Source organism: Pyrus communis, chromosome 13 (assembly GCF_041283825.1).
Source record: "Pyrus communis isolate YQ-2024b chromosome 13, ASM4128382v1, whole genome shotgun sequence".
NCBI lineage: Eukaryota > Viridiplantae > Streptophyta > Magnoliopsida > Rosales > Rosaceae > Pyrus > Pyrus communis.
In genome coordinates this window covers 7376325-7448413 of record NC_142577.1, presented here as the reverse complement: position 1 = coordinate 7448413, position 72089 = coordinate 7376325, and positions in this window count along the sequence as shown.

The following is a 72089-nucleotide window of genomic DNA, read 5'->3' as shown; positions in this document are numbered from 1 at the left end:
AACCATGATATGCTGCTAGGTGTCACTCATGGTTTGTGGAAGCCCTAAAAGTGTATTATCACTAACGGGAGAATTGAAAGTAAGTTTCAATTCACAATCGATTTGAAAGAGTTTGAATCGCCCACTGCCTCGCTAAAAGGAACCTAATGGATCGTACACCGTGTAAGGTAGAGATTGAAGATTCAACGGAGATGAGTAAGAATAATTAAATGGTTTAATTATTTATCTAAGGCTAGGATTAATTAATATGTTAATTAATCAAACGAATAAGTTCGTTAAAGACCTCGGGTTAGTTTTGGGCCGCAAGGCCCAATGGGATTTGAATGTCAAGCCCATTAACTCAAGTTGTATGACAACTTGAATAAAACAAAGGGCTTGAAAGCCCAATAAACCTATAGGCTAGCCATGTGTAAAAAAATAGGGCTTTTGGTCCATTAGGTCACTTATTTGAAGGGACTATATAAAGGACTTTATAGCCTAAAATTTACTAAGGGTTATTTTTGGGGAAAAGATGAGAACACAAGCTCTCCTTTCTCTCAAAAATTTTGGCCAATCTAGAGGGGAATAGCTAGCAATCTTACTTCCTCTAGGTCACTCATTTCTTCTACAATATACCTTGGTGTGGAGACTTAGAGGTTCTCAATTTTGGGAACTTGGAGAAACCTTTTCATCCATCCAAATCCATGGATCCAAGATGCAAGGAATGAAGGCCCTCTCTTTGGGTGATTAGCCTTTGCTTATGCAAAGAGGAATCTACAAAGGTATTGATTTCTCAACTCACTTTGTTTTGAGTTGAGTCTTGGTTCACCTATCTACTAGGCTTTGAATTTCATGGGTAAATGTTTTGTTTTAAGTGCATACAAGCATGGTTCCGCCTTTAATTGTTAATTGCATGCTATTGATGTTGCTTAAATGAACATGTTTTTCACAAATTTTCCTTCACCATTGCACTTAGTTAAGTTATTCCCACCATGCTTAGTTCATGAAGGGGTTCAAGAATAGCCTCACAATGATATGATATTGGCCATCCTCGTTGCCTACACTCACCTCATCATATGCGTATAGACTCCTCCTGAGTGTAAGCATGCACTTTGTACTCCCCCATGATAGGGTGAAGCCGGTGTACAAATCACAAACGATTGGAGCCTACCACGGTGGAAGGCCACGAAGAGATATTCAAAGCATCTCTCGCTTATCAACTTAATAATGGTTTGGTTGAGGGTTTTAGGTCTCATCACATATAAACATACATTTTAATCCAATTAAAACATTTTGGTCCTATTACAACTATTGGTCCATATGATTGATTTAGTAGTATATAATACTCCCACTATGCTTTTAAAACGGTTTTTAAAGCAAGACTATATGGTACTACTAACATAAGATTTGCATTCATTGATGGACTATATAGTTGCCTTAGGGCCTTAGGATGACTATGAACCTTTGATTCGATTCAACACGAGCCTAGTGTTGAATCTTGGTCTAGGGATGGTGATTGATTTTAGTTACGCGTTTAATCACATTAAGGCGTGTTGTCTTATTGGGCGTTGGACCCAACTACTCCAATTTCATGCATATCGAATAAAACAAGAAAGGAGTACTTCAAAGTAAATAAGAGCTTATGCTCTTTTACAACAATTGATCAAATCAAATTACTTTAAAGTAAAGAAGAGCTTATGCTCTTTTACAACAATTGATCATATCAAATTACAACCAAAATTTAATCTACACATTCCCATGGTTCAAACAAATTTGAAACGGCCTTTCACATAGCTCAATTATCGTAGGCTAAGGTTCATAATCACCCTTTCTTTAATTAATTAACGCTTTAACTAATTAAACTTGAATGCAACATTTTCATTTGGTTTTTGTATCCATAGAATTGATTTAAATGGAGCTAAATCAAAATGAAAATCCAATTCTCATTTAAAGAGACAAAACAATTTTTGTTCTCTACCTAATTTGGGCCAAAATGCTATGACCTCAACTTGTTTGGGCCATAGTGCAATTAACCTCAACTTTTGGGCTATTTTGCAAAAACTTAAACTTTTGGGGTCACTTTGTAAAAACACAAAAGTCCACTACTTCATGTAATTACAACTAGAACCCAAAAATTTCCACAAAAAATAAAACTTCATTAAAGGAGCAAAACAATTTGTCCTTTTAGTGATTTTGGACCTTTACGTAAAAACGTAAACTTTTGGGTCAAAATGCAAATACACAAAAGTATCAAAACTTTATATAATTGCACAAAAGCCCCACAAGGACCCTAATTGAGTAGGGTGGCTGATTTTGAAGCAAAGTAATAAAAAAAAATTTCAAAGTTTTTGTAAGTGGGGTGTGTGTAATGGAATAAATCATTACACACCAACCCACTAAAATTTCTTTAATTTTTCAAAATAAATATCTAATATATTTAAACATAAGAAATATTTCAAAACAAAAACTTTATGAAATAAATCAAAACTTTGAATCAAAACACCAAACCTTTTGTTCTTGGCAAGAACATATCAAGAACAATGAAGAACATCCATGAAAACCCATAAGAGCTCCATGAACATTCTTCACCCAAAAACATACCAAAACCACTCAAACTTAAGGGAAATAACATACAACCATACTAGGGTACATAGGGGTTCCAAAAGTCACTTTAAAACACTTTTAACAAGTCAAACAAGAACCCAAAAATCCACCCTTTGGATTTGGCCGAATTTCCCCAAAAAACATGGCACCAAATTTTAGCTCCAAAATTCATGCTCATATGAACTACATCTACAACATTTGAGATGGCAAATTTTCTAACAAAATTTACATTCAAAGAAGCAAGAATAAAGCTTGTAACAATTACAACATTCAAATCACAAACTATGAACTACAAAACCCAAAAGGATTCACCAACTACTAGACTTAGGCTCTTGATACCACTTGAAGGAAGATTTGTGAAAAACATGTTCATTTAAGCAACATCAATAGCATGCAATTAACAATTAAAGGCGGAATCATGCTTGTATGCACTTAAAAACAAAACATTTACCCATGAAATTCAAAGCCTAGTAGATAGGTGAACCAAGACTCAACTCAAAACAAAGTGAGTTGAGAAATCAATACCTTTGTAGATTCCTCTTTGCATAAGCAAAGGCTAATCACCCAAAGAGAGGGCCTTCATTCCTTGCATCTTAGATCCATGGATTTGGATGGATGAAAAGGTTTCTCCAAGTTCCCAAAATTGAGAACCTCTAATGATTCATCACCAAGGCATAATGAAGAAGAAATGAGTGACCTTGGAGGAGTTTGATTGCTAGATGATCCCTCCAAGGTGGCCTAAATTTTAGAGAGAAAGGAGAGCTTGTGTTCTCATCCTTTCCCCAAAAATTACCATATGTAAATTTTAGGCTATAAAGTCCTTTATATAGTCCCTTCAAATAAGTGACCTAATGGACCAAAAGCCCTATTCTTCTAACATGGCAAGCCTATAGGGTTTATTGGGCTTTCAAGCCCTTTGTTTATTCAAGTTGTCATACAACTTGAGTTAATGCGCTTGACATTCAAATCCCATTGGGCCTTGCGGCCCAAAACTAACCCGAGGTCTTTAACGAACTTATTCGTTTGATTAATTAACATATTAATTAATCCTAGCCTTAGATAAATAATTAAACCATTTAATTATTCTTACTCATCTCCGTTGTTTCTTCAAACTCTACCTTACTCGGTGAACGATCCATTAGGTTCCTTTTAGCGAGGCAGTGGGCGATTAAAACTCTTTCTAATCGATTGTGAATTGAAACTTACTTTCAATTCTCCCGTTAGTGATAATACACTTTTAGGGCTTCCACAAACCATGGTTGACGCCTAGCAGCATGTCATGGTTACCCAAGCTAATCAGAAGAGGTGGAGAACCTATTCAGTTTTAGGATTACAAATGCAATACGGTCTTTCTCTAATACAATACTCTTGACCACATTGTTTGGTTTGATAGTTTATTCATGTCTACTATCCAATGTGAGTCTTGTGCTTATATGATTACCTTGAATGTGATTTGGAACACATTCCTAAATCTCATTCATACTTTGGCCAAAGATTCTTAATCATATCATAGAGTATTCTCCCTCAAACAGTTTGAAGGTTAGAGATCCCTTGTTGCGCATTCACTTGCCTCCATGGCTAAGTGGCTTAACCCCAACGATGCCATGGACACCCTCATGATGGAGTGACTTTGACATAATCAAAGATTAAGGACCTAACCACAAGACAACTGTGATGCCTCAGGTCAAAAGACTAATTTGCATTATCCCAACCATGAGTTCTCATGTGACATGAATATGAGAACTCTTCGTTGATCGTGTTCAGTGAACTCATTCTCTATTGAGCACCTACGTACTTGCCTTGATGTCACACACACCAATGACTCGAGACTAGTCACTCTCCCTGAGAGAAGACATAGCACGTACTGATCTTAACGGACTGTCAATGCCCAATTGACAATCCTATGATCAGGAACGTTTAGGATGTGTCAACGAAAGAATGGTCTCATGAATCTAACTTCTTTAGATCGCATTCTTCCAATCACATATTCCTTGGACTTATCGTTTAAGCATATAACATTTATATGAGACGGCTCAAACAATAATGTTTGCCCTTTACATTTAAACTACATTAGTTTGAAATGTCCGTAAAGTATCATCATATGATTGGTTTTAGGGCACATTTCCAACAGTTTCTAGAAGCCCTTAATTTCTGGCGAAAATTCCCTATCCCTTTCCCTTTTGGTTTCTACAAAGACTTAACCCTTTTTCCATGGGATTGTGCAATCCTTGTCCTTCACTAAGTGTGCATAATTAGCCTATATAAACAGCCAATGCCTCACCATTTAATCCATCCACTCACTCATTCATTCATTCATACTTTCATCCATCAAACACCACAATCCATTCTACACCACCCTAGTGCCGCAAGCAAGGAAGCAAGGAGAGGAGGACTTGTGCAATCTGCCATCCAAGGGAGTGCCGTGCATGCCATTGGAGTGTGGAGAGTTTCTAGGTGTATTCTATCCTTAGTCTTAGTTCAATGTTTAAATTTAATTATCTTTGTTTTGCGAACATGAGGAACTAACTTCTTTTTAGTTAGAGGAGAATTCGAAGCCATGATTATATGTTTTATATGAATTGATTACGTCTGGTTATTATTTCTTAAGGCATGAATGTGATTTGCTTATCTAAGTTATTAAAACTGGTTTATGTATGTGGGTTGGGGGTTAACACTTAATTTGCATGCATAAACTTGATGCTAGAGTGATGCGAGAATTATACGCACACAAATTAAACCCTCTTTTTGACAATTGTAGTAAGTATGTAAGTAGGGATCGTTCAGGACCGGGGATTAGGAGGGATTGTTAATCACTTGGATTTCACTCAAAAACGTAAAAACACAATATAAAACACTATACTAGACTCAAAGAATGCAAAACTAAACTTTAAAACACCAAAACAAACCAAAAGACTCAAACATCACCCAAAACACTCAAAACTGCCTTAAAAACACTTTCTGGGCAGTTTTGAGCACTTTGGTGAATTTGGACGAATTTGGGTAATAACTTGAATCAAAACACTTAGAAACACAAACTAAGACACTTTCTAACTATATTGGACACTAAAGTAAAGGGGGATTGAGTTTTTGACGAAATTAACTAAAATGCACAGATTGTAATTAAAAACAGATTGTAAAGATGAATGTGATGGAATTGAATGGATGGGATGGCTAGCTAAGGGGTTCATCTCCACACATGTTACACTTGCATATAAAACGATTTCTAATTGCTTTTCAATAAACCATGAATTCTCAACGCCCCAGGTTAACCGTGATTGCACTAATTAACCCTCAGATTTTCCTAATGTTATTGAATTGGATGATTGCATACGACAACCCAAAACATTTCCCACAAGTCCCCTACATGATTGCATAATAGAGATACAAGCAAGAATCATTAAGTTCTTTGAAAACCATAAGCATTGACGAAGCACTTGTTACTATGATTGCATGAAACTCATGCCAAGAATTTATTTAACGCGATTGTTTATAAGCAACCTCCACTACTTGTGAATATAAGTTCATAACTATTAGGTGAAACTCACTTATATTCTAGCGTCATATTCATGCATGAAGATTAAGCGTACACTCTCAATAAACATACATAAATAAGTTATCAATCAAACAGTTAAACAAATTGAATCCACAACTTATGAAACGCAATTAGAAGTAATCAAATCAAAATGCAAGCATAAACATATATTTCGAATCCCCCCCTAGCCAAGGGGGGTTTAGTTCCTCCTACGTACAAAACAAAGAGAATTGAAATTAAACATTGAAATCAAAGGAAAAGAAACACCTAAACATTCCAACAACTCAAACTTGAATTGTATGAACGTTTAGGCCCTCTTCTCTTCCTCTTTGTTGCTGCACAAGGTCTAAGGATAGTTTGATGGTGTGAATGTGTATGAATGGATGAATTTCTGAATATGGAAGAGTGTATGAGAATGAATGAATTGTGGCTGCAATGGATGCTTATTTATAGGTGAAAAGGAGGGAATATGACAGCTAGGAACTTGGTGGAAATCTGGAATGGTGATGGGAGATGCATGTGGCTGATTTATGCATGTGATTAAAGGGTGGGAGTGCATGTGGAGTGGCTGGAACAAAGGGGGAAGCATGGCACAAAGGTGGAATGACAGCTAGGTTATGATGATGAATGCATAAAGGTGGAATGACAGCTAGGTTATGATGATGAATGCATGTGGAATGGCTTAAAGGATGGAAGTGCATGTGGCTCTAATGTAGCCTTCTAGAAATCAGGTTTTTAGGCCCCCTTGCAACTCCCTAACTGAATTCAAGCCTTTCAAATTCGTCCATCCTCATGCCTCCATGCTTGCACTATCCAATCTTGGCCCAAAAATGCTCTAGAATGCTCCAAATTGCTTCTTTTTGCATACTTTGACACTAAAACCTGAAATTGCACGAAAATAACTTAAACACTATAATTAACATAGTTTAGCTAATTAAATGCAAGAAAACAAGCTAACTAAGTCGTATAAATATGCTCCTATCAAATTCCCCCACACTTAGCTTTTGCTAGTCCTCGAGCAAAACAAAACAAAAGAAACCAAAAACAAAACAAAACGAACAAAACACAACCTACACCTTCCAACATTTGCCTCAGGGATTTCCAATGCACATGACATGTTAAAAATCATTATTCCCACAGATTTTAGCCATCTTTACACTTAAGTACATTCTTAATCATAGTCACCACATACTAGTTCACAATTAAGCATTTAAAACACATTTCGAATGTAGTAACATGCCTTAGAGAATTTCCTCAATTCCTTACTAAAATGCACTCTATTTTCACACAGATTTTCTGACTACACACCCTACACTAGTTATATGTGAGAGATTGATGTAAACATGAAAGACTAGTATCTCACATATGTTATAACAAAGAAAGCATTTTCTGGATTTACGATAATGACATGAATATGATCTCATGAATGGAATGCTATTACTTAGAATGAGAACCAGTGATTCCATAAGCTCATATCAATTCCAAACTCCACATTATTGAACACATAACGATCAAGATAGAAGTCAAAGGGGTGTAACGGGGCTAGGGTATTGGTTAACAATCAAAGGTGAAGGATAAACAAACATTCTTAAAGCAATAGTGAGCAAAGTATTGAATTAGGCACTTAGAATTCCCTTTTGAATGAAAACTCAACTTTTGAACAAAAAGGGAGAACAAGCTCTTTTTTTCTTACTTTTGAACAAAAAGGGAGAACAAGCTCTTTTTTTCTTTCTTTCTTTCTTTTCTTGTCTGTTTTTCTTTTTTCATATGTTTTTCAAAAATTTTATTTTTTTTTTTTCTTCTTTTGACTCTCAAAACATACATAAACACTTAAGAACAAAACATTCTCTCCCCCACACTCATTTTCTTTCATAATGTACTCAAAAGGAATTCATTTAAGTCATGCTCACTATCTTTTAAGAACAAGGGTGTGGACTGTCCTACACTAGGCTAGGTGAGGATAATGTGGGTAAACAAAGAATAAAGGCTAAACAAGGCTTAACGGGGTTAAAACTTACAACATATACGAAATATGGGAAGTAAGGCTATTTGGCTATGGTGGCAATTACACAACTTCATCTTGATATATGTTATGCAATTCAATGTCATGCTTTGAATGAAACGGATATAAGTTCTAGCATTTAGTTCTATCATGATACAATTGCATTCTAAGTAGCAACCAAGCAAGGAATAATGAGATCATGCAACAACTTTAGAAAACAAAGAATCACAGATTATAACTCTCCAAAGAAGGTAATGGCTCGAGTCTCACAGGGTTGTAGCGTTTGTTTGAGTTCCTTCCTTCAAGCATGTTACAAAAACGATTTTTTCTTTTATGATTGCATGTGAAGTCATACATTATAACCATAACCAAGCATATACCAAGAGTAAATCAAACTTTTCTCTATGTTCATAACTCTTTTTAACAGTCATGCAATTACAAACCAAATCCTTATCATTGTGTTGGAAGGTACCCTAAGACACAAACACACAAAAACGACTCAAAACACTCTTTTTAGGCTTTTCAAAACATGTTTTTCAAATTTTTATGTGATTTTCGGAGTTATAAAAACAAAACATACTAAAACACTCTAAAACATCTTAAAAACACCTTAAAACAACAAAGAACAACATTTGAAGTTATGGGTGATAAAATCCCACGAATTTGCATCAAATATACTTAGTTACCCCCCCCCCCACACTTAAATCAAACATTGTCCTCAATGTTTCAAGCATAGACTCACACAAATAACAAACAAACAAACAAAACAACATCTAACAACCTAACATGGCATAAACAAAATCAACAACAAAGAGAAGAGTTTAGGAATGCAAATCTGGAATTGGAGTGCTTTCTCGGCCTTCCTTTGTTGAATGCATGGGCATGATCTTGGTGATTCCACAGGCTTATTCTTGAACTGGGCTGGAGGATTCTTTTGGTCTCCTCCACTCGTTGATTTTCCTTTGTGCTACTCTTGAACTGGGCAGCAGGATTCTTTTGGTCTCCCCCGAAGGTCTGAGCTTACTCCTTTTATCTGTTTCTTTGTTCAATCTCTCCAATTCGTATTGAAGAGGGTTAGAGGATAGCTCAGCATATGCAGTTGTTGCTTGTCTCCACATGCTTCAATGTATCAATTTCACTTGCCTTACTTGCTCCCCTTTGCAGAAGTGGTCCCTTCTCTGGAAGTGTATCAACCGTTGAAGATGACTACTCGAGAGCAACGCTAGGTAAGCAATCAGGGAAGGGATTCCAGGCAGTTGGTTCCAGATCGAAAGACTGACTCCAAGTGCCGGCTGATTGCTTCTTTTACTTTGCCATGCGAGTAAGAACAAGGACAAAGAAAAAGACAGGGAAAGAGCATGATATGAGATACTTTTGCTTTTGACCTTGATGATATGAGATACCTTTGCTTTTGAAGAAGCGATGAATGAATCAGCACATGTATTTGTTGTGCTTGTCTACCGTTTCCTCCTGGGTCATCTGTACTCCAGGCATCTGGTATCATCTTTGGGGAAGAAGAAAAAATTGAGTATTTCGAAAGGCTTTGCTGGGCGTGCGCCCTCAGAGGTGAGGAAGAGTTGTGCATTTTCTTCAGGTCTGCCTTGCCATAAAAGATGAAGGTCGACATATATAGGGATTTCCCAATAGCAAGTGGTGGTACTGTTCTTTTACCGTTGTCGACAAACGTTTTGATCCCGCAAATCCGTCTTTTTGAAATAGTGACGACTCTTCGATCTTTGAATGCGCCCCTTCGATTTCTGAACGACGCCTCTTCGATTTCTGAACGAGCGCCACTTTTGACAAAGTTACACGCGTTTTCTGAAAAGTAGAGAAAGCGTCGCCGAACTTTGCGCTTGTCGGCTAAAGATGTGTAGTTGCGATGATGGCCTCCACGTGTCTTCAACTTTGTCAGAGATCTTTTGACAAAGTTGAACGCGTTTTCTGAAAAGCCGAGAGAGCGTCGCCGAACTTTACGCAGGAAATTCTGGCTTTTTGAATCGGTGGACGCGTCGCCTTGGCTTTTTATAGAGCTATCGATCACCACCAACATACACACTCTGAAGACTGCCCATCTGTGAAAATCGTCTCCGGCCCTTTGAAATTTAACTCCATCCAGCCCTTCTCTTTGAACACTTTTGAAAAATGGCAAACCCATCGAACCTTAGCTTAAAATTGAGTCTCAGCAGTGATACGGGCGCGCCGCGTCAATGTAACGTATGGCGCCCTTCTTTCTTATCTTCTAACGGTCCTCTTACAGGTGAAGACTCCGTGATGCAGGATGCAACAACAGCTACGATAGTAGCTAGGAACCTCCTCACTCCTAAGGATAGTAGGCTGCTTTCAGGACGGTCCGATGAGTTGGCCGTTCAAAAGTCCCTCGCTCTCAGTGTTCAGTGTGCGGGCTCTGTGTCCAACATGGGCCAACGCCTGCTTGCTCGGTCCCGCCAAGTGGAATCGTTGATGGCAGAGGTGGAAAATCTTAAGCAGGAGATCAAACAGCTTAAGTACGAGAATAGAAGTTTGCACGTGCTTGCAAATAACTATTCGTCGGGCATGAAGAGGAAGCTTGATGAGCTGTAAGAATCTCAAGGTCGAATGCAAAGTGACCGTCAAAGGCTTGCGTCTTTCTTCCAGAGGCACTTTTTTCCTGGGTCATCTAGCGTTCCAACCAGTATTGAGGCCTGGAATGCTCTAGCTCCGATGCCTCCCGCTCCGATGCCTCCTGCTTCGATGCCTCTCGCTCCGATGCCTCTTGCTCCGATGCCTCCTGCTTCGATGCCTCCCGCTCCTAGAGTGTTGCCACATAGTGGGGCCTCACGTACACAACCTTTGTGAAGGCTCCGTCTTTCTCTTTCTTTGTTAGATACATTTTTTTTTTTTTTTTTTTTTCTCGCACTTGTAATTCTCGAAAATAAATGAACATGCTTTGTTTTATTCAGTGCATTGGGTTGCCTCCCAAGTAGCGCTTTCTTTTACGTCTTGCAGCCGGACGAGACCTTCTTAGGCTCAATTGGAACCCACGGCATGGAATTTATCTTTGAATGGGGGGTGATACTTGAGATGATCCGGTAATGGTTCAAATTCTAAAGTGGGTGCCTGAATCATTAACAACATATTAGTATAAACCAAAATTGAAATTCGGGGAGGTGGCTTACCTGTGTGCTCCGACATAAACTCAAGAATAAACACCCCTTCGAAAGTTGTAAGACTAGAAATTTCAGCTGGATTTGGTGTTTTGAGCATTATGACTTGTCCTGTGTCATCAAATCCAATTTCTTTGCGAATTGTTGTCTCAAGTATATCCTCTTTGATGAATTCTAGACATGCCCCAGTCACATCTTGCTCTTGATTCTTTGGAAAGGATTCGAAGATGCCTTTCTCACCCTCTTCTTCCTTGGATTGCATGATCCTGCAAGGAATAGGGACATTCAGTGAAACGGGGTTAGAAATAATTAACTTTGGAACAACCTTACCTGAATTGGATGGCGTAGGAGCAATAGGTGCCTGCGGCAAAAGTGTTTCCACCCTTGCCATAGGTTGCGTGTGTTCCTCTTCCTCAAATTGCAACCTTTCATCTTCCTTGTAATTTGATTTGGATGGTTTAGGGTCCGTTCCAACCTCCTTGCCACTTCTTAACGTGATAGCATTGGCAGTTTCAAATCCTTCCTTCGGATTTGCAATGGTTGAAATAAGGAGTTTGCCTTGGTCTTGAAATTGTCCTACGAACTCCGCTATCTGCCCAATTTGCTTTTCCAAGTTGTCCAACCTTTTGTCTTGATTTTGCCTTGCTTTGTTTTGATCTTCTTGCCCCTGAGACAAATTGGTGAGTAACTCACTAACCATATCATTATACAAAGACTTACTTGAATTTGTTTGGGCAGGTTGTGGTGGCTGCATAGGTGTTGTATAGAACTCCTCATATGGTTGCCAATATTCTCCTTGTTGAGCCTCCTCGAGTTGGTTTTGTGAGCCCTGCACCAAACAAATTAATTCATTAAGCTTTTGATTATAATCTATTGACGAACTTGAGTTTGGTTGGGCATATTGAATATGAGGTGGCTGCCAATATCCTTCTTGTTGAACATTTTGACGTTCCCACCATATAGAGTTTGAATGATCACTCCAATCTGAATTGTAAGTATTGGAAAACACGTTATTCCTTGATTGAAGATCAAATATATCAACGCTTTGCATTTGGGACCTTTCCATGAGCTGTGACAATAGAGAAGCATTATCAAGTGCCATGTTATGCTTCTCTAGTACTTGAATTCAACAAACAAAACACAAATCAAAAACTAAAACTAAAATACATAACAGAAACGAACAATCCAAGGGATTAGCAAATTTGCTAATCCCCGGCAACGGCGCCAAAATTTGATGCGTTAATTATACGCACACAAATTAAACCCTCTTTTTATCAATTGTAGTGAAGAATGTAAGTAGGGATCGTTCTGGACCGGGGATTAGGAGGGATTGTTAATCACTTGGATTTGACTCAAAAACGTAAAAACACAATATAAAACACTATACTAGACTCAAAGAATGCAAAACTAAACTTTAAAACACCAAAACAAACCAAAAGACTCAAAACAGCACCAAAACACTCAAAACTGCCTTAAAAACACTTTCTGGGCAGTTTTGAGCACTTTGGTGAATTTGGACGAATTTGTATAACAAATTGAATCAAAACACTTATAAACACAAACTAAAACACTTTCTAACTAATTTGGACATTAAAGTAAGGGGGGATTGAGTTTTGGACGAAATTAAACTAATTGCACAGATTCTAATTAAAACAGATTGTAAGTATGAATGTGATGGATTGCTAGCTAAGGGGTTCATCTCCATACATGTTACACTTGCAACGGCGCCAAAATTTGATGCGAGAATTATACGCACACAAATTAAACCCTCTTTTTGACAATTGTAGTAAGTATGTAAGTAGGGATCGTTCAGGACCGGGGATTAGGAGGGATTGTTAATCACTTGGATTTCACTCAAAAACGTAAAAACACAATATAAAACACTATACTAGACTCAAAGAATGCAAAACTAAACTTTAAAACACCAAAACAAACCAAAAGACTCAAACATCACCCAAAACACTCAAAACTGCCTTAAAAACACTTTCTGGGCAGTTTTGAGCACTTTGGTGATTTTGGACGAATTTGGGTAATAACTTGAATCAAAACACTTAGAAACACAAACTAAGACACTTTCTAACTATATTGGACACTAAAGTAAAGGGGGATTGAGTTTTTGACGAAATTAACTAAAATGCACAGATTGTAATTAAAAACAAATTGTAAAGATGAATGTGATGGAATTGAATGGATGGGATGGCTAGCTAAGGGGTTCATCTCCACACATGTTACACTTGCATATAAAACGATTTCTAATTGCTTTTCAATAAACCATGAATTCTCAACGCCCCAGGTTAACCGTGATTGCACTAATTAACCCTCAGATTTCCCTAATGTTATTGAATTGGATGATTGCATACGACAACCCAAAACATTTCCCACAAGTCCCCTACATGATTGCATAATAGAGATACAAGCAAGAATCATTAAGTTCTTTGAAAACCATAAGCATTGACGAAGCACTTGTTACTATGATTGCATGAAACTCATGCCAAGAATTTATTTAACGCGATTGTTTATAAGCAACCTCCACTACTTGTGAATATAAGTTCATAACTATTAGGTGAAACTCACTTATATTCTAGCGTCATATTCATGCATGAAGATTAAGCGTACACTCTCAATAAACATACATAAATAAGTTATCAATCAAACAGTTAAACAAATTGAATCCACAACTTATGAAACGCAATTAGAAGTAATCAAATCAAAATGCAAGCATAAACATATATTTCGAATCCCCCCCTAGCCAAGGGGGGTTTAGTTCCTCCTACGTACAAAACAAAGAGAATTGAAATTAAACATTGAAATCAAAGGAAAAGAAACACCTAAACATTCCAACAACTCAAACTTGAATTGTATGAACGTTTAGGCCCTCTTCTCTTCCTCTTTGTTGCTGCACAAGGTCTAAGGATAGTTTGATGGTGTGAATGTGTATGAATGGATGAATTTCTGAATATGGAAGAGTGTATGAGAATGAATGAATTGTGGCTGCAATGGATGCTTATTTATAGGTGAAAAGGAGGGAATATGACAGCTAGGAACTTGGTGGAAATCTGGAATGGTGATGGGAGATGCATGTGGCTGATTTATGCATGTGATTAAAGGGTGGGAGTGCATGTGGAGTGGCTGGAACAAAGGGGGAAGCATGGCACAAAGGTGGAATGACAGCTAGGTTATGATGATGAATGCATAAAGGTGGAATGACAGCTAGGTTATGATGATGAATGCATGTGGAATGGCTTAAAGGATGGAAGTGCATGTGGCTCTAATGTAGCCTTCTAGAAATCAGGTTTTTAGGCCCCCTTGCAACTCCCTAACTGAATTCAAGCCTTTCAAATTCGTCCATCCTCATGCCTCCATGCTTGCACTATCCAATCTTGGCCCAAAAATGCTCTAGAATGCTCCAAATTGCTTCTTTTTGCATACTTTGACACTAAAACCTGAAATTGCACGAAAATAACTTTAAACACTATAATTAACATAGTTTAGCTAATTAAATGCAAGAAAACAAGCTAACTAAGTCGTATAAATATGCTCCTATCATAGAGTATAGGGGGGTTTCATATAATTGTTATTCACTTATATTCACAAGTAGTGGAGGTTGCTAGTCACAATCGCGTTAAGTAAATCCTTGGTATGAGTCTCATGCGTTTCATAGTGATGAATGCCTTGTCAATGCTTATAGTTTTCACAAAACTTAATGACTTTTGATATGTATCTTTGTTATGCGTCTCATATAAAGAACTTGAAAAAGATAATTTGGTTTAGATGCGTATTCCATCTAATTCAATGAAATAAGGAAAACTTGGCGTTGTCATTCATAGTCTAAAGGAGTAATAACTAGACATTGGTTCGTACGCATATATCATGTGTGGAGAAGGACCCTCTAACTAGCCTTCCACCCATTTATTTTACTTGAATTCGTTTTTCAAAAGTGTTTTCTACAAAGTTTTTGTTTTGATCTAAAATTCGTCAAAAACAATCCCCATTTTTGTTAGTCTTCATATTTGAGTCAAAACTTGTTTTCCTTGAGTCTTTTGAGTCAAGTCAAGTCCTATTTTCGTCCAAAACCTTTATTGAGTCTAAAATTGAGTCTTTTTGAGTATTGGTCGCTGTTTTAAGTGTCCAAAGTTAGTTTTGAGTCCATAGAGTCTAGTTTAGTGTTTTTGAGTCTTATTTACATAGATTAGCATCCCTAGTTAATCCCCGGTCTAGAACGATCCCTACTTACATATCTACTACAATTGTCACAAATAGGGTTTAATTTGTGTGTCAAGTTAATTTGCACATCAACCACCAAATTCTATAGTTAAGGCTCCCTTGGCCACGTCAATCTTGGTGTGGGCTGTTTTCATGAAAGGTCGTCCAAGTAAGAGTGGCGACGGTGGAGAGTGGGTTGAATCCTCCATGTCAAGCACATAAAAATCTGCAGGAAAAATCAAGTGGTCTACCTGCACCAAAACATCTTCCAAAACTCCTCTCGAGTATGCACTAGATCGATCGACTAATTGAATAATAACACCATCATTTTTAAGCTCTCCTAGATTCATAGATGCATAAACAGAATATGGCATGACATTAATTGATGCACCTAAATCTAGCATAGCATGTTCAAACCTTGTATTACCAATTACACAAGGGATAGTGAAACTACTTGGATCTTTGCATTTAGGTGGTAGCTTTCTTTGCAACATTGCAGAGACATTCTCACTTACATGTACCACCTCTTTCTCCCGAATCCGTTTCCTTGTTGTACAAATCTTCTTCAAAACCTTAGCATACTTCGGAATTTGCTTTATTGCATCAAGGAGCGGGATATTGACATGCACCTTCCTAAACGTCTCTAGGATGTCTTTTTCATCCTCCTCTGTCTTAGATTGCATAAATCTGATAGGAAAAGGCACATTTAGTGGAATAGAACTAGACAAATTCGAATTTGGACTTACCTTGGTGGTTTGGGATGGTTTTTGTTGATAGGAGCATATTTAGGTGACTTACTTAGCTTGTTTTCGTGCATTTATGTTGTTAATTCATAGTTGTTTTAGTAGTTTAAGCCATTTTCGTGTGTTTTTAGGTTCATATGGCTAAGGAAGCAAAAAGGTGCATTTTGGAGCATTTTGGAGCAAAATTGGGCTTGGAATGGATAACTTATGTTTGGAGCAAAAGGAATGGATGAAATTGAAGACCTAAAGAAGTTAGGATTCCTAATCACAAGAGGATTCCTAATCAAATGAGGAATCGTAGTCAAAGAAGGTTTCCTACTTGAAGTAGGAAAGTTAAGTCAAGGTTTCCTATTTTGGTTTAACCTTTCCTAATCCTTAAAGACTTCATGTTTCAGCAATATCAAGGACTTCTGCCTATTCTAGGTCACAAAACAAAGTTCCCTTGCAACCTAAACTCCTTGCCGTGTATCCCCTTGGTGTTTCCCTTCCTTGCCGTGTGATAGGAGCATATTCATGCGACTTAAATGGCTTGTTCTCGTGCATTTACGTTATGTTTCTTTAGTTATTTTAGTCCTTTATGCTTCTTTTGTGTGTTTTCAGGTTCTAAGGGCAAAGTATGCAAAAGGGTGCATTTTGGTGCATTTTGGAGTAGTTTGGGGCGTTAAATGGATTGCATATACTTGAAGCCAAGTAGATGGACGAAATTGAAGACCAAAGGAGGCCCTTTGTACCAGAAATTCACACCAACACATCCCATTTCAGATTGCATTCCAATCATTCCAACCAAGCCACATGCACTCCCTTTAATTTATTCAACCTAGCTGTCAAAGCACAAGCACATTCACCCTAATCATTCACATACACAATCTGCCATCATTCACACATTCATTCCGCATGCATTCATCAACATATCTAGCTGTCACTCACATGCATTCCCTTCATATAAATCAGCCACATGCACCCATAATCATTCAACCAACTTTGCACATGCACTCCCACCCTTTAATCACATGCATAAATCAGCCACATGCATCTCCCATCACCATTCCAGATTTCCACCAAGTTCCTAGCTGTCATATTCCCTCCTTTTCACCTATAAATAAGCATCCATTGCAGCCACAATTCATTCATTCACCATTCACGCCAGAAATTCATCCCCTCTCTATAACACATCCATACTTCACCATTCTTCATATTTTCTGCCCAAAAATAAGCCTTGAAGTCCCCTACATCCATCCCTATCCTAAACACATCATTCTACACCATCCATAACCATCAAACTATCCTTAGACCTTGTGCTACAACGAAGAGGAAGATAAGAGGGCCTAAACGTTCATACAATTCAAGTTTGAGTTGTTGGAATGTTTAGGTGTTTCTTTGATTTCAATGTTTAATTTCAATACTCTTTGTTTTGTACGAATGAGGAATGGAAGAGAAGAGGGCCTAAACGTTCATACAATTCAAGTTTGAGTTGTTGGAATGTTTAGGTGTTTCTTTGATTCTCTTTGTTTTGTATCATGAGGAACTAAACCCCCCCTTGGCTAAGGGGGGATTCGAAATATATGTTTATGCTTGCATTTTGATTTGATTACTTCTAATTGCGTTTCATAAGTTGTGGATTCAATTTGTTTAACTGTTTGATTGATAACTTATTTATGTATGTTTATTGAGAGTACACGCTTAATTTTCATGCATGAATATGACGCTAGAATATAAGTGAGTTTCACCTAATAGTTACGAACTTATATTCACAAGTAGTGGAGGTTGCTTATAAACAATCGCGTTAAACGAATTCTTGGCATAAGTTTCATGCAATCATAGTAACGAATGCCTCGTCAACACTTATAATTTTCATAGAGCGTAATGATTCTTGCTTGTATCTCTATTATGCAATCATGTAGGGGACTTGTGGGGAATGTTTTGGGTTGTCGTATGCAATCATCCAATTCAATAACGTTAGGAAGATTTGAAGGTTAATTTAAGCGGACCTAATTAACCCGGGGTGATGAGTTTCATGGTTTATTGAAAAGCAATTAGAAATCGTTTTATATGCAATTGTAACATGTGTGGAGATGAACCCCTTAGCTAGCCATCCCATCCATATTTTTATCAAATTCATCTTTACAATCTGTTTGAATTACATTCTGTGCATTTTATTTAATTTCGTCAAAAACTCAATCCCCCTTTGCTTTAGTGTCCAACTTAGTTAGAAAGTGTCTTAGTTTGTGTTTTTAAGTGTTTTGATTCATTTTATTACCCAATTTCGTCCAAAGTAGTCAAAGAGCTCAAAACTGCCCAGAAAGTGTTTTTAAGGCTGTTTTGAGTGTTTTAGGTGCTGTTTGAGTCTTTTGGTTTGTTTTAGTGTTTTAAGTGTTTAGTTTTGCATTCTTTGAGTCTAGTTCAGTGTTTTAAACTTTATTTTACGTTTTTGAATCAGTTTCCAAGTGATTTGCAATCCCTCCTAATCCCCGGTTAAGAACGATCCCTACTTATACTTATACTACAATTGTCAAAAAGAGGGTTTAATTTGTGTGCATATAATTCTCGCATCAAATTTTGGCGCCGTTGCCGGGGATTAGCAACTTTGCTAATCCCTTGGTTCTTTTCTTTTTTTTTTAGTTGTTTTCGTTTTAGTTTCTTACTTAGTGTTGTTTTCTTTGTTTGTTGTTACTTTTGATATTTGATTTAGTTCTCTTTCTTTGATTTTAGGTACTAGAGAAGTAAGATATGGATTTTGCTAGCATTCAAGCCCAATTGGCAAATCTTACTTCTCAATTGTCGCCGTATGCCGAAAGAACCACAATGCAGAGTGTCCCTACATTTGGTGCTTTATATAGGCAAGGATTTCAAGCCAATCAATGTCCACAAAGAGATTGGAGGGATCATTCAAACTCTATGTGGTGGGAAGCTCAACAAGTTCAACGTGAAGCAGATTGGCAGCCATATGAGGAGTTCTATTCAACGTCTATGCATCCACCACAACCTCATATACAATATGCCCAACCAAACTCAAGTTCGTCAATAGATTATAATCAAAAGCTTAATGAATTAATTTGTTTGGTGCAGGGCTCACAAAACCAAGTCGAGGAGGCTCAACAAGGAGAATATTGGCAACCATATGAGGAGTTCTATACAGCACCTATGCAGCCACCACAACCTGCCCAAAGCAATGAAGTCCAAACTCAAAACAAGGACGAACAAAATCAAGACAAGAAGTTGGGTAAATTGGAGGAGCAAGTTGGGCAGATTATGGAGTTCATGAAACAAATTCAAGAGCAAAGTGAACTCTCCAACTCAACTATTGAAAACTCGAAGGAAGATTTTGAAATCCATAATGCTATCACTTTGGGAAGTGCTATGGAGGTTGGAGCTGACCTAAAAATGTCCAAACATAGCCTAGAAGTGGATGAGGAGCTGCTAATTGAGGAAGAGGAACACACGCAACCTATGGCAAGGGTGGAAACACCTTTGTTGCAGGCACCTATTGCTCCTACGCCACCCAATTCAGGTAAGGTTATTCCAAAGTTAATTATTTCTAACCCTGTTCCACTGAATGTCCCTATTCCTTGCAGGATCATGCAATCCAAGGAAGAAGAGGGTGAGAAAGACATCTTGGAAGCCCTTCCAAAAGTGCAAAGTATGGAATATCAAGAATTCGTCAAAGAGGATGTTCTTGAGGCAAACAACCCCAAAGAAATTGAATTTTATGACACAGGACAAGGACCAATCCTCACACCACATCTGGCCGAGTGCAAAGTCCCTGAAACATTCAAAGGAGTGGTCTTTGTCATTGAGTTCTTGTCGGAGCACACAGGTAAGCCGCCTCCCCGAATTTCAATTTTCTTTTATACTAATATGTTGTTAATGATCCAGGCACCCACTCTAGAATTTAAACCATTACCGGATCATCTCAAGTATCACCCCCCATTCAAAGATAAATTCCATGTCGTGGGTCCTAAGTGAGGAAAGAAGTTCCTCGTCCGGCTACAAGACGTAAAAGAAAGCGCTACTTGGGAGGCAACCCAATACAGTGAATAAAACAAAGCTTGTTCATTAATTTTTGAGAAATTACAAATGTATCTAACAAAGAAAGAGAAAGATGGAGCTTCACAAAGGTTGTTTTTGTTTTTGTTTGTGTGAAGCCCCACTACGAGGCAAAACTCTAGAAGCGGAAGGCATAGGAGCAGAAGGCATCGGAGCAGGAGGCATCGGAGCGGAAGACATAAGAGCGGAAGGCATCAGAGCAGGAGGCATCGGAGATAGAGCATTCCAGGCCTCAATACTTGGCGGAACGCTGGATGACCCAGGAAAAAGGTGCCCCTGGAAGAAAGCCGCAAGCCTTTGACGGTCACTTTGCATCCGACCTTGAGATTCTTGCATCTCATCAAGCTTCCTCTTCATGCCTGATGAATAGTTATTGGCAAGCACGTGCAAAGTTCTATTCTCGTGCTTAAGCTGTTTGATCTCCTGCTTAAGACTTTCCACCTCCGCCATCAATGATTCAACCTGACGGGAGCGAGCAAGAAGGCGTTGGCCCATGTTGGACACAGAGCCCGCGCACTGAACACTGAGAGCCAGGGACTCTTGAACAGCCAACTCATCGGACCGTCCTGAAAGCAGCTGACTATCTCTGGGAGTGAGGAGGTTCCGAGCTACTATCGTCGCTGTTGTGGCGTCCTGCATCATGGAGTCTTCACCTGTAAGAGGACCGTTAGAAGATAAGAAAGAAGGGCGCCATACGTTACCTTGACGCGGCACGCCCGTATCACTGCGGAGACTCAATTCTAAGCTAAGGTTCGATGGGTTTGCCATTTTTCAAAAGTGTTCAAAGAGAAGGGGTGGATGGAGTAAATGTTCAAAGGGCCGGAGACGATTTTCAAGAATGGGAAATCTTCAGAGTGTGTAAGTTGGCGGTGATCGATAGCTCTATAAAAAGCCAAGGCAACGCGTCCACCGATTCAAAAAGCCGGAATTTCATGCGTAAAGTTCGGCGACGCTCCCTCGGCTTTTCAGAAAACGCGTTCAACACGTGGAGGCCATCATCGCAACTACACGTCTTTAGCCGACAAGCGCAAAGTTCGGCGACGCTTTCTCTGCTTTTCAGAAAACGCATGCAGCTTTGTCAAAAGAGCCGCATCCGCACTACTACGTGTCGTTCAGAAAGCGAAGGGGCGTCGTTCAGAAATCGAAGGGGCGCCTGCTCAGAAATCGAAAGGCGTCGTTCAGAAATCGAAGAGGCGTCACTATTTCAAAAAGCCGGATTTGCGGGATCAAAACGTTTGTCGACAAGGGTAAAAGAACAATACCACCACTTGCTATTGGGAAATCCCTATATATGTCGACCTTCATCTTTTATGGCAAGGCAAACCTGAAGAAAATGCCCAACTCTTCCTCACCTCTGAGGGCGCACTCCCAGCAAAGCCTTTCGAAATACTCCATTCTTTCTTCTTCCCCAAAGATGATACCAGATGCCTGGAGTACAGATGACCCAGGAGGAAACAGCACCACAAATACATGTGCTGATTCATTCACCGCTTCTTCAAAAGCAAAGGTATCTCATATCATCAAGGTCAAAAGCAAAAGTATCTCATATCATGCTTTTTCCCTGTCTTTTCCTTTGTCTTTGTTATTACTTGCATGGTAAAGTAAAAGAAGCAATCAGCCGGCACTTGGAGTCTACCTGGACTCTATTCCCTGGTTGCTTACCTAGCGTTGCTCTCGAGTAGTCATCTTCAACGGTTGATACACTTCCAGAGAAGGGACCACTTCTGCAAAGGGGAGCAAGTAAGGCAAAGGAAAATGATACATTGAAGCATGAGGAGACAAGCATATGCTGAGCTATCCTCTAACCCTCTTCAATACGAATTGGAGAGATTGAACAAAGAAACAGATAAAAGGAGTAAGCTCAGACCTTCGGGGGAGACCAAAAGAATCCTGCTGCCCAGTTCAAGAGTAGCACAAATGAAAATCAACGATCGGAGGAAACCAAAAGAATCTCCAGCCCAGCCCAGTCCAAGATCACCAAGGAGAAAATGGAATTCACACTCCAATAACCAGATTTGCATCTCTAAACTCTTCTCTTTATTAGATACATTCTGACATGTTTAGTATGTTTATTTGCGGTTTATATGTTTGCTTGTGTTTAGTGTGGTTTTAAGCTTAAAACATTGAGGACAATGTTTGATTGAAGTGTGGGGGGGTAACTAAAGTGTTTTGATGCAAATTCGTAGGGTTTTATCCACCATAACTTCAAATGTTGTTTCTTGCTGTTTGTAAGTGTGTTTAAACTGTTTTAGTGTGTTTTGACTTAAAAATTCGAAAATCCCATAAAAATTTGAAAAATTGTTTTGAAAAACCCAAAGACGATTGTTTAAACTGTTTGCATTGGAAATCCCTAAGACGATTGTTGGAAGGTTTAGGTTGTGTGTTTACTTGTTTTGTTTCGTTTCGTTTTGTTTTGTTTTGGTTTCTTTTGCTTTGTTTTGCTTGAGGACTAGCAAAAGCTAAGTGTGGGGGAATTTGATAGGAGCATATTCATGCGACTTAAATGGCTTGTTCTCGTGCATTTACGTTATGTTTCTTTAGTTATTTTAGTCCTTTATGCTTCTTTTGTGTGTTTTCAGGTTCTAAGGGCAAAGTATGCAAAAGGGTGCATTTTGGTGCATTTTGGAGTAGTTTAGGGCGTTAAATGGATTGCATATACTTGAAGCCAAGTAGATGGACGAAATTGAAGACCAAAGGAGGCCCTTTGTACCAGAAATTCACACCAACACATCCCATTTCAGATTGCATTCCAATCATTCCAACCAAGCCACATGCACTCCCTTTAATTTATTCAACCTAGCTGTCAAAGCACATGCACATTCACCCTAATCATTCACATACACAATCTGCCATCATTCACACATTCATTCCACATGCATTCATCAACATATCTAGCTGTCACTCACATGCATTCCCTTCATATAAATCAGCCACATGCACCCATAATCATTCAACCAACTTTGCACATGCACTCCCACCCTTTAATCACATGCATAAATCAGCCACATGCATCTCCCATCACCATTCCAGATTTCCACCAAGTTCCTAGCTGTCATATTCCCTCCTTTTCACCTATAAATAAGCATCCATTGCAGCCACAATTCATTCATTCACCATTCACGCCAGAAATTCATCCCCTCTCTATAACACATCCATACTTCACCATTCTTCATATTTTCTGCCCAAAAATAAGCCTTGAAGTCCCCTACATCCATCCCTATCCTAAACACATCATTCTACACCATCCATAACCATCAAACTATCCTTAGACCTTGTGCTACAACGAAGAGGAAGATAAGAGGGCCTAAACGTTCATACAATTCAAGTTTGAGTTGTTGGAATGTTTAGGTGTTTCTTTGATTTCAATGTTTAATTTCAATACTCTTTGTTTTGTACGAATGAGGAATGGAAGAGAAGAGGGCCTAAACGTTCATACAATTCAAGTTTGAGTTGTTGGAATGTTTAGGTGTTTCTTTGATTCTCTTTGTTTTGTATCATGAGGAACTAAACCCCCCCTTGGCTAGGGGGGGATTCGAAATATATGTTTATGCTTGCATTTTGATTTGATTACTTCTAATTGCGTTTCATAAGTTGTGGATTCAATTTGTTTAACTGTTTGATTGATAACTTATTTATGTATGTTTATTGAGAGTACACGCTTAATTTTCATGCATGAATATGACGCTAGAATATAAGTGAGTTTCACCTAATAGTTACGAACTTATATTCACAAGTAGTGGAGGTTGCTTATAAACAATCGCGTTAAACGAATTCTTGGCATAAGTTTCATGCAATCATAGTAACGAATGCCTCGTCAACACTTATAATTTTCATAGAGCGTAATGATTCTTGCTTGTATCTCTATTATGCAATCATGTAGGGGACTTGTGGGGAATGTTTTGGGTTGTCGTATGCAATCATCCAATTCAATAACGTTAGGAAGATTTGAAGGTTAATTTAAGCGGACCTAATTAACCCGGGGTGATGAGTTTCATGGTTTATTGAAAAGCAATTAGAAATCGTTTTATATGCAATTGTAACATGTGTGGAGATGAACCCCTTAGCTAGCCATCCCATCCATATTTTTATCAAATTCATCTTTACAATCTGTTTGAATTACATTCTGTGCATTTTATTTAATTTCGTCAAAAACTCAATCCCCCTTTGCTTTAGTGTCCAACTTAGTTAGAAAGTGTCTTAGTTTGTGTTTTTAAGTGTTTTGATTCATTTTATTACCCAATTTCGTCCAAAGTAGTCAAAGAGCTCAAAACTGCCCAGAAAGTGTTTTTAAGGCTGTTTTGAGTGTTTTGGGTGCTGTTTGAGTCTTTTGGTTTGTTTTAGTGTTTTAAGTGTTTAGTTTTGCATTCTTTGAGTCTAGTTCAGTGTTTTAAACTTTATTTTACGTTTTTGAATCAGTTTCCAAGTGATTTGCAATCCCTCCTAATCCCCGGTTAAGAACGATCCCTACTTATACTTATACTACAATTGTCAAAAAGAGGGTTTAATTTGTGTGCGTATAATTCTCGCATCACCGTGCAAGGGAGGGCCTTCTTTCCTATTTTTAAGCATTCAAACACATTCCTTTTTCATATCAAACTTAGCCATAACTCACATACCCTTTTATATTCCAAAGTCCATGCCTAATTTCAAAAATAGATCACGTTCTCCTTCTCACAATTGAATGCCGCAAGTTACTTCCTTTTCCCTTTAAATTCTGACTTTGTGTTTCCTATTCTTGAAGGATTTGGCTTTTAATTCTTTTCCAAAACTAAGTAATAAAGCCTTAGGACTCTTTCTTCCTTATATAAAACCCCTATGCCGCACCCTTAGGATCCCTAATCACCTTTCCACACAACCTGCCTTCATTCACTCAAAAAACCAACCTTTGCCGCAGCCTTCCATCCAACTTTCCACCATTCCCCTACTTCCAAACCTTCATCCAAGCCTCCATACACCACCAATAACCCTTGCCGCACCACCCTACCTTCCTAAATCCATTCAAAACCCAGAAAATCATCCACAAAACCACCCTAGACTCTTGTGCCGTGACTTAGCAAGGAAGAGGAGAAGGAAGACGAAGCCTTGGACGTTTATGCATTCGAGTTGGAGTGTTGGAACATTTTTAGGTGTAATCTATCTTTTATTTTCAATGTTTAATTCTATTCTCCTTTGTTTTGTTATGAACATGAGAGGCTAAACTCATTTTAGCCTAGGGATGCTTTGAAACCATGATTACGTTTATAATATGAGTTGATAAATTCCAGTTGTGATTTCATAAATTGTGAATGCAATTTACTTAACCGTATGATGAATAACTTATTCTTGTATGTTGATTAGGGAGGCCTACTTAATTTGCATGCTTGAATTTGGTGCTAGAATATAAGGGTGTTTCACATAATCGTTACAAACTTATATTCACAAGTAGTTACGGTTGTTTTCACAATCATGTTAAGTAAATTCCTAGCATGAGTATCATGATGTCATAGTTACAAGTGCTTTGTCAATACTTATGATTTCCATTGAACGTAATGATCTTTGATTGTATCTCTATTATGATGTCATGTAGGGGACTTTTGAAGAATGCTTTGGGTTGTCGTATGATGTCATCCAATCCAAAAACTTAAGGGAAATCTGAGGGTTAATTAGTGATGTCACGGTTAATCTGGGGTGTTGAGGTTCATGGTTTATCGGAAAAGTAACTGGAAATCAATTTATGTTTGAATGTATCATGTGTGGAGAAGTATCCCTTGGCTATCCCATCATCCATTGGTTTTTCTTAAATTCGTCCAAAATCTGTTTTAAAGTTTTAAGTTACTTGTTTTTCTTTTCAATTCGTCCAAAATCAAACCCCCTTTTCTTACTTGTTCCAAATCTGTCCAAAACTGTGTTTTAGAGTCTTTTGAGTCAAAACTAATTACATTTTCGTCCAAATTGAGTCCTAAAGTCTAAATTGAGTCTTTTTGGTTGTTTTGAGTTGTTTTGAGTCTTTAAAGTTTGTTTTGAGTCATAAAAGTTAGTTAAGAGTCTTTTGAGTTTATTTAAGTGTTTTAAAGCATATTTTCACATTTTTGAGTCGATTTTCATTAGATTAGCAATCCCTCCTAATCCCCGGCCTAGAACGATCCCTACTTATATCTATACTACAATTGTCAAAAAGAGGGTTTAATTTGACTGCTATTATTTATCACATCATTTGTGCCGTGGCTTTGTCCAATTTCTCCTCTTCGAGCAGCAGCTTTTCATCCTCTTTTTGACTTGATTTGGTTGGTTTGGGGATAGTTCCAACTTCCTTGCCACTTCTCAAGGTGATAGCCTTAGCGGTTTCAAAACCTCCTTTTGGATTGACGATGGTCGATCTAGGTGATAGGAGCATATTTAGGCGACTTACTTAGCTTGTTTTCGTGCATTTATATTGTTAATTCATAGTTGTTTTAGTAGTTTAAGCCATTTTTGTGTGTTTTTAGGTTCATATGGCTAAGGAAGCAAAAAGATGCATTTTGGAGCAAAATTGGACTTGGAATGGATAGCTTATGTTTGGAGCAAAAGGAATGGACGAATTTGAAGACCTAATGAAGTGAGGATTCCTAATCACAAGAGGATTCCTAATCAAATGAGGAATCCTAGTCAAAGAATGTTTCCTACTTGAAGTAGGAAAGTTAAGCCAAGGTTTCCTATTTTGGTTTAATCTTTCCTAAGCCTTTATGACTCCATATTTTAGCAATATCAAAGGATCCTACCTATTCAAAGACACAAAACTTGCAACCTTAGGCCATGCCGTGTGTCCCCTTATGTTTCCCTTCCTTGCCCTGCAAGGAAGGGCTTTGTTTCCTATTCTAACTACTTAAACACCTTCCTTTTTCATACCAATCTCAGCCATAACTCACATACCCTTTTATATTCCTAAATCCTTACTTAAATTCAGAAATAAAAGACATTCCCTTTCTCTCTAACCTTTGCCGCAAGTCACATTCCTATTCCCTTCAATTTCTGATTTTGTGTTTCCTATTCTTCAAAGATTTAGAATTAATTCCTTTCCTAAACCAAGTAATAAAGCCTTTAGGTCTTTTCCTCCTTATAAATACCCTTGTGCCGCACCCTTATGGAACCTAATCTCCCTTCTACACAACCTGCCTTCATTCACAAATTCATCCAACCTTGCCGCAGCTTTTCATCCAAATTTCACCATCCTTCGACTTTCAAACCTTCGTCCAAACCACCCTACACCACCACTAAACCTTGCCGCACCACCATACATCCATAAACCCAACTTAAACCCAGAAACTCATCCATAACACCACCTTAGCACTTGTGCCGTGACCTAGCAAGGAAAAGGAGAGAGAAGACGAAGCCTTGGACGTTTATGCATTCGAGTTGGAGTGTTGGAACGCTTCTAGGTGTAATCTATCTTTTGTTTTCAATGTTTAATTCTAATTTCCTTTGTTTTGTTATGAACATGAGAGGCTAAACTCGTTTTAGCCTAGGGATGCTTTAAAGCCATGATTATATTTATAATATGAGTTGATAAATTCCAGTTGTGATTTCATAAATTGTGAATGCAATTTACTTAACCGTTTGATGGATAACTTATTCTTGTATGTTGATTAGGGAGGCCTACTTAATTTGCATGCTTGAATTTGGGGCTAGAATATAAGGGGGTTTCACATAATCGTTTCAACCTTATATTCACAAGTAGTTAAGGTTGTTTTCACAATCATGTTAAGTAAATTCCTAGCATGCGTATCATGATGTCATAGTTACAAGTGCTTTTGTCAATACTTATGATTTCCATTGAACGTAATGATCTTTGATTGTATCTCTATTATGATGTCATGTAGGGGACTTTTGAAAAATGCTTTGGGTTGTCGTATGATGTCATCCAATCCAATAACTTAAGGGAAATCTGAGGGTTAATTAGTGATGTCACGGTTAATCTGGGGTGTTGAGGTTCATGGTTTATCGAAAAGCAACTGGAAATCAACTTATGTTTGAATGTATCATGTGTGGAGAAGTATCCCTTGGCTAGCTCATCATCCATTGGTTTTACTCAAATTCGTCCAAAAATCTGTTTTTAAGTTTTAAGTTACTTGTTTTCTTTTAAATTCGTCCAAAACTGCCCAGATTGTGTTTTTAAGGCAGTTTTGAGTGTTTTGTTGCTGTTTTGAGTCTTTTGGTTTGTTTTTGTGTTCTAGTGTTTAGTTTTGCATTCTTTGAGTCTAATTTAGTGTTTTAACCTTTGTTTCACGTTTTTGAGTCAGTTTTCAAGTGTTTTAGCAACCCCTCCTAATCCCCGGTTTAAGAACGATCCCTACTTATACATATACTACAATTGTCAAATGAGGGTTTTAATTTGTGTGCTTATATAATTCGCATCACTAGGCAACTTGCCTTGCTCTCTGAATTGGCCCATGAACTCCGCAATCTGCCCTACTTGGTTTTGTAATTCATCAACCTTTTTGTCCCTATTTTGCATTCCCTGCGCCATAGAAGTTAGTAATTGAAAATTTTGATCATTATCTATGGACGAACCTGATTTGGGTTGTGTAGGTTGTGCTTGGGGTGGTGTGGGTGCATACGGCCTTTGGTAGAATCCCGGAGGTTGCTGCCTAAATTCGCTTTGTTGTTGGGGTTGTTGGGGCTCCCTCCATTTGAAATTTGGATGATCTCTCCAACCGGGATTGTAGGTATTAGAGAATGGATCATCCCTTGGTTGGTTTGGACTTTGGTACCCCACAACATGGGCACTTGATGTGATAAATTATCACACAAATTAAACCCTCTTTTTGACAATTATAGTATAGATATAAGTAGGGATCGTTCTAGGCCGGGGATTAGGAGGGATTGCTAATCTAATGAAAATTGACTCAAAGATATAAAAATATGCTTCAAAACACTTAAACAAACTCAACAGACTCTTAACTAAACTTATATGACTCAAAACAAACTTAAAAGACTCAAAACAACACAAAACAATCAAAATGACTCAAACTAGACTCTAGGACTCAATTTGGACGAAAATAGAATTGGTTTTGACTCAAAAGACTCAAAAACACACTTTAGGACAGATTTGACACAACTAAATAAAGGGGATTGGGTTTTTGACGAATTTAAGATAAAAACAAGTAACTAAAAGACTTAAACAAGGTTTTGACGAATTTGGGGATATGGATGGGTGATTAGCTAGCTAGAGGGTCCTTCTCCACACATGACACACTTGAACACAAATTGATTTCCAGTTGCTTTTTCGATAAACCATGAACCTCAACACCCCAGATGAACCGTGACATCACTAATTAACCGTCAGATTTTCCTTTAGTTATTGGATTGGATGACATCATACGACAACCCAAAGCATTCTTCAAAAGTTCCCTACATGACATCATAATAGAGATACAATCAAAGATCATTACGTTCTATGAAAATCATAAGTATTGACAAAGCACTTGTAACTATGACATCATGATACTCATGCTAGGAATTTACTTAACATGATTGTGAAAACAACCTTAAATACTTGTGAATATAAGTTTGTAACGATTATGTGAAACTCCCTTATATTCTAGCACCAAATTCAAGCATGCAAATTAAGTGTGCACCCTTAATCAACAAACAAGAATAAGTTATCCATCAAACGGTGAAGTAAATTGCATTCACAATTTATGAAATCACAACCGAAAGTAATCAATTCATATTGCAAATATAATCATGGTTTCAAAGTCTCCTCTAGCTAAAACAAGTTTAGCTCCTCATGTTTACAAAACAAAGATAATTAATCTTAAACATTAAAAACAAAGATAGAATACACCTAGAAACACTCCAGGTGGCTCCTCTTTCCTTCCTTGCTGCCAACAATGGGGATTTGTGTGAATTTAGGCTCTTGAGGTGTGGTGGATGGTGTGGTGTGAATTTGTGGTAGAGGGTGGTGGTTTTTGAGTGTTGTGGCATCAAGTATTTATAGGGTGAAGGGGAGGCACGAATTTGGGCTGAAAAGGAGAGGAATTAGGACTCCAAATCACCAAAGAACAAGGATACTTTCAATCAGATTCCAAGGAGGACAAGGAATGGTCCTTGTGGCAGATTTTAGAACTTCTAGAAGGGTTACATGTGGCATAAACTTAATGCACGAAAATAGGGCTTCTAGAACTTGATATTTAGGTGATTTAATGTGAAAAGGAGTCCTCTTTGAAGTTGGAATTAAGGTAGGAAAAGATTAGGATAGGATAAGATAAAATAAGGTTGGATAAGGTTTGGATAAGATAAGGAAATTTGGATAAGGTTCCTTATTTCTTGCTCTTTCCTTATCTTCTTTGCAATTGGACTTCTTTCTCCAGATTTTTAGCCTTTCCTAGCATCTCTTGACTTCAATTTCGTCCATCCACATTGCTCCATAGTTAAGCTATCCAATCCATGCCCAAAACTGCTCCAAATAGCCTCAAAATGCACTTTCTTGCTCCTTTTGCCATTAGGACCTAAAAACATACGAAAATAGCTTAAAAGACTAAAATAGATAGTAGTTAAGTAACTAAATGCAAGGAAACAACTGATGTGAAATATTCTAACACTCAAATTAAAACCCTATGATTGTAGTATATGAAAGTAGGGATCGTTTTAGGCCGGGGATTAGAAGGGATGCTAATCAACACAATTAAGACTCAAAAACACTAAACTAGACTCTACAGACTCTAAACTAACTTAAAACACTCAAAACAGCAACAAACACTTAAAAAGACTCAATTTTAGACCTAACAAGTGTTTTGGACGAAAATAAACCTTAACTTGACTCAAAAGACTCAAAGAAAACAGATTTTGACTCAAATAACAAGACTAAATGAAAGGGGGATTGTTTTTGACGAAAATAAAACTTAAAACAAAAACTTTGTAGAAAACACTTTGTAAAAACGAAATTAGGTGAATTAAATGGGTGAAAGGCTAGTTCGAGGGTCCTTCTCCACACATGATATATGCATATGAACCAATTTCCAGTTATTTTTCCTTTAGACTATGAATGACAACGCCCCAAGTTAGTTGCATCGCACAACTAACCATCAGATTTCCTTATTTCATTGAATTAGATGGAATACGCATCTAAACCAAATTATCTTTCTCAAGTTCCCTATATGAAACGCATGATAAAGATACATGTCAAAAGTCATTAAGTTCTATGAAAATCATAAGCATTGACAAGGCATTCATCACTATGAAACGCATGAGACTCATACCAAGGATTTACTTAACACGATTGTGACTAGCAACCTCCACTACTTGTGAATATAAGTGAATAACAATTACGTGAAACCCCCCTATACTCTAGCATCAAGTTTATGCATGCAAATTAAGTGTCGACCCCCAACCCATATACAGAAACAAGTTTTAATAACTTAGATAAGCAAATCACATTCATGCCTTAAGAAACAATAACTGGACGTAATCAATTCATATAAAACATATAATCATGGCTTCAAATTCTCCTCTAACTAAAAAGAAGTTAGTTCCACATATTTGCAAAACAAAGATAACTAAACTTAAACATTAAAAACAAAGATAGAATACACCTAGAAACACTCTAGGTGGCTCCTCCTTCCTTCCTTGCTGCCAACAATGGGGATTTGTGTGACTTTAGGCTCTTAAGGTGTGGTGGATGGTGTGGTGTGAATTTGTGCTAGAGGGTGGTGGTTTTTGAGTGTTGTGGCATCATGTATTTATAGGGTGAAGGGGAGGCACGAAATTTGGGCTGAAAATGAGAGGAATTAGGACTCCAAATCACCAAAGAACAAGGACACTTTCAATTAGATTCCAATGAGGACAAGGAATGGTCCTTGTGGCAGATTCTAGAACTTCTAGAAGGGTTACATGTGGCATAAACTTAATGCACGAAAATAGGGCTTCTAGAACTTGATATTTAGGTGATTTAATGTGAAAAGGAGTCCTCTTTGAAGTTGGAATTAAGGTAGGAAAAGATTAGGATAGGATAAGATAAGATAAGGTTGGATAAGGTTTGGATAAGATAAGGAAATTTGGATAAGGTTCCTTATTTCTTGCTCTTTCCTTATCTTCTTTGCAATTGGACTTCTTTCTCCAGATTTTTAGCCTTTCCTAGCATCTCTTGACTTCAGTTTCGTCCATCCACATTGCTCCATAGTTAAGCTATCCAATCCATGCCCAAAACTGCTCCAAATAGCCTCAAAATGCACTTTCTTGCTCCTTTTGCCATTAGGACCTAAAAACATACGAAAATAGCTTAAAAGACTAAAATAGATAGTAGTTAAGTAACTAAATGCAAGGAAACAACATAACTAAGTAGCATAAATATGCTTCTATCAACAACATAACTAAGTAGCATAAATATGCTCCTATCAGCACTCTCCCATCCTCCATTCTCTATCAATTGAGGACATTGATCATTGAGATGTCCTTGCATAGAGCACACTCCACATATGGCCGCACCTTGCATTTTGGATCCTTCAACAACCTGAGACACAAGCATAGTGAGATTAGCTAATTGAGATTGAATTTCAGAAATTGCACTTACCTCATTCACTTGTTGTCGTGGGGTGTGTCTTTTTCCAACGCCTTCATGTTGTTGTGCATTCAATGCTCGGTTTGCAATTAAGACCTTGGCAGCCACCGGTGTTTTGTCAACCAAAGCACCTCCCGCTGAAGCATCTATCATTTGTCTCTCAATTGGAAGGAGTCCCTTGTAGAAGTATTGAATTAAGAGCTCTTCCTTCATTTGATGTTGAGGACATGATGCAATTAGAGTCTTGAAATGCTCATAATACGTTGGAAAAGACTCCCCTTCATTTTGTTGAATTCCGCTAATCTTCTTCCTCAAAAGAATCACTCTTGAAGTTGGGAAGAATTTCTCCAAGAATGCTCTCTTCATGCTTTCCCAAGAAGTAACAGTCCCGGGTGCCAATTCATAGAGGCAATCCTTAGCCTTTTCCAAAAGAGAGAATGGAAAGGCTTTCATCTTCAAAATATTCCCATCGACAGTGATGGGTGTCATGCTCGAACAAACCACTTCAAACTCCTTAAGGTGCTTGTTTGGATCTTCCATGGACAGCCCATAGTATTTGGGAATGTGATGCAACAAGCTTGACTTCAATTCAAACTTATTGGTCTTGCCTTGAGCCGCCCTAGGATATTGAATGCATAATGGCACGACATTGTCCAACCCCAAGGCAGAAAGCTCCTTGATTGTTCGATTATCCGCCGCCATGACTTGTTCTTCTTCTTCCACTTCTTCTTCTTCAGATTCGGCCTCTGAACTTGAACTAGGTGGATTAGGTTCTGGTTGCTTCCTCTTTCTTCTCAAAGTTCGCTCAAAATCGTCGTCAAACTCTAATATATTCTCACGAACTGGATGAGAACTACGAGTCATACACTTGTACCTAGAACAAGGAAACAAAACAAATCAGCAACCCTCTTAGAGGGCACAGCAAACACACAAAAACTATGAAATAAGGCACGGTAAACACTAAAATAAAGAACAAATAAACACACGACACTCTTGACCTTAAGACACACTTTGACACGACACAAACACAAGGGATTAACAAGTTTGCTAATCCTCGGCAACGGCGCCAAAAATTTGATGTGAAAATTAACTTAACACACAAATTAACCCTCTTTTGACAATTGTAGCATATAAGTAAGTAGGGATCGTTCTTAAACCAGGGATTAGGAGGCAACCCATGCAATCAACAAAGGAAGAAGTTAGGAATCGCTCCAAACTCAGATTTGCATCCCTAAAACTTTTCCTTTGTTGCTTACTTTATGTTATGTGTGATGTGTTTATTTGTGTGTTCCTTTGCTGTTAGTTTAGTCTAAAACATTGAGGACAATGTTTAGTTTAAGTGTGTGATAGGAGCATATTTATGCGACTTAGTTATGTTATTTCCTTACATTTAGTGAGCTAATTACTACTTATTATAGTGTTTTGAGCTATTTTCGTTTGTTTGTAGGTCCTAATGACAAACTTGGCAAGAAAAGGCAATTTTGAGTCTTTTAGAGCAGTTTTGGGCTTATTTTGGACAGCTTGTATATGGAGCAACATGGATGGACGAATTTAGAGTCAAAAGAGGTTAGAAACATGCTACAAATCAGAAAAGGAAAGTTCATGACAAAGAAGATAAGGAAAGTGCAAGAAAAGAGGAAACATTATCCAAAACTTTATCCAACCTTATCTTATCCAAACCTTATCCTATCTTATCCTAACCTAATCTTGTTCCACCTTAATCCTAGCTGCAAGTGGACCTAAAAACCTAATTTCTAGAAGCCCTATCTGACCCTAAAAGGGTGCCACACCTTCCCCCCCCCCCTTTTATGCCTTCTAGAACACCCAAAATCAGCCATAAGACACTTAGTTTCTAGAAGGCCCAATTTTGGATTTGGATTGTATAAGTCCATATCTGAGATTGATTGGGCTAGGATTTAATTCCCAAACCCTTGCCGCAACCTAGGGGCCCTAAACACTTATATTGGCTAGGTTTAACCCTAAATCTGATTGCTAGGGTTTTGCCATGCTATATATATATAAAACTTAAAGTTGCCGCACCTTTTTAGAGAGACCCTAGGCAGCCATTCAACATTCAATTCATTCATCCATTCACATCAGCCACCTTTCATTCAGAAAACACATCTTGTGCCGCAAGTCCTAGGGAGAAGAAGGAGCACCGCGGCTTCCATAGGAGAAAGACCATCTTGTGCCGCAAGAAATCTACATCCATTGGAGACTTTCAGAGTTCTTTCTTCCCTTGTTTCATTTCCATGTTTATTTTAATTTTCTTTTCAATTTGTATGAACATGTGTAACTAAGTTTTTCTTAGTTAGGGGTGAATTCGAAACCATGGGCATATGTTTTCTATGAATTGATTTCCTCCAGATTTTGTTTCTTGAATTGTGTATGTGATTTACTTAATCGATTTATTGAGAACTTGTTCTTGTGTGTTGATTAAGGATGCATACTTAGTTTTCATACATGAATTTGATGCTAGGATATAAGGAAATTTCACCTAATCGTTATGACCTTATATTCATAAGTAGTGGAAATCACTAGTCATGATTGTATTAAGTAAATTCTAGGCAAGAGTATCATGCAATTCATAGTTACGAATACCTAGTCAATGCTTAGGGTTTTCAAAAAGCTTAATGATCTTTGATTTGATTGTCGATGCGTATTCCATCCAATTCAATGAAACTAGGAAAATCTGAGAGTTAATTTGTGCTTTTCACAATTAATTTGGGGCATTGTCATTCATGGTTTAAAAGGAATAAAATCGGAAATCAATTTATATTACATATGTGCATGTGTGGAGAAGAACCCCCTAACTAGCCTTTTTCCCATTCAATTCACCTAGTTTAGTGCCTAATCTATTTAAATTGCAATCTGTCCATTTTAATTAATTTCGTCCAAATCAATTCCCCATTTTATCAAGTGTGTTAGATTAGTTAGAAAAGTGTTTGAATCTGTCCAAATTAGTGTTTTGAGTCTAAGTTAGTTAAATTTCATCCAAATCACCCTTTAGAGTCTATTTGAGTGTTTTGGGCTGTTTTGAGTCTTTTTAAGTTGTTTTGAGTCATATAGGTCTAGGTAAGTGTTTTAAAGTTTAATTTTGTGTTTTTAAGTCAGTTTAGAGTAGATTAGCATCCCTAGTTAATCCCCGGTTAGAACGATCCCTACTTGCATTTATACTACAATTGTCACAAATAGCGTTTAATTTGTGTGTCAATGATGCGAGAATTATACGCACACAATTTAAACCCTCTTTTTGTCAATTGTAGTGAAGAATGTAAGTAGGGATCGTTCTTAACCGGGGATTAGGAGGGATTGCAAAATCACTTGGAAACTGACTCAAAAATGTAAAATAAAGTTTGAAACACTAAACTAGACTCAAAGAATGCAAAACTAAACAATAAAAACACTCAAACAAATCAAAAGACTCAAAACAGCCCCAAAACACTTTGGTAACTTTGGACGAAATTGAGTAATAGAATGAATCAAAATGCTTAAAAACACAAACTAAGATACTTTCTAACTAAAATGACTTAACAAAGAAAAGGGGGATTGGTTTTGGATGAAATTGAAAACAAAACAAATACTTGGGAACAAAATAGATTGCAAGAACTCTTTACTAGAGAAATAAAACTAATCAATGTAGGCAGATTTGTTGTTGTAACTTAAAAGCATAAGGAAATGAAGTAAACACAAATAAATGAATCAACAACTAATAAAATGAGATAGTATCAATGGAGATGAAGCTAGGGATTCGATTTCACCATTGCTAAACCAAGTCCATGTTTGTTAAGTCAAAACGTATTCAACTCTCCAATCTGCAACTAGGGTTCGTTTTACTTATTTATGATCATCCATTTGATGTGTGGTTGTGATCAAGTACTCCTAATATGCAACCTAGTTGTGATGTTCAACTTAGATTAGCAAGTAAGAATCCATTAAGAACAAGAAAACTTCAAAGAATCAAAGAAATCACATGGCAGGATGTATGCATAGCAGTTTCTTCATTCATTCACATGTCTACCAAGATTAAGCATGATGTGTACTATAACCTTGATCAAATAATTCATAAGCAGCCCTAATGGTGATCAAACATTAAGATTAACAAACAAATTAAACTATGAAATCAGTGAATGAAACAAGAACACAGATTGGTGAATCAAATACTTTAACTTAATAACATGGAATAGTTTTGCAAGGCTACATCGAATCCACCCCTAGCCAAAGGGGGATTTAGTTCTTTATAACATTGAAATCAAAGAAACACCTAAACATTCCAACAACTCAAACGTGAATTGTATGAACGTTTAAGCACTCTTTTCTTCCTCTTCGTTGTAGCATAAGGTCTAGGGATAGTTGGTTGGGGGGATGGAAGTGTGGAGTGGAGTGGGGAGTGATGGAAATGGAAGATGGTTTTATGTCTACATTCTGAAATGGAAGAAGTTGTGACTGAAATGTGTATGAAATGAGAGTGAATGAGAATGAATGCAATGGATGCTTATTTATAGGTAAAATGGGGGGGACATGACAGCTAGGAGGAGGAATATATGCATGTGCAAAGCTAGAAATGCAAGCAGAAAATGGAAGGGAATGCATGTGAATTATTTATGAAGGGAATGCATGTGCTTTGACAGAAATGAAAGGAGAATGTGCACGGCATGGGAGAATTTCTGGAATGTTGAATGTGCATGTGAATTAAAGCTAGAGTGATGATGATGAATGCATGTGGAATGGCTGAAATGAATGATTATGGATGCATGTGCAATGTTTTAAAGGATGGAATGCATGTGAGTGACAACTAGATATGTTGATGAATGCATGTGGAGTGGTGAGTGAATGTGCACGGCAATGAGTGGAGAAATGTGTGAATGATGGCAGATTTGTGTGGATGATATGTTTAGGGTCTTGTAAGGGTGGAAATGCATGTGGAGTGCATGATTGTTTATGATGATATGGATGGTTCTTTGCATGGCTTTTGAAGTGATTGTGGGCTTTGGAATTGGAAGGAAATGCATGGCCTTGGGGTTGGTTTAAGAGAGAATGGGCTAGGCCCTTTGTTTTATGTCCAAAATGAATACAAGGCCTTCAAATTCGTCCAACACTTTGGCTTCAATCATATGCTATCCATTCCAAGCCCAATTTTGCTCCAAAATGCTCCAAAATGCATCTTTTTGCTTCCTTAGCCATATGAACCTAAAAACACACGAAAATGGCTTAAACTACTAAAACAACTATGAATTAACAACATAGATGCCCGAAAACAAGCTAAGTAAGTCGCCTAAATATGCTCCTATCAGTCAACATAATTTTCACACCAAATTTTGGCGCCGTTGCCGGGGATTAGCAAACTTGCTAATCCCTTGTGTTTGTGTCGTGTCAAAGTGTGTCTTAAGGTCAAGAGTGTAGTGTGTTTATTTTTTCTTTCTTTTTATTTTTGTGTTTGCCGTGCTTCTAAGAGAGTTGCTGAATTCTTTTGCTTCATTGTTCTAGGTACAAGTGTATGACTCGTAGTTCTCATCCCGTTCATGAGAATATCTTGGAGTTTGACGATGATTTTGAATGAACTTTGAGAAGAAAGAGGAAGCAACCAGAACCTAATCCACCTAGTTCTAGTTCTGAGGCCGAATCTGAAGAAGAAGAAGTGGAGGAAGAAGAACGAGTCATGGCGATGGATAATCAAACAATCAAGGAGCTTTCTGCCTCGGGATTAGATAATGCCATGCCATTATGCATTCAATATCCTAGGGCGGCCCAAGGCAAGACCGATAAGTTCGAATTGAAGTCAAGCTTGCTGCATCATATTCCCAAGTACCATGGGCTGTCCATGGAAGATCCAAACAAGCATTTGAAGGAGTTTGAAGTTGTATGCTCAAGCATGACACCCATTAACGTTGATGGGAATATTTTGAAGATGAAAGCTTTTCCATTCTCTCTTGTGGAAAAGGCTAAGGATTGGCTTTATGAATTGGCACCCAGGACCGTTACTTCTTGGGAAAGCATGAAGAGAGCGTTCTTCGAGAAGTTCTTCCCTACTTCAAGAGTCATTCTGTTGAGGAAGAAAATTAGCGGAATCCAACAAAGTCAAGGAGACTCTTTTCCGGCATACTATGAGCGTTTTAAAGCCCTTGTTGCCTCATGTCCTCAACATCAAATGAAGGAGGAGCTTCTACTTCAATACTTCTATGAGGGCCTTCTTCCCATTGAAAGGCAAATGCTCGATGCTTCGGCGGGAGGTGCATTGGTGGACAAAACTCCTATGGCAGCCAAGACCCTAATTGTAAATCGTGCTCTAAATGCACAACAATATGAAGGACTTGGGCAAAGGGACCCCCCACGGCAACAATTGCATGAGGTAAGTTCTCAATCCGATATTCAATCTCAATTAGCTAATCTTACTTCTATTGTGTCTCAGATGGCCAAAGGAATGAAGATACAAGGACCAATTGTATGTGGTGTATGTTCTATCCAAGGACACCATTCGGAAAGGTGCCCTCAATTGATTGAGAATGGGGGATGGGAGAGTGCAAATGCCATCGGATTTCGAAGCCACAATTAGCCAAGGAATGATCCATATTCCAACACATACAATCCGGGCTGGAGAGACCATCCAAACTTCAAGTGGAGGGAGCCTCAACAACAAGGAGGCTTTAGACAACAACCCCCGGGGTTCTACACCAAGCCATTCGGCCCCAATCCAAACCAAGCACAACCTGCCCAAAACAATCAAGGTATGTCGTTGGACAATGAAACACTTCTTAAGTTACTTACCAATTTGTCTCAGGGGCAAGAGAATCAAAACAAAGCCATGCAAAACCAAGACAAAAGGGTGGATCACTTGGAGAAGCAAATTGGGCAGATTGTGGAGTTCGTAGGACAATTCCAAGACCAAGCAAGCTCCCTTGCCGCAACCATCTACCACCCCAAAACCGTCTAACACCCCTAAGGTAAGTCCAAATTCGACTTTGTCAAGTTCTATTCCACTAAACGTGCCCTTTCCTAGCAGGTTTAGGCAATCAAAGAAGGAGGAGAGTGAAAAGGACATTTTGGAAACCTTTAGGAAAGTTCAAGTCAACATTCCGCTCCTTGATGCAATCAAGCAAGTTCCTAAGTATGCCAAGTTCTTAAAAGAGCTTTGCACAACGAGGAAGAGGATTTCAAACAAGGAGGTGGTCCAGGTAAGTGAGAATGTGTCTGCAGTGCTACAAAGAAAACTACCACCTAAATGCAAAGATTCGGGTAGTTTTACAATTCCTTCTGTTATTGGAAATACTAGGTTTGAACATGCTATGTTAGACTTAGGAGCTTCAATTAATGTCATGCCTTACTCAATTTATGCATCTATGAACTTAGGAGAGCTTAAAAATGATGGTGTGATTATTCAATTAGCCGATCGTTCTAATGCATATCCAAAAGGAGTTTTGGAAGATGTTTTGGTGCAGGTTAACCATTTGATTTTCCCAGCGGACTTTTATGTGCTTGACATGGAAGATTCGGCCCATTCTACCCCATTGCCGATCCTCCTTGGGAGACCTTTCATGAAAACGGCCCGCACCAAGATAGACATGTTCAAGGGGACATTAACAATGGAATTTGATGGGGAAGTTATTGATTTCAATCTTTCTGAAACTATAAAATATCCTAAAGATGATCATTCTTGTTTTTCTATTGACATATTTGATTCATTGGCGCAAGATTATCTTGACTCCTTGGAGAGGGACCCCCTTGAAACGACCATTACTAAAGGAATGGGACATAAAAACGAAGGGGTAGGAGAGGATAAAACCCACGGCATGCATGTGGAATTCCATGCCGTGCCTACATGTGAAGATGAGGCCGAGATGGTTGCTACCCTTGAGTCGTTGCCACAACACTTTGGTAAGCCTCCAAACCCAATTCCAATTCCTGTTTCGACTAACAAGTTGTTACCTTCAGTGATTCAGGCACCCATTCTTGAACTTAAACCATTGCCGGATCATTTGAAATATGTCTATTTGGGAGAAAATGAGACGTTGCCCGTCATAGTTTCCTCATCCCTCACGTCAATGGAGGAGGAGAAATTGATTCGGGTGTTGAAAGAGCACAAAACGGCCCTAGGATGGACCTTGGCTGACGTCAAGGGTATTAGTCCTACAACTTTCATGCATCGCATACTTCTAGAGGAGGGGGCTAAACCAACTAGAGAGGCTCAACGCCGGCTCAACCTTCCAATGATGGAAGTTGTGAAAAAGGAGATTATCAAGCTTCTTGATTGTGGGGTGATCTATCCTATCTCGGATAGCCGTTGGGTTTCATCGGTTTGATAGGAGCATATTCATGCGACTTAATTAGCTTGTTCTCGTGCATTTATGTTGTGTTTCCTTCGTTATTTTAGTGTTTAAAGTCACTTTTGGGTATTTTCAGATTATAAAGCCAAAGTGTGCAAGAAGATGCAAATTGGAGTCTTTTGGAGCAAAAGAGGAATGAATGAGTTGAAGACTTGAAGAACGATGGATTCCTACTTCAACAAGGATTCCTACTTGAAGTAGGAAAGTTAACCCTAGGTTTCCCGTTTTGGTAACCTTTCCTAATCTTAAACATCCGTATTTTCTAGCCACTTTGAAGGCCTTGTAGGCACTTTAGGACACGAAACAAAGGTCCTAGGGCCCTTAAACCCCTTTGCCGTGGCCTCTCCCTTTCTTTCCTTCCCTTGCCGTGCAAGGGGGGGGTAGTTTTGTCCTAGGTTTGGCAATTAAACACATGCTCCTCTCCTAATTTAAAACCCTAGCCACACCTTGCATCCATTCCCTCTTTAATTTCTAATTTTATTTCCTAATTCTAAAAGCCTTTGATTTAATTTTCAGTAACCAAAATAAGCTAGGGTTTTGTTTTCTGAAACCATATATATTTTAAACCCTAGCCGCACCCTATTCTCTCTTCTTTCATTCATTTTTCATTCTTTTCATATTCAGCCACATTCTCTCCCTTTGCCACAGCCACCATCACCTAAAACCCTTCAATCCGCAGCCTTCTCCCACCATTCCAACCACCTCCCATCTCTGCCGCAGCCATCCCCACCCTTCCAGCCACCATCCACACCTCCATACATCATCCCACCACCTTGCCGCACCACCATATCCTCATAAACCCATCCCTAAACCAGAAAATCATCCAAACTCACCATAAACCTTCTCTGCCGCAGCAAGAAGAAAGGAGAAAGAGGAGCTTGAAACGTGCAGAAATTCAAAGTGGATTCGTTGGGCGTTTTAGGTGTAATCAATCTTTTGTTCTTTATGTTTAATTTCAATTTTGTTTCTCTTTCTGTGAACATGAGAGGCTAAGTCCCTAGTTAGCTAGGGGGTGATTCGAAACCATGTTTATGCTTGCAATATAAATTGATTACCTTTGGTTGGAATTTCATGAGTTGTGGATTCAATTCGTTTAACTGTTTGATTGAGAACTTATTTGTGTATGTTTATTGAGAGTGCACGCTTAATTTTCATGCATGAATATGATGCTAGAATATAAGTGAGTTTCACCTAATAGTTACAATCTTATATTCACAAGTAGTGGAGGTTGCTTATAAACAATCGCGTTAAATGAATTCTTGGCACTAGTTTCATGCACATCATAGTAACGAATGCCTCGTCAACACTTATAGTTTTCATGTTGCTTAATGATCTTTGATTGTATCTTTATTGTGCTTTTCACGTAAAGGACTTTTGGAGAATGTTTTGAATTGTGTATGCGCTGTCCCATCCAATTCATTAACTTAAGGAGAACTTGAAGGTTAATTTAAGCGAACCTAATTAACCTGGGGTGTTGAGTTTCATGATTCATCGAAAGACCAATTGAAAATCATCTTGTATGCAAGTGTGACATGTGTGGAGAAGAACCTTCTAGCTAGCATTCCATCCATATTTTCATCAAATTCATCTTTCCAATCTGTGCACTTTATTAAATTTCGTCAAAAACTAAATCCCCCTTTACTTTAGTGTTCAATTTAGTTAGAAAGTGTCTTAGTTTGTGTTTCTAAGTGTTTTGATTCAATTTATTACCCAAATTCGTCCAAATTAGTGTAACTGCTCAAAACTGCCCAGATTATGTTTTTAAGGCAGTTTTGAGTGTTTTGGTGCTGTTTTGAGTCTTTTGGTTTGTTTTAGTGTTTTAAGTGTTTAGTTTTGCATTCTTTGAGTCTAGTTTAGTGTTTTAACCTTTGTTTTACGTTTTTGAGTCAGTTTTCAAGTGATTTAGCAATCCCTCCTAATCCCCGGTTTAGAACGATCCCTACTTATTCATATACTACAATTGTCAAAAGAGGGTTTTAATTTGTGTGCTTATACATTTCGCATCAAACTTTTGGCGCCGTTGCCGGGGATTAGCAACTTTGCTAATCCCTTGGATTGTTATTTTCTGTTTATTTTAGTTTGTTTAAGTTTCTGACCTTGTTTTGTTTTTCTTGTTTTAGGTACTAGTGTATGACTCGGAGTTCTCAATCGATTCGTGAGCACATCTTAGACTTTGACAGCGATTTTGAGAGGACTTTGAGACGAAAGAGGAAGCAACACGAATCAAATCCACCAAGCCCGGAACCTGACCTTGAAGAACAACCGGACACTCAAGGAGCTTTCTGCTTCGGGATTGGATAATGCCGCACCTTTGTGTATCCAATTGAAGGAATATTTGTGAAAAACAAGTTCATTTGAGCAACATCAACAACATGCAATTAACAATTAAAAGGCGGAATCATGTTTATATGCACTCAAAAACAAAACTTAACCCATGAACTTCAAAGCCTAGTAGATAGGTGAACCAAGACTCAACTCAAAACAAAGTGAGTTGAGAAATCAATACCTTTGTAGATTCCTCTTTGCATAAGCAAAGGCTAATCACCCAAAGAGAGGGCCTTCATTCCTTGCATCTTAGATCCATGGATTTGGATGGATGAAAAGGTTTCTCCAAGTTCCCAAAATTGAGAACCTCTAATGATTCATCACCAAGGCATAATGAAGAAGAAATGAGTGACCTTGGAGGAGTTTGATTGCTAGATGATCCCTCCAAGGTGGCCTAAATTTTAGAGAGAAAGGAGAGCTTGTGTTCTCATCCTTTCCCCAAAAATTACCTCTTGTAAATTTTAGGCTATAAAGTCCTTTATATAGTCCCTTCAAATAAGTGACCTAATGGACAAAAAGCCCTATTCTACTATCATGGCCGGCCTATAGGGTTCATTGGGCTTTCAAGCCCTTTGTTTATTCAAGTTGTCATACAACTTGAGTTAATGGGCTTGACATTCAAATCCCATTGGGCCTTGCGGCCCAAAACTAACCCGAGGTCTTTAACGAACTTATTCGTTTGATTAATTAACATATTAATTAATCCTAGCCTTAGATAAATAATTAAACCATTTAATTATTCTTACTCATCTCCGTTGTTTCTTCAAACTCTACCTTACTCGGTGAACGATCCATTAGGTTCCTTTTAGCGAGGCAGTGGGCGATTAAAACTCTTTCTAATCGATTGTGAATTGAAACTTACTTTCAATTCTCCCGTTAGTGATTATACACGTTTAGGGCTTCCACAAACCATGGTTGACGCCTAGCAGCATGTCATGGTTACCCAAGCTAATCAGAAGAGGTGGAGAACCTATTCAGTTTTAGGATTACAAATGCAATACGGTCTTTCTCTAATACAATACTCTTGACCACATTGTTTGGTTTGATAGTTTATTCATGTCTACTATCCAATGTGAATCTTGTACTTATATGATTACCTTGAATGTGATCTGGAACGCATTCCAACATCTCATTCATACTCTGGCCAGAGATTCTAAATCATATCATAGAGTATTCTCCCTCAAACAGTTTGAAGGTTAGAGATCCCTTGTTGCGCATTCACTTGCCTCCATGGCTAAGTGGCTTAACCCCAACGATGCCATGGACACCCTCCTGATGGAGTGACTTTGACATAATCAAAGATTAAGGACCTAACCACAAGACAACTGTGATGCCTCAGGTCAAAAGACTAATTTGCATTATCCCAACCATGAGTTCTCATGTGACATGAATATGAGAACTCTTCGTTGATCGTGTTCAGTGAACTCATTCTCTATTGAGCACCTACGTACTTGTCTTGATGTCACACACACCAATGACTCGAGACTAGTCACTCTCCCTGAGAGAAGACATAGCACGTACTGATCTTAACGGACTGTCAATGCCCAATTGATAATCCTATGATCAGGAACGTTTAGGATGTGTCAACGAAAGAATGGTCTCATGAATCTAACTTCTTTAGATCGCATTATTCCAATCACATATTCCTTGGACTTATCGTTTAAGCATATAACATTTATATGAGACGGCTCAAACAATAATCTTTGCCCTTTTCATTTAAACTACATTAGTTTGAAATGTCCGTAAAGTATCATCATATGATTGGTTTTAGGGCACATTTCCAACAATCTCCCACTTGCACTAGAGCCAATCAGCTTGTTCATCAGTGATGATACCTCTTCTGTAATTCATTTCATAAATGGCTGAGTAGTAGGCCTAAACAATGGATATCTATATGTTATCCATAGAAGCAATCTTGAGAATAACGACGTCACCATTATACATGATTCTCAATCATGTGGTTCAGTCTCTCATTTGAGTTCGGACCTTGATGAGACCTTGATTCCCTGGCTTGAGCTATCGCCCCATTAGTGTCATACACTTTTTGGTTGGAACCGAATGGAGAGTTCATAAATGAACTTTCCCATCCAAACAACAATGTTGTAAGCTTCTATATGGCAATATATTTTGCATACATGATGGAACACATTAAAGTCATTACTTTTAACGTTTCCACCCAAATATCTCTTTAGTCATAATAAAGAGATATCTCATTATCACTTCATTCATAATGAAGAGATATTCTATGATGGATTAGATTCATAATCTAATACATTTACGCTTCCATTACGTTACTCTAATTCTTCCTCATTCTTGAGGAATCCATCCTTAGTATTTCTTAAATACCTAAGGATTCACTTGACTGTTGCCATGGTTCTGATCCTGGGCTTGCACTGATATCATCTTGTACCGTTCTAGGTACAACTTATATCAATGTTTTCATACAATATGTAATACATAAATCACCTTTCTGCGTATGCATAAAGGATTCTATTTACGCATTATTTCTTTGGGAGTCAAAGGGTACATTCCCTTTGAGAAGAACAACTTCCTAGTCTCACTAGAATTGTCATTCTAATTGAAGTTTATCATCATATGAGAAACTTCCTAGCATCTCATTGTCTATTTTAGGGATTGATATAATCCAATTATATCTTGAAATCTATCATTATAGATGAAGGAAGATGATTAACTCCCACTAATCTTTTGTAAACCTAGTAAACAAAAGATTCATTTACATCTTTATGAGAAATCAAACAATTGATCTTTTCTCATAAGACGCTTATAGCTCCCACTAGCTTGCTAAGATCCATGATGGATGGATCTCTACAACTAACCTGTCTTGTGATTTATAGTTTTAGACATATATTATCAAGACTATCTTAATAATGGTTTCGGAAACCCATATTATGTCCAAACCATTCAACTGAGACGGTTTATAAATCCTTCTGGACTACCTTGGAGCTTGTGGTATAGGAACTAGGTTGTCTTAGAAGTATATATCATATATATATGGGTAATTGATAATGTCCAACGAACTAAATCTTATTCATGTTCATTCTTCTCCTAATGGAGAAATTCATTATCTTACGATGCTACTTTCCTTGATATTTTTCAAGGAAATTAATCTAAAGTGTTACTTTTACCTTGGATCAAATCTAAGGAGGTAAATACTTTAGACGTCTTACTCATCTACTTACATTTCTTGAATTCTTTGAAACCTTTTGCAAAGTATTCGGACTTGTGTTTATTCAAAATAAACTATAGTCCAACCGAGAGTGATCTTCGGTGAATGTCATACAACATGAGTAGTATTATGTTGTGGACAAGTGCCACTAACATCTAAGTGAATTAACCTCAACAACTTTGTGATTCCTTCTTCTTTCCAAAAGAATAAAGATTCGAACATTTCGCCTCTATACAATTTTAACAAGAAGGTATTGGATCCGGATCTAACGATCCAAAGCATCCATCTATGACCAACTTGTAACTTATGTTTTAGAGGTATCACAACTCAGTTGGGATTAGTCACTACCTTGCAACCTTTTGGGTTTTAAGCATCATCGTATTCTAAACAGTTAAACTACCACATCATCTCTACTATAGAGACAACCAATTAAATTACAATAATCTAATTATTGATTAATAAAGAACAATGTTTTGTCAAACAAAACATTTATCCATCTCTACTATAGTGACGGATTTATGTTCCTTAAATTTGGAATGTAAAGACAATCTTTAGTATTTTCCAATTTCTTTGGTAGTTCATATGAGGAAGTAAGTACAATCCGCTTTCGCAGAGATCTATATTTTATTCACTTTCCGAATGTGAAGTACTTTCTCTTCTCTCATTAATCTTCTACTTTTTATTAGCACACTTTTACAACAATTGTAAAACATAGTTACTAATACGGAATCAAGCATTCAAGTAGAAGAACCAACTGTTTTGAACTATTTCAAGAACATATTACAACACCTTCGAAAGGTGTGTTCTTGACACTTGCAAGACATTTCTTGCAAATACCCCTTCCAATGTCCATCCTTTCATAAAGAAAGTTTGTTCCCTTGGAGTTATTTTGCCTTCTTCATTTGACTTCCCTTTTGATTACAATAGTCATGGTCCCTAAACTCCCACTATCTCTCTTGAAACTTATTTCAAATGTGTTATACACATCAAAAGATTTGGAGAGCGTGCGGTTATTGTTCACTATATAGTTTACAATAAACTTAGTGAACCATTAGGATAGGGACACAAAGGTGAAGTCCTTGCCTAGTTTCCGTCTCGTTAAGTGGTTTAACACTTCAACACTCAATGATTCAAAATCATCATAAGTCCATATAAATGGACTATTTTTGTCAACCAACCATTATGTTCTAAACATAATAACAAACTTTCAAGAGTTGTTCAAGGCAACTCTCATTTCTTCATACAACATTTTGTAAGTGAAGAATCATGGCACATAAAGTGTCCATTGATAGGAGCATATTCATGCGACTTAAATGGCTTGTTCTCGTGCATTTACGTTATGTTTCTTTAGTTATTTTAGTACTTTAAGCTATTTTCGTGTGTTTGTAGGTCCAAAGGGCTAAAGGAGCAAAAAGATGCATTTTGGAGACTTTTGGAGCACTTTTGGGCTAAGGATGGATAGCTTATGCTTGGAGCCAAAGTGTTGGACGAAATTGAAGACCAAAGTGTTGGAACCTTGTTCCCTTTAGTTTTAGGACATTTAAACCTTTCCTATATCCTTAGCCGTGCATAACATTCCAACATTCCACTCCTTCATTTCAGCCACACTCCCACATATCATTACTTATCATAACCATTCACTTATCACTTATCAAACCATTCACTTATCACTTATCAAACCATTCACTTATCACTTATCAAACCATTCACTTATCACTTATCATCAACATTCACTTATCACTTATCATAACCATAACCATACCTTCCTCCTTGCAATTCCACATGCATTCATCACCAACACAATCATCAACAAATCCACCCATCCCATTCATCATTGCCGTGCATAACCCACCATCATTTCCACCCCCACATGTCCCTTTAATCATTCAAACATGCACTCCCTTTAATCACATGCATAAATCAGCCACATGCATCTCCCATCATCATTCCACTTTAACCCACATGCATTTCCAACCTAGCTGTCATGTTTCCCCTTTCATCATTCCCTCACATTCTTTAATTCAGCCAACACATGCTTACACATGCATTTCCAACCCACATGCATCCTTTAATCATTCAAACATGCAGCCACATTCCCTCCTAGCTGTCATGTTCCCCCCATTTCGCCTATAAATAAGCATCCATCACACCTAAATTCTCATTCATTCTTCCATACACATTTCAGTCACAAACACCAACCATTCCCTTGTGCCTTGCTCTCTCCCTAATAATCCAAACACCACACCAGAAATCATCCCATTGCCGTGGCCTCCTCCTTCCATTTTCACCACTCCCCAAACCATTCACACCATCAAACTATCCTTAGACCTTGTGCTACAACGAAGAGGAAGATAAGAGGGCCTAAACGTTCATACAATTCAAGTTTGAGTTGTTGGAATGTTTAGGTGTTTTTTATTTCAATGTTTAATGTCAATACTCTTTGTTTTGTACGAATGAGGAATGGAAGAGAAGAGGGCCTAAACGTTCATACAATTCAAGTTTGAGTTGTTGGAATGTTTAGGTGTTTCTTTGATTCTCTTTGTTTTGTATCATGAGGAACTAAACCCCCCCTTGGCTAGGGGGGGATTCGAAATATATGTTTATGCTTGCATTTTGATTTGATTACTTCTAATTGCGTTTCATAAGTTGTGGATTCAATTCGTTTAACCGTTTGATTGATAACTTATTTATGTATGTTTATTGAGAGTGCACACTTAATTTTCATGCATGAATATGACGCTAGAATATAAGTGAGTTTCACCTAATAGTTACGAACTTATATTGACAAGTAGTGGAGGTTGCTTATAAACAATCGCGTTAAACGAATTCTTGGCATAAGTTTCATGCAATCATAGTAACGAATGCCTCGTCAACACTTATAATTTTCATAGAGCGTAATGATTCTTGCTTGTATCTCTATTATGCAATCATGTAGGGGACTTGTGGGGAATGTTTTGGGTTGTCGTATGCAATCATCCAATTCAATAACGTTAGGAAGATTTGAAGGTTAATTTAAGCGGACCTAATTAACCCGGGGTGATGAGTTTCATAATTTATTGAAATGCAATTGGAAATCCTTTTATTATGCAAGTGTAACATGTATGGAGATGAACCCCTTAGCTAGCCATCCCATCCATTCCATTTCATCAAATTCGTTTTACAATTCTGCCTAGTTTATTAATTTGTTTTGTTATTTCAATTATCGTCAAATCAAAACCCCCCTTTACTTTCTTGTTCTTTAGTGCTTAGAATCAGTTTAGTTTATGTTTTAAAATGTTTTGAATCAAGCCATAATCTTAAATTCGTCCAAAATTAGGTTTAAGGTCAGAAACTGCCTAGTTAGTGTTTTTAGGCAGTTTTGAGTCTTTTGAACTTGTTTTGAGTCCTTTGAGTCTTTGTGAACGTTTTTAACCTTGTTTTTATGTTTTGAGTCTTAGTTTGTGTTTATAAGTGTTTTGATTCAATTTGTTGCACAAATTCGTCCAAATTCACCAAAGTGCTCAAAACTGCCCAGAAAGTGTTTTTAAGGCAGTTTTGAGTGTTTTGGGTGATGTTTGAGTCTTTTGGTTTGTTTTAGTGTTTTAAGCATTTAGTTTCGCATTCTTTGAGTCTAAGTTAGTGTTTTAAACTTTATTTTACGTTTTTAAGTCAGTTTCCAAGAGATTTGCAATCCCTCCTAATCCCCGGTTAAGAACGATCCCTACTTATATCTATACTACAATTGTCAAAAAGAGGGTTTAATTTGTGCGCGTATAATTCTCGCATCAAATTTTGGCGCCGTTGCCGGGGATTAGCAACTTTGCTAATCCCTTGGATTGTTTTATTTTCGTTTGTTTTTATTTTTCCAGATTCTTAATTTTGTTTTGTTTCTTGTTTTAGGTACTAGTTCATGACTCGGAGTTCTCATCCGATTCGTGAACATATCCTGGTGTGATTGGGTTCTTCGTCCGGCTGCAAGACGTAAAAGAAAGCGCTACTTGGGAGGCAACCCAATGCATTGAATAAAACAAAGCATGTTCATTTATTTTCGAAAAAAAAAAAAAAAAAAGATACTAAACATGGAGAAAGATGGAGCCTTCACAAAGGATGTTTACGTGAAGCCCCACTACGAGGCGTCGGAGCAGAAGGCATCGGAGCGGAAGGCATCGGAGCAGGAGCATTCCAAGCCTCAATACTAGGTGGAACGCTAGATGACCCAGGAAAAAGGTGCCTCTAGAAGAAAGACGCAAGCCTTTGACGGTCACTTTGAACGCGACCTTGAGATTCTTGCAGCTCATCAAGCTTCCTCTTCATGCCCGACGAATAGTTATTTGCAAGCACATGCAAACTTCTATTCTCGTACTTAAGCTGTTTGATCTCCTGCTTAAGATTTTCCACCTCTGCCATCAATGATTCCACTTGACGGGACCGAGCAAGCAGGCGTTGGCCCATGTTGGACACAGAGCTCGCACACTGAACACTAAGTGCGAGGGACTCTTGAACGGCCAACTCATCGGACCGTCCTGAAAGCAGCTGACTATCTTTGGGAGTGAGGAGGTTCCTAGCTACTATTGTAGCTGTTGTGGCATCCTGCATCACGGAGTCTTCATCTGTAAGAGGACCGTTAGAAGATAAGAAAGAAGGGCGCCATACGTTACCTTGACGCGGCGCGCCCGTATCACTGCTGAGACTCAATTCTAAGCTAAGGTTCGATGGGTTTGCCATTTTTCAAAGGTGTTCAAGAGAAGGGGTGGATGGAGTTAAATTTCAAAGGGCCGGAGACAATTTTCAAAAATGGGCAGTCTTCAGAGTGTGTATGTTTGAGGTGATCGGTAGCTCTATAAAAAGCCAAGGCGACGCGTCCACCAATTCAAAAAGCCGGAATTTCCTGCGCAAAGTTCGGCGACGATCTCTCGGCTTTTCAGAAAACGCGTTCACTTTGTCAAAAGATCTCTGACAAAGTGAAAACACGTGGAGGCCATCATCGCAACTACACATCTTTAGCCGACAAGCGCAAAGTTCGGCGACGCTTTCTCTACTTTTCAGAAAACGCATGCAGCTTTGTCAAAAGAGCCGCATCCGCACTACTACGTGTCGTTCAGAAAGCGAAGGGGCGTCGCTCAGAAATCGAAGGGGCGCCTGCTCAGAAATCGAAGAGGCGTCGTTCAGAAATCGAAGAGGCGTCACTATTTCAAAAAGCCGGATTTGCGGGATCAAAACGTTTGTCGACAAGGGTAAAAGAACAAATGGCCAAGCCAAGGTGTCTAACCGAGAAATCAAACAAATTTTGGAGAAGACCGTTGGACCAACAAGGAGGGATTGGAGCTTACGTTTAGATGATGCACTGTGGGCATATCGTACGGCGTACAAAACACCCATTAGGATGTCACCTTTTCGGCTCGTCTATGGTAAGCCATGTCATTTGCCCGTAGAGTTAGAGCACAAGGCACATTGGGCCGTGAAGACTTTCAACATGGACATAGATGCAGCGGGAGTTCATAGGAAGCTCCAATTGAATGAACTTGAGGAGATTCGGAATGAAGCCTATGAGAATGCCCGGATGTACAAAGCCAAGACCAAAGCATTCCATGATAAAATGATTCGAACCAAGACCTTCACAGTTGGGCAGAAAGTGTTACTTTTCAACTCTCGCCTACGTTTGTTTCCTGGTAAGTTGCGTTCTAAATGGATTGGCCTGTTTGTTGTTACTAACGTTTTACCTTATGGTGCAGTCCACATAAAAAGCTTAAGGAATGGCGTAGAATTCAAGGTGAACGGGCATCGGTTGAAGTCATATTACGAGCATGGTGTGGGGCAAGTGGTGGAAGACATTCCTTTCCATTCCGTGGGCTCAAATGAAGATTGAAGAGAGTACCCGTCCGGCTGCAAGACGTAAAAGCAAGCGCTTCGTGGGAGGCAACCCATGCATCCGAATAGAGAAGAACTTGGAAACCCCTTTAAGAGACTTATTTTTATTCCTTTCCTTTTCTTTACTGCCTTTACTTTGCTTTCTTTATCGTATTTGTTTATTTGCTTGCTCTTTTGTGACTTTATGCTTAAAACATTGAGGACAATGTTTGATTTAAGTGTGGGGGGGTAAACAATTTGTTTTTGCATGAATTTCGTGGGATTTATTCACTTATCACTTAGAATGTTGTTTCTTGCTGTTTTAAGCGTTTTTAGAGTGTTTTAGTGTGTTTTATAGTGTCTTGGCATAAAACTCCGAAAATTTGATAAAAATTTGAAAAAATTCTTTTGAAAAACCCAAAAAGATGTGTTTTTAGAGTCATTTGAGTCATTTTGGTGTTTGTTTGTGTCTTAGGGTACCTTCCAACACAATGATGAGGATTCGGTCTTTAATTGCATAACTGTTAAGGAATGTTACAAACATGGATGAAAGTTTGATATACTCTTTGGTTTATGCTTGGTTGTAGTTATAATTCATGAATCCACATGTAATTACAAAGGATAAAATCAGTTTTTGTAACATGCTTGAAGGAAGGAACTCAAACTAACGCTACAACCCTGAGAGACTTGAACCTAAAACGTTCTTTGGAGTGTATGAATCTGTGCATTATTGTTTTCTAAAGTCGTTGCATGATCTCATCATTCCTTGCCAGGTTGCTACTTAGAAGGCGTTTCATCATTTAGTTCCAAATGCTAGAACTCATATTCATTTCATTCAAAGCATGATATTGATTGCATAACACATATACAAGATGAAGTTTGTAGCAAACCAACAGCCAAATAGCCATCCCCCGTGCAATTGTGTGTAAGTTTAAACCCCATTGAGCCTTGTTAGCCTATGTTCTTTGTTAACCCATATCAACCTGACCTAGCCTAGTATAGGACCGTCCATACCCTTGTTCTTGAAGCATGGTAAGCATGACATAGCATGAATTCTTTCTTGGCAGCAAAACAAGTGTGGGGGAATTTGTTAGTGTGTGTGTGTGTGCCAAGAAACAAGGGGCACGGGTTGGGAAAAGAAAAGATAGAAATTTGTGAGAAAAAGAAAAAGAAGAAAAAAAAAAAGTTGTGAAAAGAAAGAAAAAGAGGTTCAAAATAAGTGAGAATGAACTCACAAGAGTTGTTTGTTGAAGGAAGGGTCCAAAACGTTCAATTTGGCCCTAAAAGTGTGGTGTAATTCATTCCCCAATGTGTTTGAGTCAATCTTTGCCATGAAAGTGATTCTAGTGTCTTATTTCTTCACTTTGCTTACTATTGCCTAAAGAACGTTTGTTTTCCATATCCTTTCTTTGTTAGCCAATCACCCTAGCCCCGATATAACCCTTTGACTTCTATCTTGGGTGTTATGTATTTCAATTTGTGGAGGTTGGGATTGGTATGAGCATATGGTATCATTGGTTCTCGCATCTAAGTAGTGGCATTCCATTCATGAGATCATATTCATATACACTTCAAATTCCAGAAAAGTGCCTTCGTTGTTATAAACATATGTGAGTGTTCGTTTTCATGTTTACATCAATCTTCTCACATATACCTAGTATAGGGTGTGTAGTTAGAGAATCTGAGTGAAAATAAGAGTGAAACTTGCAAGGAATTGAGTGAATTCTCTAAGGCATGTTACTATCTTCGAATCATGTTTTAATTGATTGCATGTGAGCTAAGGAATGGTGACTTTGATTAAGTATATGCTCGAGTGTAGGAATGACTAAAGTTTATGATTGTAGTGATCTTTAATATGTCATGTTGCATTAAGAATCTCTGAGGTAATGTTGGAGGGTCTAGATTGTGTTTTTGAGTTATTTTGTTTTGTTTTGCTCGAGGACTAGCAAAAGCTAAGTGTGGGGGAATTTGATACGAGCATATTTATGCGACTTAGTATGCTTGTTTTCGTGCATTTACATTGTTAGTTCTTAGTTATTTTAGCTCTTTAAACTACTTTTGTGTGTTTTCAGGTTTTAAGGGCCTAATATGCATTAAGGTGCATTTTGGAGCGTTTTGGAGCAAGTTGGGCCTATGTTGGTTTGGACATGCTTGGAGCTAAACGAGAGGATGAATTCGAAGTGCATTTGAGCCAAGAAGTGAATGGTGATGTGAAGATTGGAAATTCAAGACGGATGAAGAAATGAAAGTGAAGAACAAAGAATTCGGAATTGGAGATCAAAGTTTCTTAAGTTGGAAGTTTCCATTCTTGGAAATTTCCATTTTCGAAACTTTCTATTCTCGGCTTTGGGCTCTTAGATGGGCCATTCCTTTTCCCCTAACCCTTGCCGTGGCACCTAGGGTCCATTGACTTGATTTCCTTGCCTTGCAAGGTATTTTAGGAAGCCCATTCACTCACCCTAGCCTTGCCGCACCTTAGGCCTTGTTCCACTTAAAAACCCAATTGTTTTAACCTAATTTCTGATGGATTTGGGTTTTTAAAGGCCCTAATCTGATTGCCCTAGGGTTTTGGATGCCTATATATACATAATTTAACCCCCTTGGCCGAAGGATATACCCTAGAACTCATTCTACATTCCAGAAAATAAAAACAGCACTGCAGAAAACCCTTAGCCCTTGCCGCAGCCTTCCTCCCTCCTTGCCGAGCCTTCCACCTTCTTCCAACCCTCAAACACTCATCCATACTCACCCTACTACCCTTGCCGTGCTTCTACACCTTCCCCATTCCATTCTACATCATAAAAACAGCCCAGAAACTACACCTACACAACCTGCCGCAAGCAAGGGAAAGGGGACAGATTCTGTGCAATTGTTTGGCTCTTCAATTGGAGTTGTTGGAACGTTCTAGGTGTTTTCTACTTTGTTATTCTATGTCTAAATTTGTTTGTATCTGTTTTATTGCAAATATGAGGAACTAAACCCTTTTTGGCTAGGGGTGATTTCAATACCATGATTATTTATGTGATATGAATTGATGAATTCCGGTTATGAACTCTTGATTCGTGAATGCAATTGGCTTAACTTTTTGATGATTAACTTATTTGTGTTTGTTGATTGAGGGTCGACACTTAATTAGCATGCATGAATATGTGGCTAAAGTTTAAGAAGGTTTCACATAATCGTTACTAACTTATACTTGAAAGTAGTGAAGGTCGCTTGTCACGATCGCGTTAAGTTTAATTCTTAGCATGAGTAACATGATGTCATAGTTGCAAATGCTTTGTCAATGCTTATGGTTTTCATTATTCTTAATGATCTTCGATTGTATCTCTATTATGATGACACGTAGGGAACTTTTGAGAATGTTTTGGGTTGTCGAATGATGCCATCCAATCCAATAATATAAGGAAAATCTGAGGGTTAACTAGTGACGTCACGGTTAATTTGGGGCATTGTCGTTCCTAATTCAATCAAGGAATAACTGGAAATTGATTCATATACATAAATATCATGTGTGGAGAAAGAACCTCTAGCTAATTCACCAACCATCTTGTTTCACAACACTTGTTTACAATCTGTCCATTTTTGCATTTTGTTTGTTTATTTCAACTTCGTCAAAACTAAAACCCCCTTTTTTTTATTTCCTTGTTCCCAAGTGTCTTAAATCTGTTTTAATTTAGTTTTTATGTTTTTTAAGTCAATTTAGAAGGTTTTAGCAAGCCCTCCTAATCCCCGGTCTAGAACGATCCCTCACTTATCCATTCTACTACAATTGTCAAACGAGGGTTTAATTTTAGTGTCAAGTAATTCTCACATCAAATAGGTTCTCCACCTCTTCTGATTAGCTTGGGTAACCATGACATGCTGCTAGGCGTCAACCATGGTTTGTGGAAGCCCTAAAAGTGTATTATCACTAACGGGAGAATTGAAAGTAAGTTTCAATTCACAATCGATTAGAAAGAGTTTTAATCGCCCACTGCCTCGCTAAAAGGAACCTAATGGATCGTTCACCGAGTAAGGTAGAGTTTGAAGAAGCAATGGAGATGAGTAAGAATAATTAAATGGTTTAATTATTTATCTAAGGCTAGAATTAATTAATATGTTAATTAATCAAACGAATAAGTTCGTTAAAGACCTCGGGTTAGTTTTGGGCCGCAAGGCCCAATGGGATTTGAATGTCAAGCCCATTAACTCAAGTTGTATGATAACTTGAATAAACAAAGGGCTTGAAAGCCCAATAAACCTATAGGCCATGTTAAAAGAATATGGCTTTTGGTCCATTAGGTCACTTATTTGAAGGGACTATATAAAGGACTTTATAGCCTAAAATTTACTAAGGGTTATTTTTGGGGAAAGGATGAGAACACAAGCTCTCATTTCTCTCTAAAATTTCAGCCACCTTGGAGGGATCATCTAGCAATCAAACTCCTCCAAGGTCACTCATTTCTTCTTCATTATGCCTTGGTGATGAATCATTAGAGGTTCTCAATTTTGGGAACTTGGAGAAACCTTTTCATCCATCCAAATCCATGGATCTAAGATGCAAGGAATGAAGGCCCTCTCTTTGGGTGATTAGCCTTTGCTTATGCAAAGAGGAATCTACAAAGGTATTGATTTCTCAACTCACTTTGTTTTGAGTTGAGTCTTGGTTCACCTATCTACTAGGCTTTGAATTTCATGGGTAAATGTTTTGTTTTTAAGTGCATACAAGCATGATTCCGCCTTTAATTGTTAATTGCATGCTATTGATGTTGCTTAAATGAACATGTTTTTCACAAATCTTCCTTCATGAAAGGCATAGGAAAGTAATCTTTTCTAGTGCTAGAATTCAACTTCCTGTAATCGGTGCAAACACGCCAACTAGCCGTGGGCTTTGTGGGCACAAGCTCATTGTTTTCATTCCTCATCACTGTGATTCCCACCTTCTTAAGTACCACTTGAATAGCACTCACCCATTTGCTATCAGAAATGGGATATATGATCCCCACATCTAACAATTTCAACACCTCATTCCTAACAACTTCCTTCATGTGTGGATTGAGCCTTCTTTGTGGTTCACGGGTTGACTTTGCCCTTTCCTCCAAAAGAATCCTATGCATGCACATGGTAGGGCTTATTCCCTTGATATCTGCAATAGACCAACCAAAAGCTGATTTGAACTCTTTCAACACCCTAATTAGTTTCTCTTCTTCATTTGGGGTGAGGTCAGAAGCTATGATAACTGGAAGAGTTTCAAATTCAGCTAGATATGCATATTTTAGATGTGGTGGAAGTGGTTTAAGTTCAAGTTTTGGTGCTTTAACAGTAGAAGGAGTTAGATGTGACATTGATGATTCTAAGGGCTCTAAAAGAGGTGAAACATTCAAAGGATATGGTGCCAATGCTTCCAAGGCAGCTACCTCTTCCATGAGTGCATCTTCTTCATCAAACTCATCTTGAGATTGACTCAAAACAGTTTGTAATGGTTCATTAGATTGTGCCTGCAAGAACTTAGATAAAACAAGTGAATCAAGCACATCAATGGCATAACAATCAAGAGATGAAGAAGGATGAGAAAGAGACTCAAACACTTTGAATTGAACTGTCTCTCCTAACACTGTCATAGTGAGGAGTCCATTTTGCACATCAATGATGGTCTTGGCCGTGGCCATGAAAGGTCTCCCAAGCAATATAGGCAACTCTCGGTCATGTATAGGAGCTTCTTCCATGTCCAACACTACAAAATCTGCAGGCAAGATTAGTTTATCAACTTGAACTAGAATATCTTCTACGATACCTCTTGGATATTTCACGGATCTGTCTGCAAGTTGTAAGGAGATGGTGGTGGCTTTCAAATCCCCCAAACCTAGTTGAAGGTACATGGAATAAGGCATTAAGTTGATGCTAGCACCCAAATCAAGCATAGCCTTCTCTACTTTCTTGTCCCCTATGGTGATGTTGATAGAGAAACTTCCTGGATCCTTAAGCTTTGGTGGAAGTTTTCTTTGCAAAACTGCACTCACATTCTCGGACACCACTACCTTCTCATGTGGTTCATACTTCCTAACGTCACTATTTCAAAAAACCGCAACCTAACGTCACTATTTCAAGAGTTGTTCAAGGCAACTCTCATTTCTTCATACAACAATTTGTAAGTGAAGAATCATGGCACATAAAGTGTCCATGCCCTTGTGCTTACTTCTCAAGTTCCTTGTTCGTGTAACAAAGAGACAAGCACTAAAGTTTGTGTTGATTAAGGGTTGTTCAAAGCAACTCTTATTTCTTCATACAACAATTTGTATTTGAAGAATTATGACATTAAAAGTGTTGTCCTTCTCATGTTAGACTTATCTAACATATTCTTCCAATGATACATTATCAATAGGAAGATTGTGAGGATGAGACTACTTAGTTACATCTACAAGCCATTAAAGACAATCTATGGGATTGTAGAACTAAGTCCGGAATTTAAAGCATTCGGCTTTTCTTTGTCAAGTTTTGGATAGCGTTTGCAAATATATTGGTAAACAAATACATAACGAATATAAATTGATTGATTTTAAGCCATTTGATTCGGGTCTTTAAATCAAATAGCACCACCCACTATTTTTGGCAAATTCCATATCCCTCATCGGAATTCGAGAGTTTTGTTGAACTCTTAGCGGGGTATGGGAGACTCACCATTACCAAGCCCACCTCACGATGATACGATATCGGTTAGCAATAATAATAATGAGAGAGTACGCTTACTCATTTGCATCTCTTGCAAGTACCCATCTTATTTGGCCTCTAGAGAATGTTGCCTCACAATGATATGATATCGGCGCCATTGCACTTAGTTAAGTTATTCCCACCATGCTTAGTTCATGAAGGGGTTCAAGAATAGCCTCACAATGATATGATATTGGCCATCCTCGTTGCCTACACTCACCTCATCATATGCGTATAGACTCCTCCTGAGTGTAAGCATGCACTTTGTACTCCCCCATGATAGGGTGAAGCCGGTGTACAAGTCACAAACGATTAGAGCCTACCACGGTGGAAGGCCACGAAGAGATATTCAAAGCATCTCTCGCTTATCAACTTAATATTGATTTGGTTGAGGGTTTTTAGGTCTCATCACATATAAAAATACATTTTAATCCAATTAAAACATTTTGGTCCTATTACAACTATTGGTCCATTTGATTGATTTAGTTGTATATAATACTCCCACTAAGCTTTTAAAACGGTTTTTAAAGCAAGAGTATATGATACTACTAACATAAGATTTGCATTCATTGATGGACTATATAGTTGCCTTAGGGCCTTAGGATGACTTTGAACCTTTGATTCGATTCAACACGAGCCTAGTGTTGAATCTCGGTCTAGGGATGGTGATTAATTTTAGTTACGCGTTTAATCACATTAAGGCGTGTTGTCTTATTGGGCGTTGGACCCAACTACTCCAATTTCATGCATATCGAATAAAACAAGAAAGGAGTACTTCAAAGTAAATAAGAGCTTATGCTCTTTTACAACAATTGATCAAATCAAATTACTTTAAAGTAAAGAAGAGCTTATGCTCTTTTACAACAATTGATCATATCAAATTACAACCAAAATTTAATCTACACATTCCCATGGTTGAAACAAATTTGAAACGGCCATTCACATAGCTCAATTATCGTAGGCTAAGGTTCATAATCACCCTTTCTTTAATTAATTAACGCTTTAACTAATTAAACTTGAATGCAACATTTTCATTTGGTTTTTGTATCCATAGAATTGATTTAAATGGAGCTAAATGAAATGAAAATCCAATTCTCATTTAAAGAGACAAAACAATTTTGTTCTCTACCTAATTTGGGCCAAAATGCTATGACCTCAACTTTTGGGCCATTTTGCAAAACTTAAACTTTTGGGGTCACTTTGTAAAAACACAAAAGTCCACTACTTCATGTAATTACAACTAGAACCCAAAAAATTTCCACAAAAGCTAAAACTTCATTAAAGGAGCAAAACAATTTGTCCTTTTAGTGATTTTGGACCTTTACGTAAAAACGTAAACTTTTGGGTCAAAGTACAAATACACAAAAGTATCAAAACTTTATGTAATTGCATAAAAGCCCCACAAAGACCCTAATTGATTAGGGTGGCCGGCCATTGAAGCAAAGTATTAAAAAAAATTTCAAAGTTTTTGTAAGTGGGGTGTGTGAAATGGAATAAATCATTACACACCTACCCACTAAAATTTCTTTAATTTTTCAAAACAAATATCTAAGATATTTAAACATAAGAAATATTTCAAAACAAAAACTTTATGAAATAAATCAAAACTTTGAATCAAAACACCAAACCTTTTGTTCTTGGCAAGAACATATCAAGAACAATGAAGAACATCCATGAAAACCCATAAGAGCTCCATGAACATTCTTCACCCAAAAACATACCAAAACCACTCAAAACTTAAGGGAAATAACATACAACCATACTAGGGTACATAGGGGTTCCAAAAGTCACTTTAAAACACTTTTAACAAGTCAAACAAGAACCCAAAAATCCACCCTTTGGATTTGGCCGAATTTCCCCAAAAACATGGCACCAAATTTTAGCTCCAAAATTCATGCTCATATGAACTACATCAACAACATTTGAGATGGCAAATTTTCTAACAAAATTTACATTCAAAGAAGCAAGAATAAAGCTTGTAACAATTACAACATTCAAATCACAAACTATGAACTACAAAACCCAAAAGGATTCACCAACTACTAGACTTAGGCTCTTGATACCACTTGAAGGAATATTTGTGAAAAACAAGTTCATTTGAGCAACATCAACAACATGCAATTAACAATTAAAAGGCGGAATCATGTTTATATGCACTCAAAAACAAAACTTAACCCATGAACTTCAAAGCCTAGTAGATAGGTGAACCAAGACTCAACTCAAAACAAAGTGAGTTGAGAAATCAATACCTTTGTAGATTCCTCTTTGCATAAGCAAAGGCTAATCACCCAAAGAGAGGGCCTTCATTCCTTGCATCTTAGATCCATGGATTTGGATGGATGAAAAGGTTTCTCCAAGTTCCCAAAATTGAGAACCTCTAATGATTCATCACCAAGGCATAATGAAGAAGAAATGAGTGACCTTGGAGGAGTTTGATTGCTAGATGATCCCTCCAAGGTGGCCTAAATTTTAGAGAGAAAGGAGAGCTTGTGTTCTCATCCTTTCCCCAAAAATTACCTCTTGTAAATTTTAGGCTATAAAGTCCTTTATATAGTCCCTTCAAATAAGTGACCTAATGGACAAAAAGCCCTATTCTACTATCATGGCCGGCCTATAGGGTTCATTGGGCTTTCAAGCCCTTTGTTTATTCAAGTTGTCATACAACTTGAGTTAATGGGCTTGACATTCAAATCCCATTGGGCCTTGCGGCCCAAAACTAACCCGAGGTCTTTAACGAACTTATTCGTTTGATTAATTAACATATTAATTAATCCTAGCCTTAGATAAATAATTAAACCATTTAATTATTCTTACTCATCTCCGTTGTTTCTTCAAACTCTACCTTACTCGGTGAACGATCCATTAGGTTCCTTTTAGCGAGGCAGTGGGCGATTAAAACTCTTTCTAATCGATTGTGAATTGAAACTTACTTTCAATTCTCCCGTTAGTGATTATACACGTTTAGGGCTTCCACAAACCATGGTTGACGCCTAGCAGCATGTCATGGTTACCCAAGCTAATCAGAAGAGGTGGAGAACCTATTCAGTTTTAGGATTACAAATGCAATACGGTCTTTCTCTAATACAATACTCTTGACCACATTGTTTGGTTTGATAGTTTATTCATGTCTACTATCCAATGTGAATCTTGTACTTATATGATTACTTTGAATGTGATCTAGAACGCATTCCAACATCTCATTCATACTCTGGCCAGAGATTCTAAATCATATCATAGAGTATTCTCCCTCAAACAGTTTGAAGGTTAGAGATCCCTTGTTGTGCATTCACTTGCCTCCATGGCTAAGTGGCTTAACCCCAACGATGCCATGGACACCCTCCTGATGGAGTGACTTTGACATAATCAAAGATTAAGGACCTAACCACAAGACAACTGTGATGCCTCAGGTCAAAAGACTAATTTGCATTATCCCAACCATGAGTTCTCATGTGACATGAATATGAGAACTCTTCGTTGATCGTGTTCAGTGAACTCATTCTCTATTGAGCACCTACGTACTTGTCTTGATGTCACACACACCAATGACTCGAGACTAGTCACTCTCCCTGAGAGAAGACATAACACGTACTGATCTTAACGGACCGTCAATGCCCAATTGATAATCCTATGATCAGGAACGTTTAGGATGTGTCAACGAAAGAATGGTCTCATGAATCTAACTTCTTTAGATCGCATTCTTCCAATCACATATTCCTTGGACTTATCGTTTAAGCATATAACATTTATATGAGACGGCTCAAACAATAATCTTTGCCCTTTTCATTTAAACTACATTAGTTTGAAATGTCCGTAAAGTATCATCATATGATTGGTTTTAGGGCACATTTCCAACACCAATATCCCCCGCCTGCCCAAGGGAAGACCGAAGAGTTCGAGTTGAAGTCAAGTTTGCTCCACCATATTCCGAAATACCATGGGTTGTCCATGGAGGATCCGAACAAGCATCTGAAGGAATTCGAGGTGGTGTGTTCAAGCATGACTCCCGTCAACGTCGATGGAAGTATTTTGAAGATGAAGGCTTTTCCATTCTCTTTAATGGACAAAGCCAAAGATTGGTTGTATGAATTAGCTCCCGGAACCGTCACATCATGGGAGAGTATGAAGAGGGCATTTCTGGAGAAGTTTTTCCTAACTTCTCGAATCATCCTTTTACGTAAAAGGATAAGTGGAATTCAGCAAGAAGAAGGTGAGTCTTTTCCTACGTATTATGAACGTTTTAAATCCCTTGTTGCTTCTTGTCCACAGCATCAGATGAAGGAGGAGTTACTTCTACAATACTTCTACGAGGGGCTCCTACCAATTGAACGTCAAATGCTCGATGCCTCGGCGGGTGGAGCATTGGTGGACAAGACACCCATGGCTGCCAAGGTCTTGATCGCTAACCGAGCGTTGAACGCTCAACAATACGAAGGAGTAGGCCAAAGAGGACCCCCACGGCAGCAAGTTCATGAGGTAAGTTCCACACCCGACATTCATTCACAATTAGCTAATCTTACTTCCATTGTGTCTCAGATGGCCGAAGGAATGAGGATGCAAGGACCAATTGTATGCGGGGTGTGTTCTATCTAAGGACATGCTCAATTGAATGATGCTCAATTGAATTATTCTACAACCGAAAAAGAACTTTTGGCGGTTGTATTTGCATTAGATAAGTTTAGATCATATTTAATTGGTACTAAAGTAATTGTTTTCACTGACCACGCAGCCTTGAAGTATCTTCTCACCAAAAAGGAGGCCAAACCAAGGCTCATTCGTTGGATGCTCCTACTTCAAGAATTTGACATTGAAATTAGGGACAAGAAGGGATGTGAAAACGTGGTGGCTGACCACCTAAGTCGAATGGTGTGTGAAGAAGAGGACCTTCCCATTTTAGAAACGTTTCCGGATGAACAACTTCTGTCCGTTGAGGTAAGTACCCCTTGGTATGCCGATTTGGTTAATTTTTTGGTGTCTAAGCAAGTTCCTAACACCTTAAGCAAGGCTCAACGTGATAAATTAAAAAAGGATGCACGTTTTTATGTTTGGGACGACCCTTATTTGTGGAAAATATGCCCGGATCAGATTGTGCGTCGTTGTGTTCATGAATCTGAATTTAATTCCATTTTGAGTTTTTGCCATACATATGCATGTGGTGGACACTTTGGCACACAACGCACAGCGTTTAAGGTTCTTGAAAGTGGTTTTTATTGGCCTACATTGTTTAGAGATGCTAGGGCTTTTTGCTTAACATGTGATCGATGTCAAAAGACCGGAAGTTTAGGCCAAAGAGACCAAATGCCGCAAACCGCAATCCTTGTTGAAATCTTTGATGTTTGGGGTATTGATTTTATGGGTCCTTTCCCTTTTTGGTTTTACTTACATTTTACTTGCCGTTGATTATGTGTCAAAGTGGGTGGAAGCTAAAGCCACCCGAACTAACGATTCTAGAGTTGTTGCAGATTTTGTAAAATCTAACATTTTCTCTAGATTTGGGATGCCTCGAGTGCTCATAAGCGATGGTGGGTCTCATTTTTGCAACCGCACCATTGCGGCGTTGCTCAAGAAGTAAAAACGTGATGCATAAGGTTTCCACACCTTATCACCCCCAAACAAGTGGCCAAGCCGAAGTTTCAAATCGCGAAATAAAGCAAATCCTGGAAAAGACCGTTGGGCCGAATAGAAAAGATTGGAGCTTGCGTTTGGAGGATGCATTGTGGGCGTATCGAACGGCTTACAAAACGCCCATTGGTATGTCCCCATTTCGGCTAGTCTATGGCAAGCCATGCCATCTACCCGTGGAGCTTGAACACAAGGCACATTGGGCGGTCAAGACCTTCAATATGAATGTGGACACGGCTGGAACCCATAGGAAGCTGCAATTGAACGAGCTGGAAGAGATTAGGCATGAGGCGTATGAGAATGCCCGGATTTACAAAGAGAAGACCAAGGTCGTCCATGACAAGATGATCAGAGGCAAAACCTTCTCAATCGGGCAGAAAGTGTTGTTATTCAATTCCCGTCTACGGTTATTCCCCGGTAAGTTACGTTCTAAGTGGGTTGGTCCATTTGTTATCACTAATGTTTTTGTGCATGGTGCAGTCCAAATACAAAGCTTGAAAACTGGACAAGAATTCAAGGTGAATGGCCATAGATTGAAACCCTACTACGAGAACTTTGTTGAGCATGTTGTGGAGGAGATCCCATTGCATGTCGTGGGCTCCAATGGGGAATGAGCATACGATCGTCCGGCTGCACGATGTTAAAGCAAGCGCTTCGTGGGAGGCAACCCATGCAATCACCAAGGAGAGGATGGCATTTACACTCCATCACCAGATTTGCGTCCCTAACCTCTTCTCTTTGTTATTTACATTCTGCCATGCTTAGTGTGTTTAGTTGAAGTTTGTGTGTTTACTTTTGTTTGGTGTGATTTTAAGCTTGAAACATTGAGGACAATGTTTGATTTAAGTGTGGGGGGTAACTAATGTTGTTGATGCAAATTCGTGGGATTTTATCACCCATAACTTCCAATGTTGTTCCTTGTTGTTTTTAAGTGTTTTTAAGCTATTTTAGAGTGTTTTAGTGTGTGTTGACTTAAAAATCCGAAAATCCCATAAAAATTTGAAAAATTGTTTTGAAAAACCCAAAAAGAGTTGTTTTTGTGTGTTTGTTTGTGTCGTAGGTTACCTTCCAACACAATGATGAGGATTTGGTTTTTAATTGCATGATGGTTAAAGAAAGTTACAAACATGGATGGACGTTTGATATACTCTTTGGTTTATGCTTGTTTGTAGTTATAGTTTACGAATTCACATGTAATCACAAAGGAAAATTAGTTTTTGTAACATGCTTGAAGGAATGAACTCAAACTAACGCTACATCCCTGTGAGACTTGAGCCTAAACGTTATTTGGAGAGTAATAATCTGTGCATCATTGTTTTCTTAAGTCGTTGCATGATCTCATTATTCATTGCTTGGTTACTACTTAGAAGGCGTTTCATCACTTAGTTCCAAATGCTAGAACTCATGCCCATTTCATTCAAAGCATGTTATTGATTTGCATAACACGTATTCAAGATGAAGTTGTGTAGTGACCACCATCAAAGCCAAATAGCCGTGTGCCCTTCACTCATTTTGTGTTTAAGTTTAACCCCATTGAGCCGTGTTAGCCCATGTTCTTTGTTAACCCATATCATCCTCACCTAGCCTAGATTAGGACCATCCATACGCTTGTTCTTGAAGCATAGTAAGCATGACTGAAAATGAATTCCTTTTGATTAATGTGTTGCAGAAAATAAGTGCGGGGGAAGGAGTATTTATGTGAGTTTATGTGCCATAGGCACGGCTAGAAGAAGAAAAAAGAAAAAAAGTTGTGAAAAAAAAAAGGAAAAGAAAAAAAAAAAAAAAGTGAAAAGAGTTCCAAAGTATTGTTTGTTGAAGTAAGGGCCCAAAACAATGAATTAGGCCCTAAGAGTTGTTTGAATCTCCCCTATTTGTCTAAAAGTTGATTTCTGCATTCTAAGTGAATTCTAAGTCTCAATTTCATTACTTTGCTTGCTATTGCTTAAGGAACTTTTGTTTATCCCTATCTTTCCTTGTTAGCCAATACCCCAAGCCCCGTTACAACCCTTGACTTCTATCTTGAGTGTTGTGTATTTCAATTTGTGGAGTTTGAATTTGGTATGAGCATATGGTGTCACTAGTTCTCGCATCTAAGTAGTAGCATTCCATTCATGAGATCATATCTAACACACGTTTAATTACTCCAGAAATTGCTTTCTTTGTTATAACGTATGTGAGTACTAGTTTTTCATGTTTACATCAATCTTCTCACATATAACTATTGTAGGGTGTGTAGTCACAAAATCTGAGTGAAAATTGAGTGCATAACTAGTGAGGAATTGAGGGAATTCTCTAAGGCATGTTACTACATTCAAAATGTGTTTTAATTGATTAAATGCGAACTAGTGAATGGTGACTGATGCGAGAATTATACCCACACAAATTAACCCTCTTTTGACAATTGTAGTAAGTATGTAAGTAGGGATCGTTCTTAACCGGGGATTAGGAGGGATTCCAAATCTCTTGGAAACTGACTTAAAAACGTAAAATAAAGTTTAAAACACTAAACTAAACTCAAAGAATGCGAAACTAAACGCTTAAAACACTAAAACAAACCAAAAGACTCAAACATCACCCAAAACACTCAAAACTGCCTTAAAAACACTTTCTGGGCAGTTTTGAGCACTTTGGTGAATTTGGACGAATTTGTATAACAAATTGAATCAAAACACTTATAAACACAAACTAAAACACTTTCTAACTAATTTGGACATTAAAGTAAGGGGGGATTGAGTTTTGGACGAAATTAAACTAATTGCACAGATTCTAATTAAAACAGATTGTAAAGATGAATGTGATGGAATTGAATGGATGGGATGGCTAGCTAAGGGGTTCATCTCCACACATGTTACACTTGCATAATAAAAAGATTTCCAATTGCATTTCAATAAACCATGAATTCTCAACACCCCAAGTTAACCGTGATGCACTAATTAACCTTCAAATCTTCCTAACGTTATTGAATTGGATGATTGCATACGACAACCCAAAACATTCCCCACAAGTCCCCTACATGATTACATAATAGAGATACAAGCAAGAATCATTACGCTCTATGAAAATTATAAGTGTTGACGAGGCATTCGTTACTATGATTGCATGAAACTTATGCCAAGAATTCGTTTAACGCGATTGTTTATAAGCAACCTCCACTACTTGTGAATATAAGTTCGTAACTATTAGGTGAAACTCACTTATATTCTAGCGTCATATTCATGCATGAAAATTAAGCGTGTACTCTCAATAAACATACATAAATAAGTTATCAATCAAACAGTTAAACAAATTGAATCCACAACTTATGAAACGCAATTAGAAGTAATCAAATCAAAATGCAAGCATAAACATATATTTCGAATCCCCCCCTAGCCAAGGGGGGTTTAGTTCCTCATACGTACAAAACAAAGAGAATTTAAATTAAACATTGAATTCAAAGGAAAAGAAACACCTAAACATTCCAACAACTCAAACTTGAATTGTATGAACGTTTAGGCCCGCTTCTCTTCCTCTTTGTTGTAGCACAAGGTCTAAGGATAGTTTGATGGTGTGAATGTGTATGAATGGATGAATTTCTGAATATGGAAGAGTGAATGAATTCATGAATTGTGGCTGCAATGCATGCTTATTTATAGGTGAAAAGGAGGGAATATGACAGCTAGGAACTTGGTGGAAATCTGGAATGGTGATGGGAGATGCATGTGGCTGATTTATGCATGTGATTAAAGTGGAATGACAGCTAGGTTATGATGATGAATGCATGTGCAAAGTTGGTTGAATGATTATGGGTGCATGTGGCTGATTTATATGAAGGGAATGCATGTGAAGTGGTTGGAACAAAGGGGGAATGCACGGCATGGGTTGTTGTTGAATGATTATGGGTGCATGTTTGAATTAAAGGGGGAAGGTATGGTTATGGTTATGATAAGTGATAAGTGAATGGTTATGATAAGTGATAAGTGAATGGTTTGATAAGTGATAAGTGAATGGTTTGATAAGTGATAAGTGAATGGTTTTGATAAGTGATAAGTGAATGGTTTGATAAGTGATAAGTGAATGGTTTGGTCTTCAATTTCGTCCATCTACTTGGCTTTAAGCATATCCAATCCATTCCACTCTCTAATTTGCTCCAAAAGGCTCCAAAAGGCATCCTTTTGCATACTTTGCCCTTAGAACCTGAAAACACACAAAAGAAGCATAAAGGACTAAAATAACTAAAGAAACATAACGTAAATGCACGAGAACTAGCCATTTAAGTAGCATGAATATGCTCCTATCAGTGACTATGATTAAGTATGTGCTCGAGGGGAAGGAAGACTAAAAGCTATGTGAGTAATGATCTTTGACATGTCATGTTTCGTTGGAAATCCCTGAGGCAAACGTTGGAAGGTTTAGGTTATGTTTTGTTTGTTTTGTTTCGTCTTGTTTACTTTAGTTGTTTTGTTTTGCTCGAGGACTAGCAAAAGCTAAGTGTGGGGGAATTTGATAGGAGCATATTCATGCGACTTAATTAGCTTGTTCTCATGCATTTATGTTGTGTTTCCTTAGTTATTTTAGTGTTTAAAGTCACTTTTGTGTATTTTCAGATTATAAAGCCAAAGTGTGCAAGAAGATGCAAATTGGAGTCTTTTGGAGCAAAAGAGGAATGAATGAGTTGAAGACTTGAAGAACGATGGATTCCTACTTCAACAAGGATTCCTACTTGAAGTTGGAAAGTTAACCCTAGGTTTCCCGTGTTGGTAACCTTTCCTAATCTTAAACGTCCGTATTTTCTAGCCACTTTGAAGGCCTTGTAGGCACTTTAGGACACGAAACAATTATTTGTGTATGTTTATTGAGAGTGCACGCTTAATTTTCATGCATGAATATGATGCTAGAATATAAGTGAGTTTCACCTAATAGTTACAATCTTATATTCACAAGTAGTGGAGGTTGCTTATAAACAATCGCATTAAATGAATTTTTGGCACTAGTTTCATGCTCATCATAGTAACGAATGCCTCGTCAACACTTATAGTTTTCATGTTGCTTAATGATCTTTGATTGTATCTTTATTGTGCTTTTCACGTAAAGGACTTTTGGAGAATGTTTTGAATTGTGTATGCGCTGTCCCATCCAATTCATTAACTTAAGGAGAACTTGAAGGTTAATTTAAGCGAACATAATTAACCTGGGGTGTTGAGTTTCATGATTCATCGAAAGACCAACTGAAAATCATCTTGTATGCAAGTGTGACATGTGTGGAGAAGAACCTTCTAGCTAGCATTCCATCCATATTTTCATCAAATTCATCTTTACAATCTGTTTTAAGTACAATCTGTGCACTTTATTAAATTTCGTCAAAAACTAAATCCCCCTTTACTTTAGTGTTCAATTTAGTTAGAAAGTGTCTTAGTTTGTGTTTCTAAGTGTTTTGATTCAATTTATTACCCAAATTCGTCCAAATTAGTGTAACTGCTCCAAACTGCCCAGATTGTGTTTTTAAGGCAGTTTTGAGTGTTTTGGTGCTGTTTTGAGTCTTTTGGTTTGTTTTAGTGTTTTAAGTGTTTAGTTTTGCATTCTTTGAGTCTAGTTTAGTGTTTTAACCTTTGTTTTACGTTTTTGAGTCAGTTTTCAAGTGATTTAGAAATCCCTCCTAATCCCCGGTTTAGAACGATCCCTACTTATTGATAGGAGCATATTCATGCGACTTAATTAGCTTGTTCTCATGCATTTACATTGTGTTTCCTTAGTTATTTTAGTGTTTAAAGTCACTTTTGTGCATTTTCAGATTATAAAGCCAAAGTGTGCAAGAAGATGCAAATTGGAGTCTTTTGGAGCAAAGGAGGAATGAATGAGTTGAAGACTTGAAGAAACGATGAATTCCTGCTCCAACGATGAATACCTACTTCAACAAGGATTCCTGCTTGAAGTAGGAAAGTTAACCCTAGGTTTCCCGTTTTGGTAACCTTTCCTAATCTTAAACGTATGTATTTTCTAGCCACTTTGAAGGCCTTGTAGGCACTTTAGGACACAAAACAAAGGCCCTAGGCCACTTTAAAGCCTTTGCCGTGGCTTTTCCATTCTCCCCTTCCCTTGCCGTGCAAGGGGGGGCATTTTTGTCCCCTTTTATGCACCTAAACCCTAACCCTTTTTCCTTGCAGCCACTCTCCCTTTTATTTCTGAAATTTAAACCTATTTCCCCTTCAAACAAACCCTAGCCGCACCTATTAATGAATTCCCTCTTTAATTTCTGATTTTATTTCCTTTTTCTAGAAGCCTTTGATTTTATTTTAGTTAATAAAAATAAGCTAGGGTTTTATTTTTCTAAAACCCTATATAAACTAATTTCAGCCGCACCCTAGGGCTTCACTCTTCATTCAATTTTCATTCTTTTCATCAGCCACATTCTCTCGCACCTAAGCCGCAGCCATCATTCACCCTAATCTCCATCAGCCGCACCTTTTCCCCTCCATTCCAGCCACTTCCCACCTTTGCCGCAGCCACTCCACCCTTCCAGCCACCATTCCCAACCTCCATACACCTTCCCACCACCTTGCCGCACCACCATATCCCCATAAACCCATCCCTAAACCACAAAAACATCCAAATCATCCACAAAACCTCTCTGCCGCAGCAAGAAGAAAGGAGAAAGAGGAGCTTGAAACGTGCATAAATTCAAAGTGGATTCGTTGGGCGTTTTAGGTGTATTCAATCTTTTGTTCTCTATGTATAATTTCAATTTTGTTTCTTTTTCTGTGAACATGAGAGGCTAAACCCCTAGTTAGCTAGGGGTGATTCGAAACCATGTTTATGCTTGCAATATGAATTGATTACCTTTGGTTGGAATTTCATGAGTTGTGGATTCAATTTGTTTAACTGCTTGATTGATAACTTATTTGTGTATGTTTATTGAGAGTGCACGCTTAATTTTCATGCATGAATATGATGCTAGAATATAAGTGAGTTTCACCTAATAGTTACAATCTTATATTCACAAGTAGTGGAGGTTGCTTATAAACAATCGCGTTAAATGAATTCTTGGCACTAGTTTCATGCTCATCATAGTAACGAATGCCTCGTCAACACTTATAGTTTTCATGTTGCTTAATGATCTTTGATTGTATCTTTATTGTGCTTTTCACGTAAAGGACTTTTGGAGAATGTTTTGAATTGTGTATGCGCTGTCCCATCCAATTCATTAACTTAAGGAGAACTTGAAGGTTAATTTAAGCGGACCTAATTAACCCGGGGTGTTCAGTTTCATAATTCATCGAAAGACCAACTGAAAATCATCTTGTATGCAAGTGTGACATGTGTGGAGAAGAACCTTCTAGCTAGCATTCCATCCATATTTTCATCCAATTCATCTTTACAATCT